The sequence below is a fragment of the Ciconia boyciana genome, chromosome 10, assembly GCF_034638445.1.
Source record: "Ciconia boyciana chromosome 10, ASM3463844v1, whole genome shotgun sequence".
Classification (NCBI taxonomy): Eukaryota; Metazoa; Chordata; class Aves; order Ciconiiformes; family Ciconiidae; genus Ciconia; species Ciconia boyciana.
Genome location: NC_132943.1, coordinates 38,519,806 through 38,591,894, shown reverse-complemented (window position 1 = coordinate 38,591,894; position 72,089 = coordinate 38,519,806). Strand labels below are relative to the sequence as shown.

The 72,089-nt window shown below is 42.9% G+C and overlaps 1 long non-coding RNA gene across 1 annotated transcript; it reads right to left on the bottom strand.

Moving 5' to 3' along the window:
- Positions 1-44,152: 44,152 nt before the first annotated feature.
- Positions 44,153-71,363, bottom strand: LOC140657628 (uncharacterized). Its single transcript, XR_012044410.1, has 5 exons — positions 71,210-71,363; positions 70,545-71,013; positions 56,741-56,887; positions 49,454-49,633; positions 44,153-44,401 (listed from the first exon to the last, which is right to left on the bottom strand). It is a non-coding gene; the product is annotated as an uncharacterized lncRNA (long non-coding RNA).
- Between the last annotated feature and the right edge of the window lie 726 nt (positions 71,364-72,089).

Here is a 72,089-nt window from a genome sequence, read left to right as displayed (position 1 = left end):
AGGATGTCCTAGACAATTGTTTCTTTCCCAGTCTCTGCCCAGCGTCTGGTGTCCTACCTGCACCTCCGTGCCCAAACTGCTCCCACAGGGTCAGAGCAGAGTGCTGATGACTCCACAGTGAACCTGAGCAGCTTCCACTGGACACCTACAAGTAGGGTTACTTGGACTTTAAAAGTTTGTTCCACCTCTACAGTGTGAGTGCACCTCCATTTCACTGCAGGGTTCTGAAATATGAATTCCTAAACATGTGACACAGCAAGATAATGTAAGAATGACTGATACAGAAAAGTCAGTATTTTCAGAACAGTCTTACACAGTCTGCAGGAAACAAGAAGAATTAAGACATGTACAGAAAATACCGAAGAAAAACGAAAAAACTGAGTGGCTGTTCCCAAATGGAGCAACATCCATACCATGCACTTAATGAGGCAGGAGTTCTGTGGAAACAAGTAATAATGTGATCCCATAATTAAAGACTGCTCTATAATACGTATGCAGAAGGCTGCCACAAAGACTGCACAAACACCCTTTATTCCAGTATTTCCTGAAACGAGCCATTTGACTCGGCAATGTTAAAAGGTTCCTTTAGCAGCTTTTTCAGTCTGTGATACATCATCTAGATGTAACTGAGGTCAAGTGCATAAAGAATCTGAGTAACATTTTGTGCTGCAACATGACAAAAGAGGCACTGTCTCAGCTGCAAGGACTGACTAGCACTCAGTCTATTTCTACAGTCATACTGGAAACATATGTGGAAGCATACAGAACTTGGAATTTGTTAAAAACAACTTTTTAAGTAAGTTTTTTTTTTTATTCCTAATAAAATATATAAATACTAAGTCTTTGGTGGCCTCCTAGTCCCTGTATGAAAGACAGTGGCATCACAGAAACAGCACATTAACGACACTACCCAGTCTAAAGGTTAATTGGGGAAGACAAGGACGCACAGCAGGGCTTTCTGGGTGCCTCACCCAGAGACCTCAGTCACAAGTAACAATGGCAAACTGATTCAAATCTGGCTTAGAAATCCCATTTTTTAAAGATACATTAACTTTTAATTAGTAGGCACAAGCATCATTCTAGTTTTAAATAATCCTTCCTTGGGAAGTGACATTATCTCTATTGTATTTGCATTTCAGCCAAGGCAGAATGCACTTTTTCCTTTATTAAAAGGGCTGACGCTCAGTAGCATAATTAATGAGCAGCTTTGAATGTGATCTTCTTTTAAAACCCTCTATTCAGGATCAGAACACTGTTTGTAATTATAGGTGCCAAGCAAAGAGCTTGTCTTGGTACATTTCAAAATGCTACATATATAATTCATCTCCAGCTTTTTTTCAAGGTAGAGATTTTCAAAGGTTCAAGGGGCTTTTAGAATGGAGGGGTTTGATTTAATAGGGGCTGGTCACTCAAAGCAGATACTCAGAAAACTGCTCCAGCAGCCCGAAGCTGACCGCTGTGGCAACTGTTCTTATGAGGAAAAAAGGAAAGTGGGCTCTGACACAGCAAGCTGTGATTCTTGAAAGTAGTCCTTAATCACACAAGCAGCCCTACTAACCTCAGTGGGTCCTACCACATAACGATTTGTAAAACCAAGACCTACCAAGCACAGGGCTCAAGGGATCCTACGCAACATTTTCGCTGACACATGTTGATTCTGGAATAGTCTCTTTGACAGCATATTTTTTTCAAAAGATACAAGGAAAGCACTTGGGAGCAAGCAAGTACAGCTACAGCATTAACTAAATTAGACCACACTTGTCAAAACTCTAGACCATGCGTTGATTTGAGATAGAGAAGGTGTCCAACAGGGCATGCAATGTCAACCTAACCACACAGACAGAGGCCACTTGACATTATTATATTCAGGACCCACATCAAAGAGCACAGAGGGTTTATGAAAGCTGCACATGTTCTGGTCCTCAATATTTGGGCGTGCATGTATGTATGTACATGTCTGTATGTATATAGACACTCAGAGGAATCACAAAAGCTTTTTGTTTTTGTAAAGGAAAGATAGGAAAGGAAAGCACATGGAAAAGGAAAGGCAGCCAGGACACATGATGTTCAGCACAGGACGTGAAGTTCAACAAGGCCAAGCACAAGGTCCTGCACATGGGTTAGGGCAATCCCAAGCACAACTACAGCCTGGGTGCAGAATGGATTGAGAGCATCCCTGAGGAGAAGAACTTGGGGGCGTTGGTTGATGAGAACCCCAACGTGACCTGGCAACGTGTGCTTGCAGCCCAGAAAGCCAACCATATCCTGGGCTGCATCAAAAGAAGCATGACCAGCAGGTCAAGGGAGATGATCTTGCCCCTCTACTCCACTCTCATGAGACCCCACCTGGAGTACTGTGTCCAGCTCTGGGGTCCCCAACATAAGAAGGACATGGACCTGTTGGAGCGAGTCCAGAGGAGGGCCACAAAGATGATCCGAGGGCTGGAGCACCTCTCCTATGAAGACAGGCTGAGAGAGCTGGGGTTGTTCAGCCTGGAGAAGAGAAGGCCACAGGGAGACCTTATAGCAGCCTTCCAGTACCTGAAGGGGGCCTACAAGAAAGCTGGAGAGGGACTTTTTACAAGGGCATGTAGTGACAGGACAAGGGGTAATGGCTTTAAATGGAAAGAAGGTAGATTTAGATTAGATATAAGGAAGAAATTCTCCACTGTGAGAGTGGTGAGGCACTGGAACAGGTTTCTCTGGGAAGTTGTGGATGCCCCATCCCTGGAAGTGTTCAAGGCCAGGTTGGATGGGGCTTTGAGCAACCTGGTCTAGTGGAAGGTGTCCCTACCCATGGCAGGGGGGTTACAACTAGATGATCTTTAAGGTCCCTTCCAACCCAAACCATCCTATGATTCTATGACACAAACATCTGAAGAGCAAATATATTGAAAATTAAATATCCTATTAGATTACAGTGGGTTCTCCAAGTATTTTCTGAGCATTGGCTCCTACAAGCACAAGAGTGCCACTGAATCAGAACGACCACTCTGTGAGGCGAAACCAAGAGTACACCTGATTGGAGCCTTTGTGCTGTGTCAATTTATACCTGCAAAGCATGTAGCCACATGGTCCCACTTTTAAAGAGGTTTGTTTTTTTTTTTTTAATCCTGTATCACTAACTCTGACAGTGAGTCCTTCTGCAATGGTTGAAGTGCACACCATCTCAGGATAATGCCTTGTGCTGGCTGCCAAAGACTGAATCAAGCTAATCAGCAGTGTGCTGTTGCATGCTGATGTTGACACTTCAAGGAATCACAAAATATTCAGTTCAACTCATTAATCCTTTAATGCTGCTTCCCATCTATCATAGAGCTCACTGTAATTGCAGGTTTCAAAAAGCACCAATAAGATTATTAACAGAGCAATGCAGAGGACAGCACAACAAGAAAAGGACTTCAGATGCCAAATCATTTCTATGCAAAGCCTGTACTAATGGCTGCAATCTCCTCATATGCACCAATGTCAAACCATAGGCAAGAATTACCTGTATGTGGGTCCACAGAGGTAGAGTAAGCCAAGCAGCTGCAAGAGCACACTGCAAACAAATCATTTCCCAGGTGCAACACCGGTTCCTAAGTTTAAGTACAGGCACCTCATATGACAAAGGTTGAGTCCAGAAACTCCACTGCTGACCATTCGGTCGCTGGATGTTTGAGTCAGGGACCCAGTTCCGCCACTTACCTCTGGTGAACCTCTGCCTCCAACATCCCACTCTGACCCTGCTGAACAGACCCTCCAACATACAGAGTTGCAGGAAACTTGACTTAATGACTCCGCAGTCTCACTGCACCCTTCCACACTTGCAGCTAGTTTTTCTCTGCTATACACGGTGAGCATACAATTCTTCAGAAAAAAGTTTGCTGTCTCTTACTGCTAAGTCCCATCATCCAATTTTCAGTTTGTCTGTACTATATTGGCTTTATATTTTAGGCTTTCTCTCCCGTTCACCCTCCCAATTTACTGTGCAGCATTTTGCAATCTCTCAGCAACGCAGACAAATCACTTCCTACTGTCATCCTTCCATCACTCTTCTTGAATAATGTCAGTTGAAACATACACTGGCTTTGGGTAGCTGGACACCTTTGGCCAAGACGAATTGAGGCAGGCACTCTCTAGGACACTCAGGCGAGAATCTTTAGGGTGCCAATTTATTTGAAAACTATATATTTTGAAAACTCAAATAAGCATATGCTCTTCTGCCCAGGTCTCAGGATTTTTCCCATCTCCTCCCCTCGTGTGTTAAGAGTGGGTTCTTACCCGCACACACTGACCCCAGGAATACTGTAGGATATTAGGGCCCCAGCATAAAATCATGGAATGCATCAGGAGGCATGTGCACTGTCAGGTAACCCCAGATATGGGTGTTTACTCCACCACTTACCATCAGTGTTTAAAATAAGCTGATTTGGGCTAGGATACTCAGTGCTCAAGTACCTGTCGTCATCCACCTGGACAAACTACAGAATTTCTCCCTCAGGTTTCAATCCTCAGCAGGTTGCTCTGCAAATACAACACTTTTCCCTCTGATTTCTCACTGCCTCCTTGCAATCCTCAAGCACCTTTCCCCTACACCACTTAACTGTAGCAATGTGCTGGTGTAAGGCCAGCTACTGTCACCCTTGGCAGCACTCTTTTCTGCTGCTTCCACAAGTCCGGAGGAACACGTAAGCCAAGTGGTGTAACAGCAGAGGGGTACCATCATCACCACCGAACAGATAAGGCACAAGATTTCCTGGTTTTTTGGCCTTGCAATGCTCATGATTTCTCTTCTCTGCTTAGCACTGACATCTCATCCCAACTGTTCCACCTTACAAAGCTCAAGATACACACGCTCATAGTTCAATACAAAAATTACTTTCCCCATCAGCTGACTGCAACAAAGTCCTGCCATCCATGGCCCTCAGGCACACATGGGATGTATGCACTTGAGAGGCAAAATTTCTGTGCTAAAGCCCTACAGATAACACTGCATAGCCATAATTACCTCACATAGGACTCTTCTGCACTTGACCATGGAAGGAAGAGCATTCAATAGAGCAAATTACCAAGCAACAATCAGCAAACAGCACTCAAGTCAAATGCAGTCATGGTTACATACATGGGTACATTGAGCTGATGATGTCTTTAAGGTTAGAGCCTATTTTGTGCTGCCCCCAGCTCAAAGGCAAATATGCCAGCAGTAATGGTAATTGAACCAAAGAACTGGATAATTCTGCCCTAAGGAGAGAACATTGGGTAAAGGTTGAATCAAAAGCCAGAACATCCCCAGTAAGAGAAAGCTTCAGCACCTGCTGTTACCTGCAAGTCACTCGAGCACTGTGACTAGATCTTGTTAGGCACAGATGACACTCCTGGCCTAGGCACAGCAGAGGAAGCCATCATGATAGCATGGCAGGCCTAACATCACTGCAGCAGAACAAAGCAGTACTGCAGGCAAGCACAACAACCGACCACACATTCAGCACACAAGACTTGGTTGTGTGGTCACAGCCTGTGTACTTTCTTTCATTCACATTTACTCAGCAAGTATCATCAGCCTTAAGACAAGGCAGAGAACCAAAGCACAACTTCCCAACTGAGACCATAAATCAAAAATTAAACAAGGTAAATGAGACAAGCAAAGAGAATACACCTCACCATCCCCATCAGTGAACACTGTTTTCACTTCTCCTTTTCTTGAAGGATAAGAGATGGGTAAATAAAAAAGAATGAATAGTTGCTGGGGGTTTTATTCATTTCCACATTTTATCTTTACAGGAAAATAATTCTCATCATCTACCCAGTGTTAACTCCAATGATATGAACTGACAGCTTTGCTTTTACCATTCATACCTGTCCAGGACAGCAGTTCTCATTCCTGTGCAACAGTTAAAATATTCACCTAATGTTCTATCCTTGTCAATCTCAATCATTTTAATTATTCAGTAATCTGCTACAACAAGGATTTCTTTAGAGAAGATCTGCTAAACATAGCATATATGGAATCCATTTCAGTAAAGGATTTATTTTCTTGTCAGATTAGAAAATAAATTGATAAAATTACTTTTGCTTTCCAAGATAATGGATGTGTTACATCAATTCTTTAGACTTCTTAGCTTTAGGGTAGAAATTTTTAAAAACACAGTAGCACCCGGACAGAGCACAGAATGCAAATTCCTAATCACCTTTCAAAAAAAGCATACCTTCAAATATTCAATCCCTTTTGAAGAGGGTAACAGGACCCACAGTACTAGTTACGCCCAGAACATGATCTAGAACTGGGGATTATAAACCATATTCTTTGACCACACTTAATTCATCAAGCAAAATCTAAGAGATTTCTGCAACTGAGAAGTAAAAAGCTAAATCTTGCTGCACAGAGAGGATCTTTTCCTTGCATGTATCTAGTTTGGATACTTTGCAACTGATCCACTGAAGAGATAATATATAAAGACACACCTCAAAATACAGTGTTGGCTGCTTCTCTGCAGAACCACAAGCTGGATATCCTCCCCGCTCCTCCCTTCCCAGATGCCTGGAAAATCCTTGTGGATTTACAAGAGCAGAGACCACAGCTGTCCAGCTAAATACACAGCAGCAGCTTTTGGATGACTACCAAACACATCTTTACTCGGGCCAGGGAAAACTGTCCTGAATCCCAGTGTGGGGGCCTGCCCTACCCCGAGATTTTCCACTTCCATCGCTCTGCGGGCAAGTGCAGAGCTGCTCCGGCACAACGCCGCGGGCAGTGGGAGCGGACCTGGCCCGTGGCTGTGCCAGCACCCAGCCGGCACGGAAGGGCATCCTGCGGGAAGGCGGCTGCTGGGCACACGGGAAGGCAACTGCCTTGTGCAGCAACAGCCTCCGACCGGAAAATAAAAGCAAAAAGGTGGTTGTGGTCTGGCTAGTCCTGTAATCAAATAAACTCTTAACAGCTGTCTGGTGGTGCGTAATGCTGGTGGAAGAATTATGCAGCTTTTGTGAAAAATCATAAATTAAATCTGCTTTTCTTCTGAGGTTTTGTGGATAATTTTACTCTTTACCTCACAAGGAGAAGATTTCAATTTTTCTTTAAAATACTTTTACAAAAGTTTCAAGTTCATCACAATGGCAATCTTCCACTTAAAAAAATATTATCAACTGAGTGGTATTGGTAATATTTAATCATTATTAAGGTACTTAACACAACAAAAAGTGCCATTGGATTTCTTCCTCGCATTGCAAATACCTCACCACGAGCTTCCAGAGCCTTGCCCATCTACTAAAGTAGATGCTCCATAACAAGCAGCTAAGCTTTCAATTTACCTAATATCGCAGGAAAGCGTATGCACATGAATTATGCTTTATAACAGGAAGCGGAGGAGCCTATAAATTGTACATGCCATTTCCAAAAGACAGATTATATTCAACATTAAACATTTAGACAACATCTAAGGAAGAATAACCAGAATAACTAGAATACTCATTCAAACTGTGTACTACAAGGGGAAATAAAGAATTTTCATGTGACGATCTGTTTGACAATAATATAACCTCCAATGTTGTTTTCCAGCAATATACAGGAAAAAAGTATAATTCTATTTATTATTATATTAAAAACAACATCTGTGTTTGCAGATGTCCTTGGGAAAAGGTGCACAACATGCTTCTTTTTCTGCAAAGGCCATGGGGAAAAAGAAAATTAAGTATCTCAGTACTTTCTGCATCACTGCCAGGCTGTAACCAAGAAGGCTAATTAATGGGGCTGCCTCAGCAGCTGTCACAAAAATATTACTTTTTTTTGTTCTTCAGAATAGGCTTACTGCATTTAAAATGCATACCCATTTAAAATTTTCAAGCAAATACAAGAGGATGATTTTTTTCATAAATCTAGTTTTATCCAGATAGAAAAAAAGCAACCATGGGAACACATTCTTTTTCAATTATGTCTGGTCTGGAGATTACAACAGGTAAAGTCTTGGAAAAATTTATTACTCAGATAAAACCAGCAAAAAGCTTTCCATTTTGACTCAAGTCTCCTTAATTTTCAGGGTTGCTTGTTTTTCTTTGACCAGCAATAAAAGACTGAGATTTTCTGAATTTCAAACCATTTGCAAACAATGTGCAAATAGTTCAGTTGAAAGAAAGAAAAAATTGCAAAAATGAAAAAAAAAAAAGTCATTTCCTCTAAATTTTGCTGGTGAAAGCTTGCCATCCTTTTCAACCCACCAGAAATGTTTATGTTATTCAAGCCATCCTCATTATGGTACATAAAATCAATTTCAGCAATAAAGCTGCACTGTATCTTTTAATTAAGATATTTATTAGTAATGATAAGATCCTGTTGCCACAGAAAGAAGAATTTACATTACCAGATAAATTTTAAAATACTATTTTTGAAACTTGTCCATCAGACACAAATGTTTCAGATTCTTTTCTAAGTTAGCTCCTATAATAACATGACAAACTGGGAAAACATTCCCAACCATTTCAGTGTTGCTTACATCAGATGTAGCAAAGAATGCTATCCACATGCTCTCTTTTAGCCTGCTTTTTGCATACAGAAGTCAAACACGTATAGAGTTTTCAGAATCTTTGTTTTCTATTTTATATACTGTTCCTGACAATTATTCCTTAGATCTTGAGTTTCCCCAGTGTAAATCCCTCAATTTCTTTATCAAACATATCAAAGTTGTAAAAGGAGATTCTATGTTCAAACCATTAAAGGAGTTTCCTTTGCAAATAGCAACGTTCTGGGGAAAATGTATTTTATTTCTCCTTCTGTTCTTCTCCCTTTGTTGTCAATGCTACTTAATGCACCACAAATAGATGCTTGACAAGTGGCTTGCCCTCTACCCCAAATAAATGTTTTGAAACTAGAAAATATATCAGTAGTTTGCTGTTTGTTTTTTTTTTTTTTTCCCCTACAAGAACTTGCAGTATATTTACAGTAGCAAACCTCACCAGCTTAAAAAAATCTCCATGCAGTACAATGGCAGGGTGGCAGAGATGGTCATAACTCCTCCTCAACCTTCTTTTTTATGGCATCTCTATCAGGTCAGCAATAGATGAGGACAAAGCAGGGCACTCCACCCAGACAGCACAGCAGGAAAAACTGGATATTCCTCAGAGCAATCACTGCAGAGCTGGGAACCTGACCACACCTTTCCTTTCCATTCTCAAATGAGAATCAATATAAGGAAAGATATGACATCTCTTAGAAGTGCATGTATTTACCTTATATTTTATACACCTTTGTGCTACATCTTTTATGTTCTGTGCTCTTCTAAAACACACAGGGCTTTTGCCTCTAACTATCATATACTACAGTCTCAGTGCTTGGGACAGCCAGGATATTCTACTTAGCAGTCATTTCTTGATCCTTCCATCATTTTCCTGTCAGCGCAGCCACTCTTAGCCATTCAGGTAGCCACAGCACATTACAGCATCTGATTTCCATTTATCCTTGAATGATCAAAATGATATTTCAGAAGTACACAATAAAAATATTTAGAAGGAACAACAGTTTTAAAAAGGTAAAATAAACAGAGCTACTGGCACAATGCCACACCACCATTCCACTTCATCTCCTGGGTGTGGGAAGTGCATCATGTATGGCACATCACCTTCTTTTCAGCCACTGCTTACACCTTCAAATGGTCTTCCCAGCATGTTACTCTTTATGAAGTTTGATTTCACTTTACATTTTATTTGAGAAAAAGCCTCAAAGTGGACCAGTACAAACTGTTTCAACTCCCAGTTCCCAACACTGACACTGGTGTTTGCCTAGTCCTCGCCCTGTACCTGCAGCATACACCTCCAAAATTAAAAGAAAAAAAGAAATGCAAAGCGGTGCTGCTGCAGCATAATCTATGTTGATACCTACATGATCTAAAAGGTAGGGTCTGAAATGCAACCAAAGTAACTCACCAGCTTTCAGAGTCCTTACCACAACTGTACCCAGCTGCCTTGCTGCCACCAAGTCACTCTCACGGCAGAACAGACCAGAGTCCTGTGTGACAAAATCCAAAGGTGGCTGCTCTGACCACACAGCCCAGAACCACGTTTGGCATTGCATCCCAGAAGCTGTACAGCTGCAATAGCGCAGCATTTGTTCACAGGCTAACTGCCTTCACGTCTCCATTAATATCCCCACTTCTGGGTCTTGGACTACATCAGGGATCTCTGTATCATACAGCATGCCACTTCACTAGCCAGACACGGTCACTCAAATGGAGTTTATATACAAACGAAGGACTAACTCTGGCTTTCCAGAGTCCAGGTGCAATTCAGTGTCATATTTCTTAGAGCAGAACTGCAAGTCTTGGCTTTTATTCTTTTGCAGAACTTCAGTGTAACAGAAATACAGTTCTCTGTTAAAGCACACAGGCTGTTAAGTAGCACTTGTCCTTGTTCAACTTAATTTGCAAAATCCCAAATCCAGTTTTACAACTGATTTTAAATTCATCTGTCATCCAGTGGGCAACATCTGCTGCACATCGCTAAGACCTGCTTCTGCTGTACAGGAAGGGAGTCTGTTACTGCTGCTGCCAGCTTTGCAACTGGGTTGGTTTTCAGCTAGAAGGTGGTCTTGGCCAACACACAACCACGTGGCATGTGCACAAGTAAAACTAGTTGTGTCCGTGCAAAGCAAAGCCCAGCAATAACCCAGTCACGCACAGAACTTTTCACTAGTCCTCTCTGCAAATGTGACTCCTCATCTAGCTCTCGCTGCCATGAAAACAACCATAAGGGGATTAAAGCACAGATGTCTCACTGCCTTCCTCTCCCCACCCTTAAAAATCTATCAGGGTGGCCTGATTTATTAAAAAAAAAAAAAAAAAAAAAAAATCCTTGTTTGCCAGCATATACTACCCCTGGTGATGTCAAGAGTCTCAGACAAGTCTGTGATTCAAAGATCATGGAGAACTAGATGCAATATTTGAAGGGGGAAACTCCTTTCCCTTTCAAATGCAGATAAAATACAAACTGATTTAAACTAATATAAACTTAATTAGACCCTGTAATAGTTAGGTTAAAACATCATGAGCATCGTCTTTGGGTGTCCAGGGCTGTCTGGCATATTTAGGTTAATGAGCATAATTTATTACTCTTTGACTTCTCTTTTCAAGAGCGCCCAGCCATGTGCTATGCTTCTTGGCCTGTGGGAATGAGAGGACATGGGGCTATTCAACAGGATGGGCCCAAAGAACCAACACTGTGGGAAAGGGGGGAGTGGAGTAGGGAGAGAGTATGGCAAAAGACCAAGAAACAGAACAATCCAAAAAGAAAAAGGTAAAAAATTTTGATGCAGAAGGGAAACAACTCCTGTAGGTCCTCTGACAAGAAATTCCTTTTGGTAGAAAGATGTGCCACAAGGATTAACTTGAGAGAACACTCAGGTATGGTACAGCGTGGTGAGCAGCTGGTACAACATCACGCCTCATTACCCACCAACACGAATGTGAACACCTCACACCTGGTCCTCAGTCATTTTGGAGCAGACTTCACAGTTCTGCTATTAATACAGGAGCTACAGCAGTTACAACCCAATTCTTAAGAAGTACCATTAGCCAAAGATGCAAATTTTCAGCCCCTCTGAAAACAAGACCAGTAAGGGACAGCCCTAACCAGCTCAGGGGAGAAACTACCTTCTGCAGCCCTTCAAAGACAGCTATCCCCCTTTGAGGGAAGAAGTACATGTGCAGGTTTGGGATAACATTTCACTGATGTGTGGGGATAGCAGGACACAGTAGTCAGCAGGTCTGGCTTCTACAGAATACATCCCCCACCCCTTCACCCCCTGCAAATAACTCTGGGTGAATCAGTGCCCAGCACCCTTCAATTCTTGTCCTACTTTGATGTCAGTTGTCCAGAACAACAATTTACATCCTACCACAAGTCTTTATGTTATCTAGCCTAGTCAGCCTCCATTGCAGCATGCAGATGCTGCTACAGCACAAATAGTTTTATAGCAAGGACACTTAGCATCCAGCATCAATGTAAGCTACGTGAAAACTTAAGTCCCGATTTCAAGAGTCACTTAAACATTTCTCAGCCTTGCTGCAACTCAGCAGGCTCCACCTGACACCTCTCTGCAGGCACTAAGATTTCCACAGAGCTACTTCACTTCTCCTATACTGTCTGAATGCAAAAGGGAAAGCTCTGGTTTAGGAGCTAAACATCATCTCCAAGTCCAGTAAGAAAAATAAATATGTACCCTGGAACATAGCAGAACATACTCCAAATACTGATAAAGTTTGGGTTTTGCTGCCTTCAGTGACATTCTGTCCTAAATTAGCTGCTGAAAACTAAACTGATTTTCTTCTCTGTTCTTTTGGCTTTCAGATTGTTCTGACAGGCCCATTACCATTGCCTTGTTTATCTGCTCCTCATGGCTTCTCATCTGGACAAATATTTATTTTTAGTTCTTCTTAACTGTGTATGCAGTTTTCATTACCACCAGAAGGCATTTCAGAAGGATTAACAATAATTTCCATACTTGTTTGATGGACACACTGCTTTATTTTCCACTCTATTTAGGAAGGGAAAAAAAGTATTGATTAACGATCGTTAACTATTCTTCAGCTTCTCTCCCAGGAATTGTATTACTGTCTCATTTACAATAACATTTACACCCTTAAGCCCAGTTAAGAATTGGCTTCATGGATTATAGCTCCAAGAAGATCAGAATATCAGAGGCTCAAAGGAAATTCATTATCTCCTTGGAAAATAAATCTTCTCACATACTTGGGATGCACATCTGGCACAGTCCTGTCAGTCTTAGTCAAGAACATCAAAATCTACAAATAAGTTTATCAGTAGAAGACTATCTGTGCAGACACACAGTTTGTACTTATGGTATCAGTAATACTCTAAAGGATTGCAAGCAAGCAATCAGTAGTTCTATAAGGCACCCTTGTCAGAAATCCCCTAATATTTTCCGACTATTACCCAGTACAGGGCAAGAAACCTACCATTCAGTCAGTCCTAAATACTGATTTTTAAACAGGTAAGAAGCACTTCTAGCTTTGCAGTGGCAGCAATGATATACTTGAGGTTTCAGCTTTTTAAAACATATTTAACTGTGCAAATAAACACAAAATCCCAAAGCCAATGAGTGGAACTCATTGGTCATTATTTCCTGCAGGAACCTGACCCATAGTAGAAAGGCAGTGAAACAAAAGCCACTGTATCTGAACAAAAATCAGTAATTAATAGCAGGAAAGAAGAAACAAACCAGAAACAGCAATACAGAAAATGAACAATTATTTGATGCAAATGTAATTCATTTAGTATCATGACACTTAAAAATTATGTTTCCTTTACCATTCACAGAAGACCACTTTTACTGCCTGCAGTAAACTGTTATTTTTTTAATCATAATATAATTAGTATCAGTGGAAATAAACTTAACATGCTGTTAAGAAAAGGTCAATGGTATGCAACAACTTACCAAGTGTGAAAATAAAATGCTATCAGACAATTTTTTTTTTTTATACCAAACGTGTCATGGAGCCACAGATGAAATCAGGACCTCATTTAAGTCATGTGCTGCATCATAAATACTATAAGGACTTCTGTTCTGAAGAGTTTCTCATTTAAAGACACCCCCACTCTCCCAGGAAGAGCAGCACAGCTCCCAGCAGCACCTGCCTAAGCAGGGAAGACAGGGAGAGGTGAAGACAGAGGTCCTAGTACCTTCCAAACCTCCCAGTTCCTCCTCCCACATAAGCACACCTCCACACACCACAGCGGCTGCATGGGGCAATACCCAAATACTACATGTTTAGGAAACACCAACATATGTATTTTTAATCCTGACCCAAGCAATGTTAGCAGGATAAGAAAGAGACCACACGGGAGAATTTATTAAGCATCTTGACCCAGACACAGTTGTTTTGTTCATTTTCTTGTTATTGGTTTGGCTGGTTTTGGTTTGCTTCTTCAACGTTTATTTGGCTCTGTGTGTGATCCATCTATTCAAATACAACTGTAAAGGATGTATGAATCTTTTTTGTGTAGTAATAACACTGGGACAGCAGAAACAAACAAACTTTTTACTCCCAAAGAATGTACTAACACTGAGAAAAGCAAAGCACTCCTGGCTGAATTCCAGTAGCTTAAGCAAACGGACCCTTAGTAGTTAAACAACACACTGCCTATAGGCAACGTTGCCGGTGGGAAGCCCTTTAAAATGAAGTTTAGATCTCCTACTCCATCTCCCTTTCTCACTCACCAAGACAGATAAGAAACAAATGTTTCTAGAGAATTATCACTGTGATACTTCCAAGACAGAGAAGCAATGTGATTTGTTCAGGAAATATACTATGGTAGATTTTCTAAAACCCCATTTTGCCATGCACGTGAATCTTTCAGCTCAGGCTGCACGGGGTCTGCTGCAATACAAGGTGGCTCCAAGGCCCACATCTGTTGGGCTGAACCCCACTGAGAGCCCCTGTCTGAACAGGGTCGTTTTAACTACAATGTCTGCCAGTTTCAGTCTACAAAAGACATAAATGAACTCAGGGGCATGGACAGCTGTGGCCTTACGTACAGCCTATAGACCTGTCTGAAACTGCAAAATGTAAAAGAAAGCACAGAGCAGAACCAGAGAAATTATGCAGACTAATTTTGTCTGATCAGACCCTACCAGATAAAATTTCAGGGGTCACCAAGATTTCTGCTCTGTTAGAGTGATGGGCACACAAATATCACGTTCATATGTTCACATGCCATGCTCATTTGCTAAGGGATACCAGGCACGGCTCAGACCTGGCAGAGAGCCCAAGCATAGTAATGCACTGAAACGAAGAGATCATTGTGAAAGCAATAAATCTTAATAATATTCTGATATTAGCCACAAATGAAAGGTGCTGTTTATCTTAAGCACTTTTTAAGAGCTTCTGAAAGATGTTTTCAACCTTTAAAGAAAGAAATTTTGTAGTCTAAGCATTTCCATAGCAGGTTCCCAAGGAGGTACTGAGACACAAACCAGAAGCTGGTATCGCTCCTCTTTTTTCTCCCAGGCTCAAGCACTTTTCACGTCCTACCTCGCAAAAGTCAGCCTTAACCAGGCAGAAGAGATTTAACCTTGGCACAAGCTACAACAACAGCCAGTAGTTTGATCTTGGTAAAAACATTTGTCACCCACAAACTGGCCAGAGGAGAAAAAAAGTAACCCAGGATCAGTGGACATGTTCTGCTGCTGAGAGAGAATAGCTGCAGTGCAGAAACAGCTATTTTGGTCATGAATTGCATGCGGACCCTGCGGTTCTTCAGCAGCTGAACTGTTAAGTGTCAGAAACAAAACCTGCCTCTTCCTATCTTTGCTATTATCTTCTGTTGACCTATTTGGGCCTGTGTGCCCTCCCTCTTCAGCAAAAACAGTACAGCTCTTTCCCTGGCACCTAAAACTGACTCTTTGCTGATCCAAGAACATCACATAGAGGAGTCCCTTTAACAAGCAGATAGAGCATACAAAGACATGAGAGGAAAAAACCTACTCTGTTTCAGAAAGCTGCTCTGATAGTTTTGTACATCCACTGATGTTTCCCCACTGTTCTTCACAACTCCACCCATATGTAAATATAACTATCGTTCAACAGCTTACAGCAAACTACCCCAAAACAGAATGGCAGCAGAGCGTGAGCTGGGAAGGAGGGAGGACCTGCACGCCTGCTTTATTCTCTCTGTTGCACTCAAAGTCAATGCTAAAACTACAATTGATGGTTGCACAAGTCACACCACAGCTGACTACCCTCAGCACATCTGATCTTCATCATCAGTTTCCATTCAAGAGGCCATGGTCTTCACTCAGAACAAGAATCACAGAATTATACATGTTGGAAGGGCCTCTGGAGGTCTCTAGTCCAAGCACCTATTCAAACCAGGTCTCTCAGACCTCATCCAGTTGAGCTTCAAAATACCTTTGAAGAAGGTATTTCTTCAAAGGTATTTCTTCAAAATACCTTCAAAATACAAGATTGAAGAGTCTGTAACTCCTCACAGTCCTGTTCCAGTGTTTGACCATCCTCACAGCACAGAAGTTTTTCCTATATCTACTTGGAATGTCCCCTGTTGCAACCTGTATCCTTTGCCCTCAACTCTTCCAGATGGAAGAAAATAATTTCTCTCTCTGACTCTCCTCATACCTCATTGTCCCATTAATCACCCTGGTGGCCCTCCACTGGACTCATTCCAGTACATATTGATGTTGTTCTTATGTTGGGGAACCTGAAACTGGAGATAGTATTCCAGATGTGAGCTCTCATACTCAGCTGTGATTCTGCAGTTCACCTGCCTGAAGTACCTTTCAGCTAAAACCAATGCACACAAACGTGACATGAAAGCACAATAATTCTGCTTTTTACAGAAATGGCAGAGTGGAGTTCCCAAAGACAGGTACAGGATGCAGACCAGAAATTCTGATTCACTTTCTGTCAAACCTTTGCTCTTAACTCACTTTGCAGTGAGATCTCTGCTCCCATCGTGACGTGTTTTGGAGATTCCACTGTGTTTCCTCTGTTTTGAAAGCTCACGGGCACATACCCTGATGCAGTGTATTATGTCTCAACAAAAGCATGTATTTTATGGGTACAAGCTCCAATTTAGAGCTAAACCTTACTGGGAAACAGCACAACAGCTCACAATGACACATTATAATGCTGTTGTGGAATTTCCTGGAGCTGCAGTGGGACATGTGGAGTTCAGGTCTATCAGCACTGCCTGCTGGGACAGACTGTACTTCTCACACAGAAGGGAGCAACTGTTTTGAGCTCCCAGTGGAGGGACTCCCTACCAAGAAAAAAACATAATAAAACTTCCCTAAGTGACTCAAAGCTGGGCCCAAGTGAAAGGCAAAACCCGCACCAGCTTCTGAAAACAAACTTGAGTCTCTATGCAGCAAGAGCATCTAAATAGCTGGAGAGGTTGATCTCATGTCACGTGATCCATTTAGCTAAATAAAAGTCTGGAAGAGGAACACATTTCACATATTTCTGATACCTCACTTTAAGTGACTGCAAGCCTCTAAAAAAAATAAAGTAGGTTGTTCAGCAGCCGCAACATCTTTAACAAATCTCCGGCATCATTTGGTCAGACAGTCACCGTGAAACCTAAGAACCCCAAGAGACTGTATCAGACTTTTCAGGACAACTGCTCAAGCTTGCACACATGAACTATGCAGTTGCTGCCAGCAAGTATCTGATCTACTGCATAGGGGTGAGTCAAGTCTAAGTCTGCAGAGAAGGCCTAGTAACATGCGAGGGTACAAACTACAGCATGTATTCCTAACCTGCCAGCAAGGAGTTACATGACCCATTCAGTTGTGAGATACCACTGGTTTATGTCAGCAGAGAATGCCCTTGATTGTCACCTGACACATGTAATCCTGGCCAGCAAGTGCCAGGCCCTGATAGTGGCCTGTCTACAATACAGGTGAACACATCGTTCAACAATTACAGGTTGGACCAATCCAATTTGTTTTCGATTCACCCACTCATCCATACCAGTTTTCCCAAGTCTTTTAATCTCCCTTCCCAAATTGCCACAGAACTGACGAGGGACCAAGTATTAGCTGAGGTGTCAGCCTGCAAGTGCTGCTAGCGGCTCCGGCTGCAAGCAGGTTCCAAAGGCTGAAATGCAAACACTTGCTCTAAATGGAGAGCTGGACTTAAGTTGCAAGAAAGTTTAAAAAAAAATTAAACACAAAGCTGGCCCTCCTATACTGCCTGCAAACGGAAATGCATCGGTAGCTCTCCAGTCACTACTCCCCCGGCATCATAAACACTGTCTCCTGCATGAGGTTGCCTCTCCACAAGCTGTCAGCCCAGCTACTCACATGAATTTGTTTAACCAAGCTAAGTTAGCGTAGAGTTACCACTGCACAATAACTCAGTTCATTTGGATCAAACTGGGAGACGGAGCCTGCAAACATAGGTAGCTCAGCCCGGAATGGGTATCAGTGGCTAAAGCATTAACCTCAGCCACAAGCACGGGTGCTCTAAGAGAACAAACAAGAAAATACTATTTTGGATGGTACCACAGCATTGCCTATCTGCAGTACTCTTCCCCTGGCCTCAGTATGCTACTCCACCCAACCCCCATGCAAATGGCCTATGTGAAATTCCTTGATGGTGCAATACAGCTGCTGATGGACAGAAATCCAGGTCACAAGATCCATTATCCACACAGCTGGCCCCTTCAGTGGCAGCGTCAAAGAGGCCAAGGACTGAATGATCACATCCACCTCAAATGGAAGTGGATGGCTCGCCCCCCAGTAATTTATTCAGTTATTGATGGAAAAATATTAGTGCATGGATTCATTAGATGTTATTTCTCCATCTTTGAGGCTAGATGAATAATGAAAACAACGATTCACAAATGGCTTATTACAAAAACAGCAAAACAAATACCAAGATCTGTTATTTACAGAGGACTGTTTCAGCAACTCTACCTCAAAGTACCAGGGTGGAGTCTCCAGGTCTGCCTCTGCACAGTAGGACAGTATCTCAAATGTTCCACTCATGCTGCACGTTTGCTATTCCTGTTTCTCTGTGCTTCCAGGACTATTCCATCCAGCTTCAAGAACAGCACAAAAATTCATTTTCAAAACAGAAACACATAAATTAACTCTTAGTATTAAAGGGATGTATTTGTTTTTCCTTCAGGAAACTGTGCACTCAACATGCCTGACACTATTGCTAGTTTACCAAACAAACCACTTGAAGAGAGAATTATTGCAAAGCAGGCTGGAATGACTTCCTGGAGATCACTTGGGTTCTGTGCAAGGCATTGGTTCTCCTCAAGGAGCAGGAAGAAGGGGGAATGGAAAGCCATCCTATGTGCAGAGCCATGGTGGAAGCACAGCTTCCCAGAGCAAACCACTGCTTTTCAAAGGACTCCAGTGGAACCAGAACAGCTCTCTGCAGTGCACACTGCAGGATCAGGATCTGTATCCACAAATGTGTATCTGCATGGTGCTGTCACAGCACACCTGCATGACTAAGAAGCCAGCTCCCACTAAGAGCCAGTGGCATGCAGGGACACAAACTTAAATGTCACTGTGTTTCTAGAGGAGCAGACGGGTGCATGGTAGGATTTACCAACACCGCCCTGGCACCTCACTTCCCAGCAGTTCCAGTAAGAGCTAAGATTTGTAGACATTGGGATAGTTCGCAACTACAGGAAGTTTAAGCACACTTTAAAAAACACCCAGCTGGAAATCACCAATGCATTTTAAAAAGCTCTACCCAAACCAGTAAGATTTTCAGTGGCAACAGCAAAATTGCATTTCTCCTTTTGAGATGGCAGTTCTCACCACAGAGATCCAACCCCAGATGATAGACTGCTAGGATTTTTTTTAATCTGATATGATCTAAATATAACAATTTTTTTTTTTATGTGGTTAAAGAAATCTACTCTCAGGAGAACACATCTGAAGCCAAGTTCCAATGCCAATTTTTTTAATTTCTTTTTTTAATTGCCAAGTTATTATTATCCTATAATCCCTAAAGATACTGAAAGTCCTTATGATGGAAACACAGCCTTAACTACAGAAAAATAATATTCTGATATCTGAGCACACTCAGTTCATTTTTTGGTTGACTTCATATGTTAAAGTAGTTACAATTCCCAAAGTTGCATATCCTCCTTCGTCAGAAAAATACCTGTCCCCAAGAACAAAACAAAAAACTCCTGTGACAGGTGGTCTTCACCACTATAACCACCTGATCCAGGAGACAAGCCAGGGATTTTCTATTTTTAGACACTAAATCAACTTCTATTAAACAGAACTCCCTTCTTTTTGAGCAGCAAAACCTATTGCCATAGAATGCTTACTTTCATGATGATGGCAGAGATGAGAAACGGGAGAGAAAAAAAAGGAAAAGGCGTAATTGCAAGCTGATTAGATAATCTGAACACAATGCAAATGCACTGAAGACAAATTTAATGAGCATTACGAAAGGTAAACTGAGTGACAAGTTCACACGTTCTCTCCCACTTTGTTAAAATAAAAACTTAACTATGACCACTAAAGCTTTTTTCCTCATTCCATCTCATAAGCTGAAATGGTGACACACTTTTTGAGGAGAAATATTGTCCCTGTGCTCAAGACCTGAAGGCCTTCATCTCCTTTGGTCTTACACTGCATGGAGGTAATCAGGCCATCAACATCAATGGTACCTCCATCAAGGCCCAGGTACTTTGCTTCCCCTCCAAGATTTACCCTCAAGTCCTCTGGGACACCTCAGAGCCAGCTGCAGACACAGGGTCTTCAGCCAGGTGGCACACAGAAAGCCCCAATGCCCATCCTACACAGCTCCATGCAGTCACTCACCCAGACACTTGAGATGCTCAAAAGGGAAACATTTTACTTTGCATTACATACAAGGGAACACATTAAGTGCACAGCAGCAAGCCCCCAGGAGCTGCATGCCATTTAACGGGACTGTGTACCAAGAAATTCAGGATTTGTGTGCATCCCAAGTCCCACTGCATTTCACAGGGTTGTGCATGCCTAACTCCTTAGATCCTTTTGAAGATGCCAACCTTACAAGTTTTGGCCCCTATATCCATACCTGCTGGCATGTGGAAGGCAACAGATCAATCCACAGAAGAAACAAACATTTGAACACAATGAAACAAACACTGAAGAAACACAAAAGAAAAAAACCCTAATTTTCTTTGAGGACCTACATTTTTCAGACTAACAGGAAAGATCTACGTTCAAAAGCTGTTCTACAATCCAAACTATACAAACTGTAGTTGACACTGCAGATCCAGTGGACTGGGAGACATATCACTTTATTGCAAAACAGAATAGACATTTTTGTTTTGGAAGAAAGTAACAAAAATATCTCTTGCAGCATTAATTATAGTGGGAAGAACAAAGAAGAGCATGTTGGAAACTGGGAGCAAAACACATTATCTACAAGGCACCATGTCAGCACAGTTATTCTGACCCACATGCATTTTTGTGTCATGTTAAGTCATCATTTGCCAGGACTTCTGGGAGAGAATTTGAAGCTAATCTTTTTTTTCCTCCATACTGAGTGCTGAAGAGTTTTGGGCCTATCTGCCCCTGCCGGAGGTTCAATGTAAAGTCCTTACACATCAATACATAATAGCAAAGAAACATGCACAAGGAACTCGCTACTCTTAGAAGGAAGCTGGGAGTCCCAGCTGTACCTCAGTTCCATTAGCCGCTTCATGAACTCTTCTCATAAGAGAATGTCTTCTGAAAAAATAAATACACACTCTGATTAAGTAAATCATGAGGAGTTAATTTGCAATTCCGCAATCCCCAAGGGACTCCAAGACCAATCTCCCTGGTGTTTCATCTACAGTAATTTAATAGTTTACATTGTAAGACCTATGGCCTGCGAGGAAGATACCAGGACAAATTTTGAGTACATTATTCAACCTAGTCCCACTGATTCAAAGGCACTACTAGGCCAATTAAAGCAAACAAGATTTAGCAGTCCACTACCTGCCCCAATGATTAGTAGAACAAGCTGTTTTCCCTGCTGGGATTGACAGCTCCACAGCTAACAGCTTCCACCTGCAAGCACATTCAGGTTAGGCATGCAAAAAGAGGCAGAACCAAATGTGTTTCTCCATTCACATTCCACACTGCTGAAGTCACTACACAATTTAATTCCCCACTCCCACAAACAGAGACATGCAACATAAGGTGAGCCTTCCAGATTCACACGTCCCAACCATTCTGAGCTATGCTAAACAATGTGTCCTCTGCTCCATTTGGGGCTAATTTTTGTGTTTGTTTTCTTCCCACATCCCCTTCCTTTGCTTGCCAGAAACAGAGTTGGTCATTATTATTTCAAGTAATGTTGCCCCAGCTCTGCAGCATCTCGGAGCTCTGGAACAGCAAAGCACTCTTTTTAGGTAGAGTGCACTTGACAAAAATTAATAAACACCACACAGTATCTTTAAAGGGCCACCTTGTATCAGCATAGTAAGAGCACAGGATCTTAACAATGGGAAAAGGAACGCAAACCAAACAGCGCTAAGAGTCCAGGTAGTTCTAAGCCTCTTCTGTTACAAATCAAACTGAACAGCCTCTAAAGAGTGTCTCTATTTCCAGGCCACAGCGTGCAGTGCCAAATATTCAAACAGTGACTGTCGATGCTCTTTTAAGGAACTCACAATGTCTTGTGAGAGTGTCACAATAAGGAACACTATTGACATAAGTGTTCATTTTCATTTTTTATCCATAGAACATCTGACAAGCATCTTCTTTAGATTTGGTTACATAAATAAAACACTATATTGGGTTGGTCAATATACTGTTGTAAAGCAAATTATTTGCGTAAACTGGTGACAAGCATCCCTCCCATGCTGCACACCACAGAATGTGTAAATGTAAGTGTGAAAATTAATTTCTCTCCAATTTACTGAGAGAAATGAAGTTTCATCAAGGATGAGTTTAGCCCAACGATCCTCCCTCTTTCAAGAAGCAGCATAATTGCAAAAAACTTTTGAGATTTTTTCCCAATGAAAATGATGGATGTTTGGGCTAATTTTCAGGTTTATCATCAGATATAAGATAAAAAATATTTAGTTTACAGGTGAAAGGATGCAACTTCAATGCTTTGATGTAGAATACCTGAACACTCTTTTCAGAGCAACTGTGAGTATGAGTAATTCTGCTGGAAATTGTGAGGAGGTGATAAACGACTCTGAGTTCTCCAACTGGTTTTCTATGCATATGCTCCAGTTGATAAAACACCACTTACGTAACTAGGACAAGACAATTCAGCAGTGAAGACAGCACAGGAAATGCCATTTCTGCCGTTAGCCAAAATGTTCATGTGGCATTTACGTTCTCAGAGAATCATCCGGAAAGTTTGTTCCTTTTTTCTTCCTTGAGAACAGAAGCACAAGTGTGTATAAGAATCAAGAACACCTCCTTTCTTCTCCACCCACATGGACTTGGCAGCATGTCCCAGTATTTTGTGATGTCAGCGTTGAAAAACCTGCATTACATTGCTTCAGGGCCTCTGAGAAAATAAAAACAATTAAACTACACACTGATTTAAGACCTGCCCTTTTCTCCTCTGTGTGCCCTGCATTCAAAGAGAGACTTGTTGGTTCCCCTAATAAGTCTGGCCCCAATTCAGCTGCTGATTGGAGTTGGCTCATGGGATTAACATTTATGACATGAACTGATGAACATTTATGAATCAGGAGGTCTGTACGGTTACCTGGGCAGCGTGTGGTGCTATGAGCGGTGCAGCTGGAAGGAGTGTTAGGGCTTTAAGAGCCTACAGCAAGAGTGATATTCTTGAGCTCAAAACCATGAAGGAAGTAACAAAACCACCCAGAGATCCTTGCAGGACATAGTGCCTCTCCCCCAGAAGAAGGCACTCTCTTGCCTGCCCACACTAGTTACAGAGGCTGGGCAGAGTAGGTGGCTGCCATTTTGATCAGCATTTGCTGGCAAACTGTCAGCTCAACCAAACAGCCAAACACAAACACCTATCTTGGAAGTAACACAGGAGTCCAGGACCAGGGGAGCAGGACGCAGACAAAATGGTCAGTTCAAGCATGCCTTTCCTCTCTGGATCCCTTGACATCAACGTGGTTCTCCCTGCATATTTAGGAGCATCCCACAGCTAAGTGGACCATAATGCCAGCCAAATTTGCAAGGGCGGATTGAAACCCGCCTTTTTGTTAATACACCTACAATTCTCAAATTTATATCCACAGATTCTCTCCTAACATAGGCTTTTCTGAGCAAATGATGAATTTTGCCCCAAAGGCTTGAAAGGTCTAAGGACAGTGCCACAGCAGGGTGTGCACTGTTCAAAGGGCAGCAAAGGGAATAATCACATTGGTGAGCACATAATCATGCTTTAGGTGCTAATCCTGCAATGTGGCCTACAAGCACAGACTCCTCTTTATCCCTAATGACGAGGCTGGGACTTCACATGCATGCATTGATGCCACAGATACCTGGTTTTTGCTAGAGGAGTAGGGTCTCAATCACAACTGGAAAAAACACCCAAAACCAGATTTTAGCGCTGACTGGAAAATGCCAAAATTAAACTCCAATACAATAACTAAAAATTAACTAATGGCCAACAAGTAATTCAGGCACAGATTTCACTTACACCTAAACAGTAAATCCTGTTTGGTGGTGTTTAAGCAGGTGACCTTCCATCGACACATCATGATTTATAAAGCCTGCTAGCTATTTTACTGGAAAGTAACTCTATCACACTCATAACAAGATTTCCAGAGATTACAGTCTGGGCTCATCTAGTTCACAGAATACCACATAGAAAAAGAGTAAATAGAAATGTCAGTTATCTTTGAAACAATACAGTTAGATTCTGACCCAGCACAAACCGATCTCTCTCTGCCTGCTACTTCAGTGGAGTACAGAAAAGAAACAGGAATGCTCACCTCTGTGCATGCATATGCACATACTTATCTTTTTACATGAATTTTCCTGCTTGTGTTCATGGCCCAAACAGGTCAGAAACCTCCCTCCTCCTCCACAAAAGTCGCTGATGCAAGTTACATGCCATAATTGACAAGTGACACTGAAGGATCTGCACTTTCCCCCTTGGAAGAAAGATGTTGTTCTAGAGTTGACAGGCCACTGCTTTTGTTACACACTGCCGTTGGTCCCCAAGGAATCCCTTCATAAATCCCCACACATCAGCAATTAAGCCACAATCTTTAGCAAGGTCTATATGCAGCTCACTCATGGGGCACTCTAGAAAGTTACGGCAAATTTACTATTTCCCATAGGTGTAATGAATAAAAACAAAGAAAAAAGATCTGCAAATCACTAACAATCTCACCCAAGTCATTATTGTCCTTCCCAAAGGTTTTGCAGAGAATAAACAAAAGCTATGGGCTTGTTTTAAAATGGGTGCTGTACTAACTTTACCAACTGAAAATAAAGCATTCTTTATTTCTTCTGAGGATCCTAGGTAAAGAATGTCTCAGTAGGAGTCAAAGATTGTATCAGTGATGATTATGGGTTCTCCCACAACACAATCTGCATTCTGAAACTTTCAATGGAAGATGCTAATTAATAATACATACTTCTTTTCATTGAATCAAACAGGATCTAGATCACATACCATCACTATTCTATCCTTTATTCCTGCTCTCCTGTTGAATTCACACCAAAATTCCAGGCCCGACCTGCTACCTAGGGCCCCTGGTGAAGTCCCCCGTGACAGCTACCTTCCTTAAGGACAATAAAACTGTCAGTCAAGAAGCTGAGACTCACAACTGAAGCTGACATCAGCCTCTCGACAGCCAGCTTACAACTGCGTAAAATTTCTCCCACTGCAATGGGAAACAGATCACAGAACCTTCCCTCTCGCAGAGAAACAAACAAAACCTATTTCTTCCATTTAAGGCCCTCACAGTTACAATTTGTACAACCAAAAATGCTACCAAGCCACTGAGGGAAGAGGAATAAGGGGCATACTTATCAATATACACTGTAGAAGTCATCCATCCAGGTGTCAGCATGGCAACCAGGGCAAAACAGGAAATGAGTAAGATGATTTAATAGCTCTTTTCTTATCAGTTGATTATAAAGATGGGTACAAGATGAATGTTCATATTTCAACACGCATGCACAGTTTATCCTGTCACTCTTCATATTTTAGAGTTTTCCACTGAACTGACAGAGATTACATATATATTATTACACAACGCGTTTGACAGACTATCCAAAGGTGTTCTTTACAACAATTTATTTCCTTTGGTACAGTACTACGTTATTCTTACTGCAGAAGTCATTACTATCATAGGAAAAGCTTCCTGTTTACAGTCCTTCTATAGGTGGAGGAGCTATTGCTCTAGCATGCAAATGTAGTACACAGAAGGACTTACAGTCATTCATGTGCATCAGTACAAAACTGAGTGAAGTAGCACTAATTGCAGGTAAAACATATCTCACTTGGAAACTGTCCAGATGACAACTCTCATTTATTGACAGTAATGGCCCTATTGCTGACACTATTTCTGTTTAACACAGTCCAAGTATTAGACTCCAGTAGTATTTGTAGAAGTAGTTCCATTCAGCTCAGTGGAGTTACATATGTGCATACATACATATGCACATGCATAAATATTTTTAAGAGTAAGGATGTACAAAGGAAAGTTTACCAAAAATTAATAAAAGGCACCTACGCTGATCAGTATGGAAAAGCCTTGGGAAACTTCACAGGGATGCAACTCAGTTCTGCAAGAAAATCTGATAACCTCAGCACTTTGGGAAAAAAAAAAATTCTTCCTGGAGAATTTTTGGTAAGTAATAGATGACATTATGAAACAGGGATAATTCTTTAGTAAAGGACAGGAGTTGGTTTAAAACTTTCACAGAAATGCAGTAATTCTCTACAAAGTTCTGTCAGACTCAGGATTAGGCTCTTGTGGAAAGTCATCTCTATTCCAGTCTCTTCCGAAAATGGAGGCGGGGGGTGGGGGGAAAGCCCTGAGTCATAGCTCAAGATTCACAAATGCAGGATTTAAAGTAGACTGTTATATGACTCCAGAAGACCACAGAAAGTATCAAAGCTATTTGCTTAGAATAAGTGACAGCATTAGCCCAGCCAGGCATTTTCCAGTATCTCAAATGACATTTTATAAAGATGTACTTTTCCATCTGACAAACAGCATGGTTTCACCAGTTGTCACCATAAAAATCTAAATGGCAAAACCAAAATTAAACTACAGCTTTTTTAGTATGGAAAAAAGAAAACAAACATCTGCTCTGTTTTCTGCCTCACTAGTTTGGAAGTTTTAATGTGCTAAGCTAGACAATGTGAAAAAGCACTGTTTTAACATTATTCATGTCTGTGAGCCATCAAAATTAAACATCAATGTACAGGACCATGCTTAAATCAAACACAACACCACTTCATAACACTCTTAAAAAGCCAGGCTGAAAGGGGTCTTTTTCAGGTTTGAAACCCTAGGCTGGCCTTAGCAATAAAACTCAAGACTATTTAAGATCTCTTTAGATCATGAATGTCTGTATCAAATTTACCCCAATAAGGCAAAGTACTTCACCGTGTTTCCTAGGCAAACTAATATTATAAACAATAATTACTACTATTAAGTAGGTATAAGTTCGGAGTCTTGAAACTATTCTATCATTAACATCCCCTACATAATTACACCACAAGCCTTCCTGGAAAAAAAATAAAGAAAAAAGAAGCTAAATACCTATTAGGCAAATATGCCAAAGTTGTCAGACACACACACAGCTCTAAGCACCTTTACATAGACATACAACACTCTCAACAGCTGATTTCATGTCAAAGCAGGTGCCAAAACCCTAATACAGAAGAATAACAAACACCACAGCCACTCAGCTTCCAGCTGGGAACAAGTCCCAGCCCACTTCTCCAGGCCCATTCCAACCAAAACTTAGCTCTGATTCTCCCTACCGCTTCATACACGCTCAGACCTCCAGCAAGTTCCACACAGTGTTACAACTGACTCAAACTCCCTGACAAAAATGAGGTTATTTTGCCTGGTTTTCTGCTTTCAATGTTTCTGCAAAATATGCTTCTTTCAAGGACTAACCCAAAGTCCAGCAGAGCCAAAATAAAGATTCCCACCAAGGGCAAGACACCTCGCAGCCTGATTCACAGAGGTCTTTAGCACTTCAGCAGGCCCGTGGCGGCCCCCTGTAAGACGAGGCACCCCAGGAGCTCTCCATCCCAACTCTGCAAAATGCCATACAAAATTACAACAGGATCCATACCAGCACCTTCCGCTCGTTTTAGTACCAATGCATTACTGGAGCAGTAATTCTGTACATTCAGAAGTACAAGTCTTCATCAGGTTTACACATGGTAGCAGCAGGACTGGTGGGGAAAAAGAACTCATGCTCTGTTCTTTGTCACAACTTTCCCAAGCTGGAGAGCACCAACACAGCATGCAATTGCTAATCGTACCCTCCCTCATTCACTGCTCAAACACTTCCTCAGTGAAAAAAACCGCACACCCCCAAAAACTGAAGCTGCCTGCACCAGACATTGTCTAAAGGAAGTACCCTAATTATGCCTATTTTAGGATTCACATTTTAATTTCAGCTTCAAGACAGCTGGGCTCCTCTCAGGGGAAAACCAACAGCAGCACAGTAAATCCTTCAGGCACATTACCCCTCCTTTTCTTTCCAAGTTGCTGCTGTGGGGTTTTGCACTGGTTGAAGACACCATCAACACACAACAAAAGGATATCCTAGCCTCTCTGGGTAACGAACTGTTAATGTAAGGACTGCCTAACCTGAGGCAGTAGCTTTCAAGAACTGAGAAGATTTATTTCTCCTCTTCGGAGGGTAAAATAAGAAATACCATATAGCCTTTCAGATTCAGGGAGATTAAAAAATGAAAAGACTTACTGAACAACTTGATCCACCCTTTCAAGACAGAGTTGTTCCATATTCATGTGGCTGCCCCATATCATGTGGTAGGGTGTCATTGGCTTGTCTTTAACAAGGATCTCGGCTGCACAACCAACCCCACAGGTAGTAGCCTTAAAAACTCAAGTGATATTTAAAACAAGTTTTTTTGAGGTGGATTCCTCAGAACTCACCACATGAAATTCACAATAGGCTTTGATATCAAAACTAACAAGTAATTAAAGAGATATTTCAATGATAAGTGTTTTCAAGTTGTGCTGATCAACATTTTAATATGAAAGAGACAAGAGATATGCTGTCTGCAAAGAAGCTGCTCAAAGAATATACAGGGTAAAAGCCAACGATGCTCTTATTCCATCAACGTCACGAGAACGGAAGTAATGAACAGCCTAATCAAGCTTCCTGCGGATGCTCCGAAGTGTTTGTAAGGAAGGCAATCAGAGTTTATGTAGCCCCCGGACTAGCAAAGTTTCTTCTTCTCTTGTTAATCCCACAACATACCTAAAAACCTTTCAAAGCAGGGCAGTGAGCAGGTTAGCAGTGCAAGATGGTATCCATCAGTCCCAGATTCAGCAAGAGCTGGGAGACAAGAGCCTCTGACTCACAGAAAAAACTCCCTCAAGAGATGGGCATTTCCCATCTTCCAGTGCAGCAGTGAGACAGCCAAAACCTACCCACGCATCTCAGTACCGCCGTGCCTCTTTTACCTGCTGGAGTAGGCAGGTGAGTACAGGGGATGTAGGAGGGAGAGCAGTTTCCTCCTGCTCACTTCTGTGCTCCCCACACAGGGCCAGCCTGAATTCCTGACCCACCACATGCCACCAACTGCTGCTGCTGACTCGTCACCAACACAGAAAGGGTTTGTGTGCTAGCACAGTTCTTCCCAAATCTCTATTTCCCTACTGACATTCTCATAATTCACTTGAAAATTAAAAACCTTTGAGTTTGCCCTTTCTGGATTGCAGGCACACTGAAGGGGAAATATAAAACAAAATTAAATACAGGTAGAATATTAGTGTAAGATACTGAGTTGAGCTTATATAAATCACAGTGCAAGCCACACAGTCCTATCCTACTAACGGTCTGAGCAACTCTTATCTGTTGCACACATAAATATTCAGAGAGAAGCACACAATGCCAGCTGCCCTCGGGTTGCACAATAATACTGGCTCCATGTTACTGCCATTGCTCACAGCTCTGCTGTCTCCAGCCCACCTGCCACCACCCTGGGCTGCTTTGTGCCTCTGACTGAAGTGCATGGCCTCTTTTGTTGGTCGCCTAGAAAATACCACCCATAGTATTTGAGCCCCAACATTTCAAGTAGCTCTAATTCAGCTTTCAGCTCAGCTCAGTTCTTTGTCCTCTAAAAATAACTTAAATTTAATTGCAACTAGCTACAATTTTCTAATTCTTTGTGACCCCAAACCTCTAAATCTATTACCCAGAGACAGCCACAGTAATCCTTAATGAAGGTGTGGGTATGATGCAGCATGCTAGGGGCCATATGGTTGCCAGGTGTTTCCTGGCTTAGCTTTTCCTCACAACACACATCCCTCCTCCTCCTCTAATTCCAAGGAAGGCAATTTCTACCTCAGGACAGTCCTTCGTTAAAGACACAGGCAAGGGCTTTATTGCAAGCAAGTCAGCTGCAGCACAGCAATGTTCAGAACCTACAGCAGAAAGCCCAGAAGGGCTGTTTATTACCATACATATCTCCTGGTGACTACCAGCAAAAGACTGCACCAAGTGTATTTTCTGACTGTTAACAGGAGGGGAGCCAAGTGCAACATTTTCACTGTGACCCTATGTCTTGTGTCCTTCACTCACAAAAAAAAAAAATAAAAAAATTTAAAGGTAAGAGCAGTTATTTAGAACAGGACCATTTATATAAAAAGCAGGTGACTGAAAAGTACTAGGCAAGATTCACAACCAGTGTACTTTGATGTCTTTTAGGGAGCAACACAACCCATTATTCTGGGAGGTTAGATCCTATGATCTTTATTTTCACAATGGAGCATTAATTTCCTTAAAATCCCTGTCTTTCAGACAGGTAAAGGCCTTCCAGTTCTCAGATACACATTCCTGCCCCTCCCCTTCACCAGCGCTCTGGAGAGAGCATTGGAGAGAGCTGGACTGGTAGAAAGTAAGTCATTTTTGCACAGCACGACCATTGCCTCAGCTCAACTTCCTGAGCTGGCTTCCCACAGGGTCAGGCAAGGACCACGCACTGTGGGAGCAAACAGGCGCAGGACCCCCACGGCCACCAGCTAAGATAAGCCTTGGCCACCAAGAGACCATATCCCAGACTACCAAACTGGAAAGCTTCTCCTGGTTCCCACTATTGCACTCACATTAATTTGCGTAAAGCATCTCACATTTCAGGCTAAACCCAGCAAGCATTTACTTGGGCACTTGCAGTAGTCTGTTCTCCGGAACGGTTTCAGACTAGTTATATACAAGTACAAGAGTCAGTGGACATGCATAGCAAAATTGTCTTGATATTTCTCAAACAGGGTAGGGAAAACTGATTTTTGCTACAGCAAAGAGAAAAGGCTTTGTGACTCCTTCCAGCATATGGAAAGGGACTCTGTGCTGGGGAGCTCTGGACAGTCAGGCTTGATGCTCCTGCTGTCCTCGGGAATTAATAGGATAAGAAACAGCAACTGCTGCTGGTCAGAAGACACACAGGGCAAAAATGTCTACCCTGCTCCAGCAGCCAGGAACCTGCTTTCCCAGGCTCAGGCATAAACGAAGTACCCAGCAGAGCCATAGCCTGCAGGCCACTCCAGCAGCCCACAGCTCTTGGCACAGTCTATAGGTGCTCTAGGCCTACACTGCCTATGGGGATGTCAGGCCCTAATCAAACTATTGGTGGATACAGAGAGGATGATTTTGCAAAGACAAGGCTGAAATTTGCCTATAAAACCCCCACAGGAATAATTTCCAAGCCAAGAAGAGCTTCTCCCATTCTACTGTGGATCAGGACCTAAGCAAATGGGACAAGCTAAAACCAAAATGAACAGCACACCTGTGATGAACATGCCAGAGGCTCTCACCACTAGCCCAGAGCCCCACCAGCTAGCATGCGCTGTCCACCCCATGGCTGTCTTGCCCATGATCCAAGACTCCTGTAAGGTCCTCAGAAGAGGAGCAACTCCTCATTTTAAAATGAGGTCCAGCAGGAGATTATCACAGGTTCTTTTTCCATGGTTTCATCTATATAGTGGGTGTCTTATTTATGTCGAGCTCTGCCCAGAGCTCCGTTTCAATGCAAAATGAGCAACAAAACTGAAAAGCAACAAATGGAGAGAGACACTTAAATGCAGCCAGAGCTACAGTGGAAGGGGAAATTTCCCAGTACCACTGACAGTTCTGAAGGATTTTCAAGTTCAGCTGTGAAGTAAATCCACCGTGGAAAGGGAAATATTAACAAGTGACTAGAGACACAGCACCTTTATTCTTGAGGCACGCTTGCTTGCTCATTTGACTATTTGCATATTTTAATATCTTTTAAAAGAAAAGTTTCTGCTAGAAATTATTTTTGCAAGCCTCAAAACATTCTTCAAAGAGCTACTCATCTGCTTAGTGACACAGGCGTGGGGCAGGGCTTGTTTACTAATCTAGGAGGATTACACTTCAATCTAGACCATGCCTTGCCTGCAGGTAAGGGCAGTAGAGCAAACAATAAATACATCAGACTTTCCAACTGAAAAGGCATGAGGGGAACAGAATCCAAAAGAAAGTTATGTTTATATCATGTTTGGATGGGGAAAAAGAAGGGAACATAGGGAGACAGCTGCTTCTTTATATCTGTTGTTCAGCAGCCTCTGGAAATCCTGGACAGGCAAATTCTATTCCTACTGTTGCATCAACTCTGAAAATAAACCTACCAGCTGCAGCTGAGACAAGTCTCCACAGCTAGTTTTTCAAATAAAAACATAACACATGCCTCTGACCTCTTTTTGCCTTTTTAATGCGTGCAGAGATCTCTCCCCCGCTGGAGGAAAACTCATTTTTCACTTACCTTCCCTCTCCCTTACAGAAGTGAGAGAAAGCCCCCAAAACATTGCCAGAGAAAACACAAAAACACACTACATCTAAAATATTAATTCTCTTGCCCATCCCAGGACACTGACAGATCACTTAACTCCATTGCACACTGGAATAAGCAATGTCACTGGAGCTGATCTTGCAAAAACTTAAAATGCAGAAGAAAATTCCACCCTCTTCAGAAAAAATTTACTACTTCAATGAGAATATAAAACAAATTAGAAACAAAAATAACTCAGATCTTCCAAGTGACTGAAGCCTCAGAATTGAAATTCACCTGAGAATGACAGGGCAGTATGGGCAAAACAAATCACCTGGTGCTGACCACAGTCAGAGGTATTTCAGAGGAATGACCCATAATGCCAACTCTGCAATGCCAACTCTGCCATACCATGTCTTCAAGGAAATAGTTCTTTCTGATCCTAGTAGTAAACATAGCTTCATGTCCTGAAGTATGGAAAACATTAGATTTGCCCTATATTTTTTTTTCCAAGTACTTATTCCCTCCTCCTGCTTGTAAGAGGCTGTAAAAAAAAAAAAATCAGTCCTACAACACTTAATTCAAAGTGTAAACAAGTTACTTAGAGTAAGTACAGCTTCCACCATCACCATGTTGTTCTGTCCCCATCACTGGAAGAAAACAGAAAATTTGTGATCCCACCTAAAAAAGGAGTATCTGCAGTAGCATTTTCGTCTGCTGGCTCAGGAAGGTATACATCTTTCACCAATTAAACACTGCCATTGTCAGCATCTTTAAAAAAAAAATTAGTTATAATCAAGGGCTACTCTCTGATAAATAGCAGTGTACATATTCAGTTGGGCTGCAAGACAACAAGTAGAATCAAGTTCATAAAGAGATTTCAAAGCAAGGCATAAGGCATTGTTTCAGGAGATACTACTTGACTTAATAGTAAGTGTCTCAAACCCTGAGCTTGTGATAAGGGCTTCAAAGACAACTTAGTTCAGATGAACCAAAGAACAGAAAACCCCCATGATTACAGCTGCTTGGTGTGCATCAAGCCCCACTGGCAGCACCTGCACAAGTCAGCACTCACCCGAAGGTCAATCTCTACATGGACTCAAGGGCTGCAGAGACAGCTGATGGGAAAGGCTTGATCGACTCTGTGCCTGTTGGTAATTCCAGGTAATAATGCAGGTCAGTGCTGGCATCCCGATACCAGCTTTACCATCTAAACAAACACACAACCATTCAGGCATCTGAAGAATCAGTATCATAAATATGGTAAAATGAGAAAATGTGTTTCTAACTTCTAAGTGCCTGTAATTATCAATTAAAGCTTTGCCCCATATTATTAATTCCACTTACTGCTAACAGTGATGCTGTAAGTGTACAGTGGACCAAAACAAGTGAAGGCAACAACAACAACAAAAAAAAGTAAGCCTGACAGAATTCAGGATTTTGCCCATAGAAACAGTTTTGTACTAGAGGTCATTCTAAGTGAATGCAATTTGACTACACTTTCTTTTTTTTCAAATGCATTCCACAAAAAAATTTCTCCATTATTCATATTGAAAGGCACATTTAAGAGTATTTTTAATCTTGCATTCAAAATACTGACAGTGTTTTAAGCAACACTAGTAGCATGCCATTAACAATTATCTAACCTAAAGGACTGTAAGTATTATCTAGAAATCACTGCCACTAATTTTGGAAAACTATGTGGAATATAAAATTATAGATATTAATTTGTCATATTACAAAATGCCTTTTATCCAAAGTCTTAGATATAAATTTATTATATGCTGTAACAGATAGCACTGGGTAATATGAAATGCTTACATTCAATATTTTGCTAAGTCTTATTCAGAAGCACAAGCAGCTCTCTATACCCTGAAAAGCTTAACTTTGCAGAACAACGTGGAATGAAAGCTCTTATTTACCAGACTCTATCCCTTGCTCTTTGGAATGAATCATGTTATTAACTGTTCCCCCCCCCCCCCGAGAGGTTTGTTTGTTTTTCTTTTTTTTTTTCCCCTTGAATTACTCTCTTACATATGTTAGCCAACTTTCCCTTTACTACTCCAGGAAATATACATATTTTATCTCCCTAAACCAAAACAAATATAGTTTCCTTCCTCCTGATTTATGGGTTTCTTCATCATTTTCCTGGGGGAAATTTTCTTTATGGGGTATCAAACCAATCATGTTAGAAGAGATGGGGATGGGGACAAAAAACTAACTTGCCACTTTCCTTCCAGACACACTTAGCCCCAACCCTAAACGCCAGGTCTGCTCTGGACTCCTGGCAACACAGACACTAACTCCCAGGTGTATTCTGAGCATGCTGACAGCCTGTGAAGAGCATCCTTCGGGCCAAACTCTGCCCTGACTGAACCAGTGCAAATCAAGAACAACTCTTGATAGAAATCTGGAGGAGCTGACTCTCTTAATTCAGAAAACTCCCTCTTATTCTTGTGGCTATCTCCGTGCACCACGTATTTGCTAATACAGGTGCGGGGGAGTGCTGAGGGAAGGCAGGGTAACTGCACATCAGGAAGCAGCTTAAGGCCGGCACACCTGGCTTCAGCCTGATTCCCTCCCACACCAAGCTACAGGATGGGATGTGAATGGCCGAACACCCAGACCACCCCTTGAGCAAGCTCTACACTCCTTTTCCTTTGCAAATCATTCAACTCCACCCCTGCATCTCTCCTTTTTGAGCCCTTGGATTTTTTCCTCAGACTTCTTGAACATTTTCTAATTGCTGAGGGAAATAAAAGCAAGTATTGATTTCAGCATGACTCAAGGGAAGCAGGCAAATGCCTAACTGCATGAACACGGTCTTGCTGCAAACAGGAGCAGCAGCCTGCCTGCCCACCACGCCCTGCGACACAACCACCAAACAGCAGCTTGAGACACCTGAAAAGCACATCAGGCACCAGCAGACAGGGATTTGTCAGTGAGAGGCACCCTGCACGTGAACATACAGCTGCTGTTGATCAAGCCATAGTCACAGTAGCTCAAACAAAGGCAGCAGCTCTGCTTTCTGAGTGATACCACATGGCCAGAACAGAAATGGGTACCCAAGCATACCTTACCGTATCACGTGGAAGCAGATGCAAGAAAGGGACAGGGGCTTTAAAAGGCTGTGTGGTCTCTTTGTCCCACAATCGGCCAGGGGACAGTGGAATCACATTAACATTTGCAAGTGTTGGATGTCAGCGCTGGAAGTCATTGCATTGCATTGCAGCATACAGCCTTGGGTCCAGAGTCCAGACAAATTCCCCATGAGGGGATCAGATCTTTCTGCTCAGACCCAGCGGTCACAGAAAGGGTGCTGCAGAAAACAAGTAACCTGGCACAAAAAGAGCTGGTTACCTAAAACAAGCCCCAAAACATAAGAATTCAGATCCAGACCTAAACCCTCCTTGAAGTCAAAGGATTCTGAATGCACAATTTCAGCCCGTATCACAGCAAACACAGAAAAGAGGCTTTCCTCACAGTCCCGCTCAGTCTCTGAGCTTTACAGAGGTTAAGGAAGTCCTCATACTTAAGGTCTGGCACCTTGCAATTGCCTGTACTGGCTTATTAAGTTATACAGATACCTTCTACAGAAAATGAGGAGAACACAAAAAGAGAGGGAGACTTAGCTCTACCTCCAGCCCAGCTGGGGTTCCTCTGGGCACAGCCTGGACCACGCCGTGGTTATGTAGGGAAGGAGGCCAATCAATGCAGATCTGCACTCACAGCCAGCAGATCTGGGTTTCTGGCCCAGCAGTAAAGCACCCAGGTCACTTTTAAAGGTCCACAGCACTTTCTGCTGTTCATCTCTGGATCAAATTTGGCCCAAGGCTGGAATTTTCAAAATCATAACCCTAACTCTGCTCTGAACCTTTATAATATTCCTACCCTATGTTCTCATTTTGAGATATTTTCTAACCTTGTTCATCCAAGATCAGAACCTCAGGAAAAGTGGCAAGTTTCGCAAGCGAGGCAGCTCTTCTAACAGATAATGTATGTTCCTGAAAAGAGAACTGACAGCTCCTAGTTTTAAACCAGAAACCAGCCCCTATCATTCTTTCCAGAAAATAAAGTAAAAACATAGGGTTAATTGAATCAATAGGTCTTATAATTAAATGCTGCCAAGTTAGCTGACATGATTGGACTGCTGGTTTTGGTTTGGGTTTTTCTGATGTTGTTTATCCAGAGGTTGCATACAGCTAATTTTGCAAATGGCTATTGAAATTTAGTTTAAAACTCCCTCAGGGGACAAAATGACAAATTTCACAAACAGAAAAGTAAGTTTTCATAGACTCAACTCACTGGAAGCTAACTGCATTACGGCTAGTAGAAGTACTAAGAGAAAACTCTTCCTACTTCTTGCCGGGGGCTTGACCAACACGAGACAAAAAATATTCCTCAGATCCCCGTATCCATCAGTGCCAGTTGTAAATGAAGGAGCAGAATTTGCCAGATGGGTGAATTCTACCTACAAAACCATAACTTAAGAATTCACAGGTATAAACTGATTATTTCCCTGAAGGGGAAAAGTACCCCAGATTTTCAATAATGAGAAAACAGAGCTGAAAGGGGCATTGTCTTTTTCCAGATGGTGCGAGTCAGGTGCAGATTCAATGAATTCAACACAGTTATATTGATTTTCTCCACTTAACACTCTTGCTTGTAATAGGGCCATTGTCTCCTTTATACCATATGAACATACAGATACACATATATATTTTATCTGGAAGATGGACACCATGTGCTAAAATAAACAAATACTTATTACACCACAGAAAGTGAGAAAAACAAGATCTTTAAAAAATGCTAAAAGAGAAACAGTATATGGTGACATTGATCAAGACTATCAGCCAGCATGAACCTGTCTCACAGATTTCAGGAAACAAAGAGATTTGATAAATCTTTGTATTACCGAGGTTGCCCAAGCCTCACCTTTTCACCATAATTCCTTTCAAAGTAGCACACTAATGAAGATGCTAGGTACTGAGTACAAACACCAACACTCTAAGACTGTTGTCTCATTAACATTTTGAATGATCGTGACGGGCTCCCCCCACCTCCCCAGTCAAGACAAAAGAACAAAGATCAGTTTCCTCTGCGAGACTGCTGTAAGGAAAAACAGCAGTGAGTGTAAAACCATAAGGAGCAACAGAATTAGCTCATCTTTTCTCCTTAATAAAGCAGCAAACAATTAGTGTTAAAGTAAAATGGGTCAATCAAGACCTCAAATCTTCTTAACACAGTCAACCCATGTGGTCACAGCAATCCAAATTAACCCCATGGATACATCAGTCCTTTCCTCCAATACCTAGAAAGCAATTACAAATGTCACATTGAATCTCCGTCTAAAACACCCTCATATAGTTTAGTAGCATAACCTGTGATTAAACCTACCCATGAAATAAAATCTTTTTCCTCTGCTGCAGCAGATGGCTTAAGAAACCACCTCTGTTTCCAGCACCAGTCCTCTAAATCAGCTCCACCCTATGGAAATCGGTCTCATGCTGTTTTTTCTTATTAGCTGAGATGCACTAGTACAGAACTGCTGCTCATCAGCACACCTCTACATGAAGCAAAAGAGCAGAAGAAAAAACACCAGCCCTAAAGATGTCAAGACCCATCCAGACTCTCCCTTAGTGTGTGCATGTGTTTTTGGGGAGGGATAAGCAATGTAGTGATTTCACGGAACATTGTTCATTTCCATGCTTTCTCTGGAGTTACTCAGGTACCACCAAACATCACCAAGGGTCTTCCACCACTGAGCCCGCATACCCTGAATTTACACTCTTTCCCTTTTCAGCAAAAACATTCCCTTCTCCATTAAAAACATGCTTAACTTTTAAGCATGCTTAAGGCTCACTTTCAAGGGCAATTAAGCATGTGTTTAAACAACTGAATAAATCCAGATGGACCAAAACAAGCATCTTTGAGTCTTAGGGAACAATTCTACATATCAGCACATGCATAATTTTATTTCTTCATCAAGTACACACACAGACTTTAAGGTAGCACACAAACAAAATATCCAGATCATCAGATAATTCAGTTCAGAAGGGACCTTGGGAAGTCACCTAGTCCTAGGACCCCAGGATATTACACCTTTCCAAATTTCTGGCTGTTACTCATTCATGTGCACATTAACTGCAACACTCCCTGATCCCTTTCTAGGTAAGGCTTCAGTTCAGCTACAAATGTCCTGCAGGCAGGAGTGCCTCTTCGGGGAACCCCAATAAAGCTAAGGGGTGGTTTTTTTCTTTTGCTGTAAGCCAGAGGTTATACCAGATCAGTTCTCAGCACAGTCGCTACCTGTGCTATAGGCAAAAGGTTTGTAAAGAACTCAGGCCTTTCGACTGACCCACCATTTATAGGGAAGCACTACCATCAGAGCTTCCCCCCCCTTTCTTAAGCTAACTGTCATTTTTCCTATCACAGCAGATCAGATTTCAGATCTCACAGATGCTGCAGCTGCATTACAAGTTTGTAGACCTTGTAGTAATGAAAAGGTCACTTTCTGAAAGCCATCATCATAAAGTCCTCACAACCTAAATTCTTTTCGACTTCTCCCTCTTCCCACCCCTTTAAGAAAACAAACCTGTCTCCAACACATGTATATGACATCCCACATTTGGGGGTGATAGCTGAAATAGTCCAGCAGAGCCTGCAATGGGCCTCACCCACCCATTTCTCTGTTTAGATATTTCTAGCAATTTCCACGGCTTAGACAACTGTTAAGAAAGCACAGGGCCACAGCCCGCTCTGGTGTCAGCACACATAGCAAATGTTTCTTCTCATGAATCAAGGTATATGGTTTAGCAAACGGTAGCTCATACAGAAAGCAGCATGACACAGGCTGAAAGGAAAGGTATGCTTCTGGGGAAAAAAAAAAAAACAAAACAAAAACTAACAACAAGGGAATTCTTAACCACAGACTGCAGCAATTCATTTAGGGACTACTATGATCAGATCACTTATGCCTAGGCACAGCACCTCAGGGGTCATTAAATGATGACTTTTTCTTTATTGTCAGAACATATTTAAACAGCACAGCTAAGTGGGTACTGACATAACATACCGTAACAATTACATCAGATCTCTAAATCAAGGGTGCAAATGCCGCTTTATGTAACAAACTGCATTATAAGCACAATGAACTGCCCTCCATGCTCAAGTGCGCTAAAATTCTCCACAGAAGAACAGCAACTTTTTATTCTCAGGATGACAGCTCTTTGGCTTCTCTCAAACACCCACAGGCAATGCGCAATATGGGTGCAACAAATTGTAAAGTTCCATTAACCAAATCCTGTCCCTTAGGTAAAAGATGAGAAGAGACAGAACTTAACGGCACTACACCTCAGTGCTGAAATCACCCCTCTTTGCAGAGCCCTGCTGCACCAGGGCTCACCTGTGTTGTTTCATTTCCACACTGAATGGTCTCACTAAGCCATTGGGGTTCTTTTCAGAGTGTTAGTTTAGCTCCCCTGTAAATACCTGAGCTCCAGGAGACTGGTACCACATTAAGATTGGGGTCCTGCCCACTGCTGAGTGCATCATCAGTGCTCTGCAAATGGGTGAAATGAAATATGCAGTGAGGAATTCAGTGGTTCCTAGACCTAGGTGCTACAAGGGTGAGTTTGGGCTCCATTTTACATATCACACTTTCAGACATCAGCAGCAGAAATATACACCCACCCACAAACTTAACTGGAGGGTCTTTATGCTAACTGACGAGTTTTTAGCACACGCAGGGAAGGTGCCCATTCTGTCATTGTTAGTGAATCACTTCTTAGTGATCTATGAAGTAATGGCAGGGGTAACTTCACTAGGTAATGCTCTCTCAGCACATTCCCTCTCTCTTCCCAGCAAGGGCTGAGATGCTGTGATCACGTCATCCAGTCGGGAGGGAAGCGAGAGAAGCTATAGAGAATAAATACATCCTGCAGCTGAGTCTCTTCTTGGGTGCATTAGCCATGAGATCGGTAGTCTAGACATCCCTGCAAGTCTAAACCAGCACAGGTGAAAAGAAACAGGTTCTTTCACAGGGAGAAAACAAAGGTTTGGGGAGGAAATGGGAAGAAACAGAAAGGATATGTGCTTCAATCTTGCAAGGAAGAACCCTTCGGAAAACAAAAGGGACAGGTTTTCTGAACTCCGAGCAGCACAAATGCTGGACAACAAATGATTTTTGTGAGAAAGGATGGAGAAAGATTTATTGACACAACCACAAAGATATGACAAATTATGAAAAGGGATGCTAGAGACCTAGAGTAAGACAGACTTACAAAATGCATACAAATATATCCCATTCTACTGCACGATTTTATGGTAATGACCACTTATATGTGAAAGCCTGCTATTTTATATCAGGAAGAAGCCTACGTGAAAATCCACCAATGAATCGGAGAACACCTTTATTCAAAGGAAACCTGAAAGTTCCTGCTTAGCATGGGGAAATAAATGATGTCGGTATCTTACGTACAGAAAGCAACTCTCCCGGCATGCGGCACACCCCCTTCTTTCCCAAAGGTGTTTCATAAAGCACATCTTATTCAAACGGCAGGTCATAATTAGTGTCTCAAACACATACGCAACGAATTGAGGCAAGCAGTCTTTATTTGGTAGATCGCATTCGGTGCAACATTACGGCACCGCAGAGCTGCATACGCTCACGGCTTGTACCTGCAGCACTTCAAGCGAGGCACATTTTGCATAATTTTCTCTTACATAAAAAGGCTTTGTTCTCCACCGCCTCACTGCGGTTACCAGCCTCCCCGTGCACGGTTGTTTCCTCTCCGCGGCTGATCCATTCAATACAGGGAATTATTTTATTTTTTTTTTCCCCTCCCCGATGCAAATTAAAAGCGCTTACAACCATCGCACCCCCTTGTCTCACACAATGTTCTTTGTTCAGCCTTACAGATCCCTTTAGAGGAGCTTAGGGGTGGGGGCAGGAGAGGACAGAAGGTAACATCCTTTAAAGGGTTTTACAGGCTAGAGATGCTCAAAACCCTCCAAGGCAGCTGGCAAAAGTCGACTGCCCCTACGAAGATAAAACAGGCGTTATCGGGGAGCCGCCCCCTCCCTTTACCTCCGGCCACCGCTCCGGGACGTCCGCAGGGGCGACCGGCTGCAAACTTCGGCCCGGGTCCGCCTTCTGTCAGAGCCCGCGCCCGGCTGAGGGAGCGCGCGCGGGCCCGGGGCGGCGCGACCCGGCCCCGCGCCCCCAACGGTCCCCAACGGCTCCCGACGGCCGCGAGGCGGGCGGCGCGCGGCCACCCCACGCGCTGCCCCCCCCCGAGGGGCGCCGGCCCCCCCACCCGCCGACAACGGCCGTCTGCTCCCTTCTTCTCCTCTTCTTCCGACGGGCACCCCCCGCCCCGGGCTGCGGAGCCCCCGCCGCCCCCCGCCCGGCCGGCAGCGCCCGCCGGGCAGCGGGGCGGCGGCGAGGGGCTCGGGAGGGTCCTTACCTGAGCGCCGCGGCGGCTGCCGGCACCGGGACGCACTGCTGCCGCGCCGAGGGGCAGAGAGAGGGCGCGCCACCGCCGTGCCCGCCTCAGCCCGCCCCGCCGCTCTCGGGGCTGTCGCCGGGACGCGGCCGCCTGCGCGCCGCGAGCCCCCGGGACCCGCCCCCCTCCTCCGCCCCCGGCCCCGCCCCGGCGCCGCTCCCGCAGGGCCCCCGCGGCGGCGGCAGCGGCGGCCGGCCCCTCGCTGCCGGCCCGCCCCGCCCCGCGCCCGGCCCGCCGCCCGCAGCGGCCCCTGCATTGCGGAGGGGCCCCGCGGCCGCCCCAGTGCCTGTGCGGGGCGCTCCCGTTCCCGAGACCCGCGCGCTGCCGCCTGGCTGGGCGCCGTGTTGGGCGTTTACGTGGCGGCGTCCGTGCACCGGCGCTGGGGTGCTCCGTGACAGCCGGCCCCGGCCCCCGCCCTGTGCCCAGCCCTCGGCCCGGGGTGTCGGCCTGCCCTGCCCTGCCCTGCCCGTGGTCGATCGCCCCCACCGTCGTAGAAAAGCATCCCGAAGGTCCCTCGCCCGATTTCATTTGGGTCTTCCGACGATGCAAGGCTCAGCTCAATCTAATTTCTCATTTTCTTCCGGAAAAAGAGAACGAATAATGGTGAGATAGGTTAAAAAGCGCTTTACAGCACCTCAGAAACTGCACTGCCGCCAACGTACAAATTGCCCTCTTGCAGGGCCGAGCTCTCCAGCCATTTCCTGGAATCCGGGAGTAAAATGTGTCCTGTTACTTTGTCGCTTACCAGCTTCTCAAACTGAATTTTCCTCCTCAACCCCTCAGGACGTCAATTACTGCTTCCGTATTTCTTTTGGTGAAAGTAAAGCGCGCAAGGGCAAAGTCATCCCTCATGCAATGCCCCTGATGTGGTGGAGCTCCAGCATCGACTCCTCTCGCCCTTTCGAGGCACAAGCGCTTCGTTTCAGTTCCCTTTGCTGGAGGTGAAAGAGTAAAATGGTACTCTCTTACCTCTTCCGCTTCCTAAACAAATTAGTCCAATGGGTTTATTAAAAATGAATGTGCAAAAGCTGGTCTGTCCGAATCTTAACCAGCAATTCTGAGCATGTCATGTATGTATTAACCTAATCAATGTTTTTGAAACAGGTACTATGTTTTGATCCAGTAAAGATAAATATTGCCATTCTTCTTTATATTTGGGTGCCCAGAATACACAATAACTGTAATCCATTTGCAGTGCAAAAACTTTAAATGTTAATTTCAGTTTTGTTTCATTTTGCTGCACCTCTCTGAACAAGTACTCTATCTATACTTTTTCCAAAGCCTCACTAATTTTAGGTACCCCGTTTGATTTCAAGCATGATTTTTGAGAGTACTGAGCATTCTTTTTCTTCATGGACTTTAGCAGGTGATCTAGAATATTTCATATCTGTAATTTGGGCCTTATGTGTCTTAGACTGGGTGGTCAAAACACAGGCTCAGGAAAGCCTAGACTCTACTCTTGCTTCTGTTTCTTCAGCTGCAATACGGAGACGGCCATCCCTCAACAACTACTACACTGGATTATATTCCAGTCCCATGTTAATGTTAGTAAAGTGACTTGGGGGTGCAAAACTATTTTAAGTATCTTTATGTATTTGTAAATCAGGAAATCTTCTTTTCCTTTAAAGGTCTGACTCTGTGGGTCAAGGCTACACACATCTTCTCTTCCAGTCCTCTTCCCGAGCCCTCCTCAAGCTGTTTGGGAGAACTTCCCACCACTGCTGCTTCCCTCTTCTAGCACTTCATCTGTAAATCAGTGGCATACAAAGGGAGCAGGATCTTTCCAAGGGGACAAAGCCATCTTGTTCCCTCTGGTTACTCACCATCGGTGATGTATATCCATCTGGAGGCGATGCTTCCAGAGGAAACGGATTTGCTGCAGGCAGTCTTTCTTCCAGACTGCCAGGAGCAAGGACACCCGTTCAGTGCACAAGGAATGTGCACCAGCACCCCCAGCACCCCAGGGATCGGCAGTGCTGTCCTCTTTCATGCCTCCCCTTGGAGGCCTACGCAACCATGCAAAGACCTTGATGGAGCTCTCCCCACAAGCACAGGGACTTTGCCCTTCCTTTCACCACCTAGGTAACAGGAACGCAGGCTTAAATAAAGCCTAATCAGAAGGAGCCCTGAGAGGGAACGAGCAGCTGACTTGATGAAGGAGAAACAGTTACACTTCATCCAAATGGAAATTAGATTTATTTAAAGCCTACAATATAAAACAAAAAAGGGGAAGGGACAGCTTATGCTTTTGTGGGAAACAAATACTGCGACGGGCATCGTGGAAGAGAGGTCTTAATGGAATGACACCATGTACAATAAATAGACTGTGCACTGGCCATAAACGTTCCTAGAGATCAGAGGGGTGATATAACTCCCGGGAGAAACACTCAGAATATTCCATGTGCCGTGGAGGAATCGATGCCTCTAGCTCAGATGCAGTACGGTAGCAGCCTGTCTGTTTTCAGCAGCAGCCTGCAGGAGAGAAGGTGAATGCTGGAAGTTAGTCATTCACTTGCAGCTCTCCTTTGAACAATCATCAAAGGTGATGAAAAGTAAACACAGAAAAAAACAACGTGGCATTCGCCATTTTCCCTGAGATAATTATCTAGTCAAATTACATTATACTTTACATTAAGTATTCAGCAACAGTGTTGACACTAGATGTTTTAAGACAGGAAAAATTCTTATAATTTCTGTTAGAGATATTAAAATGCAGGCACATATTTTTATTAGAAATATTCATGCAGACATCAAAAAACATCATCTCACTAAGAGATAGCGGGGAAAGATTTTTTCTACAAAGGAAAAATAGATTTTTACATAACCTCACAAACGATGAGCTTTATAGTAAAGCTTTGACGTGCTGCATTATGGATCTCTATATGGCGGTCTGGTAAGTTAAACACAGAGGATTACTGCCTGCCTGCTAAAAGAGAAAGGAGTGACATTGTCTATAGCCCTTTTTAGAACAGATTCATTTGAAACAGTGGCTGGGAAATGCTGTTTGAAAATGGACTTGTGTGAATACATATTCTTCTCTTACTATATCACTGTAATAACAAACCACTGCTGCTCTTCTGACAGTGTATTGAGCTGCAATTGTTGGCAACTTAGGTATTTGGCTTCACTTCAGACTGGGGAAGGAAACATTTAATTTCTCAAAAACAGCGTGACTCAAGCCGCGGTGCCAATGTCACAGCATTAGCTGAGCGAACAGAGCAGTCAAGGCAAAGCCAGCTCTTATTTATTCATGATGGGAAGAGCTGCGAGCACCAACGAGGATGATGAAGCAGTGGAAAGTATGGCTATGGCCCTTATACACACTGTCCCCGGTGCCATATTTGCAGTCTCTGGGCATGTCCAACAACCGGTTGAGCAGTTTTTTGCCTCCTTTCCCTTGGAAACACCTGGGCTAAGGTGACCGGGAAAGGCAGCCCTCCTGCCCCGGCATTGCTGAGATGTTTCTATCGGTTGGAAAACTCTAGGGTCCCTCTAGTGCCCAACGGAGGCAATGGGGAAGAAAGGGGAGCTGAAAAGCTCCTTCAAATGATTATCAACCACTAAGCCAAATAAAAGCTTCCACTGAAGATAGTATGTACTTATCCCTGGCTTTGCATAACAAACTATGTTCAATTTGTTTCTGTTTTGGACAAGATATCAACTGTATCTCATCAGCTCATATAGTAACATTCCCATGTAAAAGCCTTCTTTTTTCTGCCTGTCTCCCATTTGATAACATTTACCTTTTAAGGATTATTTGGAGATATTACCTGTTTGTAAATGTATGCCTCAGGTTGCTACAGGAAAGCTTTAAGCAAAGGTAAGATCTAGCCACAGTGGAAGGACTTGTACCAGAGCAATACTGCCTTTGTAGACCTGAGTTATCTTTGGTCTTTTTGTCCAAGGGACCGTAGGTACCCATGTGAATTATGATGGAAGAATTAGCTTCAGGGAGCTACACTCTAATTTACTAAATGCTTTTGATGTCAAAAGCCAGCCTCTGCATGAGTAGAATAATTTGAAAGCAGAGAGAGAGGGTACAAAATACTGGTGCCACCTGCTCTTGGGGACACAAGGAGACAAGAATTGCAGTAGAGAATGCACTCCAGCGGATGTCACGGTTCTCACTGCTGTGATTGAAAGCAAAGGGTCCCCAGATAACATGCCAAAGTGAAACATGGACAGTCAACGTCCCTTACAGAGTATGCGGTTATGTGCAGAGCTTCCTTCTTCCCCTGTCATTTACCTAACCTGGCTACTTTTCCTCTGAGCTCTTGAGGTTTTGTGACATCTTGGTTATGGGGCTGGTTCCTTTGATGAAGAGAAAAAAGCTGGATGTCAGACTTGTCATGTTAGGGACATCTCACAGGAGGTTTTGTAAACATATTCAAAAGGAAGCAAGGGGAGTACTGATCCCTGCAGGATTCAGCTGTAGAAAGTTCTTAGCCTAAACCAATTTTCACTGCTTTAACCCATTTTCTGGGGTATAGAGGAACAGTTCAGCTATTAGGTTCCAATCTCCACAAAAAGAAAAAAAAAACAAACCTCTCTAGGAAAATAAGTTTTGTTGCTCTTAACATTTTCAAGTTATAACAGTGAGTGATGATTTCCGAGAAGTAATAAATACAAGTTTGTGAGCTTGGTTTGTTTGTTCTGCCATCTCTAGCTTCTCACCAGTACAACTACTGCCTTCTTTATCTGTCCTGAAAGCTGTGGGAATAAAACTACTGCACCATTCAGTCTTACTAGGTCTTCTAATGAAATAAATAAAAAACAAACATCCACTGCCTACCTACAAGGTTGAACAGAAGATGAACAGAACACACGTTAAGGTTTAAGTAGTGAAATCTCTTTACACATTGCATCTGTAGCAAAATTATATGAAAAAATTGCTTTTCAAAATAAATATGAAGTATAAGTTACTGAATAGTCAAACCCATCAGAACATGAGGGATATACTATTTTTGAGATTTAATTTCCTGTTTTAGGGGAAAGTCTGAATGTTTCCAACAGTAGCTACTGAGGATTAAAGTCCTTAGAAGGAATCTATTACAGTGCTTGCATGCTTGTACATGGAAGCTCTTCAGTTCTCTGATGCACTGATAGCTTGTTTTATTAATGTGGAATTTTGATAAGGCTTTTTACTTTTTAATATGCTCCTCTTATGTTCAAACATGTAAATGTTACTGCATTTTCCAAGCCTGAAGCTTAAATTATCAGCTGAAAACAGATTAGCCTAATCAAGTTAACACCACAATACAGGGCAACATAATTCATTTTGGTTTTGGGGCTTTGTAATTTTCCCCTTTCTGTGAATAAAACACTACTCTTATTTGCTAAGAGAGGGAAGACATTGCAGACAGAATGAGGAGCTATTTTCTCACCAAAACTTGAGGTTAAGTATCAATGTGCTTGGGCTCTTTCCCATGACCAAGCTTCAAACTCAGCCTCATACTCGGCTTTTGTGCAAACAACAAATACAGTGGTCCCGTCTAGGTTTGAGAATGGCCTCAGCCTGATCGATGAGCAACCCATCACATCTTAGTGTGGCAGAAATAATTCCCCAGCCTGAGGAAGGTGGTCCTGAATGCCTGAAGACTACCTGTTTATGTTATAAACCTGCTCCTCTTCCAGGGTCATCATCAGCACGTGACTCTAATGGTCTGCTTTGTACATGAAAGATGAGGGCTGGAGTCCTGAGGGGTAGCACATACATGCCATCTGTAAATTCATGCTAGCTTATGCCCATGTATTTGCCCACAGTTATCCAGCTGCACAAATCAGTACTCCACGTGCAATTACCCAATCTGAATTACAGATGTTTTCGCGTGTAAGCGCCTGGTTTAATGAATTGATACATTTGCTGCAACCAGCTTCAGAAATGCAGCCTGAGTGCCTGAATGTTATCTCCTGAAAGCAGAGCTGAAGAACCTGTGGGATCGGCGAAGACTAGCAGCTGTAAACACAGTAGCATAGTCTCTGCCATGCCAGCAGGCGGATGAACTTATGTAAAAATATTTCAAAAAAATGGTTGATCAGATCTTTTTAAATCTGTCGTCACTGTAGGAAAGCAGTAGTTCATGCAACGCAATGGGGCAAATCACTATTCAGCCTAGCAGTCACACAACTACATCTGTTAGTTGGGTTGACGTAAGCCACTTCTTTTTCAATTACGACTTTATTTTATCATTCGAAGAACCTGTACTCCAACCCACTTCAAAGAGGAAAATCAACAGTGCAGCTTGGGGTGCTCATTCCCATAAAGTACCTCAGCCAGTGATCTAAACGGGGAAAAAAAAAAATCAAAACACAGATTAATTCTGCCTTGAATCTTGTATACTGACAAAGGAGATGCAAGACAAATGTAAAGCACTTCATAATCAAGGAGCTGCTGGGTGGAGAGAGAAGCATTTCAGGTGGTTGCGACACCTGTAAACACCCATTGTCTGAAGCAACTCCTTGCCATCAGTCGGGATTTCTGATTTTCGAAGTGTCTGCAGATGCTTGCACAGGCTGGTGCATTGCCATGGATACCGTGGTGTCAGCGCCGAGGCTGTTAGCACATGGGCTGATCTGTTTGTGTACCTCCGGAGCGAAAAGAAAGAAAAATCCCATCGTTTGTGTGGCTGCTAGCAAAGGGAGCTTGCCAGTGAAATGAAATTACTCCACGTAACGGTTTTCAGAATCTCCTCCTCTTGGAAATGATGGGGTAGTAAAGAGAGGGAAGGTAATGAAGCAAAGGAGCGAGAAGAGCTGTCAAGTGCTTATCAAAACCCCTTCCGCATAGCTCAAGGCAAGGGTCCTTACATGACAATGTCAGCTATATGGTCAAGAAAAATCAATAGGAAGGTTTAATAATTCAGTTTCCTAATGGCCTGGCATCACTTTCTGCAAGAGACAGGAAAAAGAACAACAACAAGGATAAAAGGCGAAAAGGAATGATCAACAGACAACACAGAAGAATAACTTGCTTCTAGCGATACCCTGGGAGCCAGCAATGGATATGCATTATAAAACTAATATTTAGCTAGTATACATATAATGCGTTTACCCAGGCACAGCTCCACTGCTACGGGAGAGGCAGAACAGGTTTAGAAGTGACAGGCAAGTGAATACACAGGAAACAAAGTAAAACAACCTGGGCAGTGATCCAGGCTATTTTCAAACTTTGGCTTTTGTGTTGATGTTAGAACAACCCCATAAATTATACATACACATGGCACAAATCCCCATGAGCTGAATTCCCATACATTAATGCAGTCTCTTATTAGGCAACAACACAAAGCTGTCCCACTTGATTACAAGTTTTTGGGTTTTGCCCTGTTGTTCTAGAGGGAGCTCTACAAAGATTAGGCACATCACCGTGTGTGTCACTGAGAGCTTTTCTTGTTTTTGTATTTGGGGATCAAAAAGCACTAACACATTCACAGGGGAGGTTTGTTCCTCGCTGCTTACATAGATGGTTAAGTTAAATAGCTGCTAAGAACAAGAAATAACAACAATGTGAGGTCACCCTCGGTGTACCTTTTCTCAGTAGGGCTGTGTCACTGTATATGAACCAGAAATCCAGTGCACAGTATTTTATAGTGAACTCCTCTCTTCTTAACTGACCAGGTTTCATTCATGTTGTTTCCTTGCCATAAAACAGAGAAAACAGACTTTGCCCATTCTGTGGTCAACTGCGGCATCTCCCCAGGCTCACATCTGTAATGCAAACACCAAGAGCAATGTTTGGAGACACAGAAGATAAATAAAAGCCAAAACTGCAATCCTTGCCCTTCCCGTAGGTCCCCTTGGTCTGGCATCACACTGGAGGTGTGGGCAGGGACTTGGTTGCTTTCCAGCTACAGACCAACGTGGCCAGTTACTCAAGGAAGCTCCTTGAGCATGAAGCCACTCCAGCCTCTTGTGGCCTCGCTCTGGGGATGGTCCAGCACTGTCAAGCTGCCGGCTCTTATCTTTATTTCCTATTGCTGACTCACACTGAAAGCAGCTGAACCTCAAGAAAAGCTTTCCCCAGGCTACCTTTCCACACAAACCCCAGCCACAGTCACCACAGAGGTGAAGCGTGAGTCCTACCAGATTCTGCTGGAGGTTCAGAGAAACCTTCTCCTGCGTTCAGATCAACTGCTATTAAATTCAGCTGTCGAGCTGAGCACTCACCTCCAGACTGTTAATTAATGTTGCTGGAAGCACAACGCTGTCGTTTTTCACATGTAGCTGCTGTGGGAACCAAAGATGTGTCCTGGGCAATTGGTGGCATTAATTTTCATGAGAGTGCAAAAATGCAATCGCAGTTTGTAGAGGTATAAAACAAGTCATCTATGCAAACCAGCAGGGAAAAGCTGAAAGGCGTCACGTTGCGGACACAGATCAATACTTACACAACATGTATGGCCGGTTCTGCAGTTCACATTGATAATGCATCACATAACCTGACTCCAGTAACCAGGGCTTAACTCTGGCAATCAGAGTTTTTCCTCTCAGAAACCCCCAAGGAGCTCCTCTCCTACCCCATTTCCCTCTTGCAAGGACCTTCATTCAATAATTTCCCCCCAAACACACACATTCCTTAAAATCAGTGTCTCTGGCCACAGTCTGTGAACAACCCAGCTCCAGCAAAAGCCGAGCTAGTGACAACCAGAGCCGTGTAAGCTAAAAGCTAACAGTCATGGTCGCTAAAACCTCAGCATTCGGGACCTGTAATATTCCTGCACATACATTGATGAGCATCCTTTGGGTCTTGTCGTATTTGAAATGCTTCAGTGCCCGCTCTGCTACGGCTCGGGCTCTTATTATAGAGTCTTGTAGCTAAGCAACAGTCACCTCAGCTGGGCAGTCCAAATGATGTGGCAAGGGCAAGTTATCCTGCAGGAATATGCAGTGGCAATTCAGGAGGAAGGTAATACTTTGAAGCTGGGTGTGTCAACCATGCTGGGAAAACCTCTATGGCCTTCAGTGGGCTCCAACCCCAAAAGAGGTCAAAATCAGCAGGTGAGCTTAGGACAACGGGTCTACGCTCACCGTGACTGAGAAACAAACCTAGAAAAAGGATCTGCAGGGCTGGGAATTTGTGGCCTTCCATTTGCTGGGGAAAGGAAAGTGGAAGAGCATCAGCAAGGTTAAAGAAATACGGACAGGAAAGTTTTACTAACACTCAAAATAGGAGAAAATCCTGATCCAACCAGAGCTGGTGGTAGAACTGCCACACCTGACATGGAGGCTAAAGAGGAATCATGAGGAAGAGTTAAAAATCCCCTCTCTGTTACATAAACAAGCATTTAAGAGAACCCCTTCCTGGGGCTGGAGGGTGGGGGTCAGACTGAAATTCCGTCATTTAGTCCTGGGACAGTTGGCTGGGGAAGGACCACTTCTACCTTCACTCTTGTCAGAGCCACTTGGTAAAGCCCTGCTTCAGAGCATGAACAACATCAGCCCCGACGGGGCTTTTTGCTCCACACCAGGCCTTGGTCCCAGCCTGGTCAAACTGTATAAAGACCTGCAGGCACTTTTTGGCCAAAAGAGCATGGAAATTAACTTTTTTCATCTGCATAGAGCTCTGAGGTAGGAATAAAATGCCATTTGGCAGCATTCCTGAAGCAAAGTACATGCACCATCAAATACAACTGCAGCACTGAGATATTCCAGCTGCTGCTGCCCAACAGGCTAATGCGCTTCTCTTCTAACATCACCTTCAGTCTGTTTTTCTTAAAACATTTACAGACATTTATGAATTAAGCCTCACGCCACACTCGTGACGTAGGAAAGGGCTGGCTGGAGATACACAGCAACTCAGTAGTTGAGATGCCAGGCTGGAAGCGAGGGTCACCAAGCCACTGTCTTGTCCTCCAAAGCTGCCATGAGGACAAAGACATTGAAGTGTGCCAGGTAGCCTGTGCCCACCTGCTGGGAGCTCTGTCATTTTTAGGTCAATAGTAACATTTCTATCTCCTTTTCAGATGGACTTGGGTGGGCACGTCAGGGCTGCACAGGAACTTGGTAACAGATGCAGAACCAGAGAGGTTTCCAACCCAATGCCATAAGATCACGTATTTTACTGCTCACTAGAATTAATTTTTGTTTCTCGCACCTTCTCAGCCATGAAATTCATAGTTAATTCTTGCTGTGGAAATCACAAAAGCTTCCCGTTATTGACGCCTAAAGCTCGAGTCTTAAGCCCAAATTTAGGAACTGGCGTTATCATCAATGACTGGGCAGCTCTCCCTGCTTTCAGTCAGGATTTACACAGGATCTACCAGGGACATTAGCCTCAGGCTATTCTCTGCCTAGCAGGTGACATCTTTATGGGGACAGATGCAGCTGATTTGCAGAATTCACTGACAGAGGACTCTGTGAAGGTGAAAAACCCACAAGGGCTCAAAGAAGGTAGAGATACATTCATGGAGGATCGGTCCATCGGCAGCTACTGAAGGCAGGGGGTCAGACATCTCACCCCCAGGCATCTCCGAGCAGGCAGCTGCTGCAAGGGGGTACCACAAGCCAGACCTCTATAAGCTCTCTCTGCTTCTCATACTCTTTCCCTAACCATTTAGTACTTTTCATTATACTGTCTATCTGCTGGTCTGAAACAGCCGCGGCAATTCTTCTGTTAGAAGGGAGACTGTAAAAAAATTGTGATTTAAACAATGCATCAAGTTTAGCCATTTCTCAAAAAGTCCTTTCAACTAATAACCTCAGAGCAGAGATAAAAGGGCATTGCTGCAGTAAACGTGCAAGGCTCTTGACTCATCTCACAAAGTGACTGACAGCCATAAAGTGTAATGTGATCTAATTTTAGAATTATCATATAAGACTCCAAATTTATTTTATGAAAGGGAGCTATAACTAAATTTTGATGCCATTATATCATACAATTAAATATTGGCTTGCTTACAGGCCTTTGTATTTTGCCCCATGTAAATAGGACTGTATCTACAAATGGATGTCTTCTGAGATTTTCTCCTGCAGGATGTCTGACAGCTACCGACATATGAAATGAATCCTTAAAATCTAAACCAAAATTTTTTAATCTACAGAATGAATTAAAGAAAGTTGTTGCTTTATATGGGGACCTACTAAATGTTTGCTACTCAGTGAACTCCCCAAATTCTAAACCCTTCCAGGTAAGTGAAAAATAATTAACTTTAGCTTTCTTCCCTTTCCAGATGAGATGATAAATAGCACTCTCTGGGTTTTCTTAGGCAACAAAAAGAATACAGAAGAGGAAATAGATTAAACATTGCCATATCACCATTTAAATCACATTAATATGTCCCATCCAACTAAAAACCATTTCGTCTCAGTAGATGGATTATTTTTGGATCTCAGAAGTTATAGCTGAACAATACAAAGGCAGAATTTTCGAGGCAGAGGGCTTGGGACCCATCAGAAGTTCAGAATTTGATGGCCACAATTTGAAAATTACTTTTTTCCTAACACACAACGAACCACCCCAAAATAACTTGGTTCTAACAGCAGCCAGAAAAACAAATAAACTCCTAAACTTTAGCACTGTAGATAAGGTCTGGACTGATTGTCTCGGTTCCCTGCAAAAAAAACTTGTGGAAGCAAAGCACAGCAATACTAAAGATCCATTAGAGGTGATGGTTTACCCAGAAAGGCTCAATATTTGCATCCATATTAACATGTGAGCCAACATACAGACTCAACTATGAACACTGGGTTTTAAAAATAAACAAAAGCCCAATACAGCTTGCTATTAATAAATAATGGTAATAACAATAAAGCAATAAAATACAGGCTAGTTAATTTACTTTTGTAAGAGCCAGTTCACGTAGGATGCTTTCAGAGGGAAACATTAACCATTATTATTACTCGCCCACAAAAAGCTAAAGCAAAAAGCACAGCCATCCTGTAGATTGGAAATATTAACGATAAAACCACCAGCGTTGCCTATGTCCTGGAGAGAGAGAGGAAAAAAGGGAGAGAAAGGAAAAGGTTCTTTAGTGGAAGTCGGTTCACTGAGCTTTTAGGTTATGCCTGTATGTTCCCTGTTTGGTCCTTCCCTGCACAAAGGAACGAGCCTTTGTGCACGGCATGCAAGGAAGAGCCGTGTCCTCCCAGCAAGCAGCACGTGGCCACGAGGTGCCTCTTTGGCTGCTGAGGGCTCTGTGCGGAGCGGCAGCCTTCTGCAGCCTGGACTTCTTTTATGTTTTCCTATAGATGATGATATTGCTGTAGCCACATTCTCCAGAGTGAAATTTTGGATATGTCCTGGGGAAGAAAAGTAAGGCTCAAAGCAGAGTCACAGGGGTCGTGACCTGAATTTTTTCTACAAAAACAAGAAAGTAAGGTGTGTGCTAATCTTTGTATGGCAGATTCATTCTAGAAAGTACAGCTTCCTTAGTGTTACCGTCAGGGCCAAATTAAATGACCTATTTAATGCAACTGCTTTCTTGATCAGACTTATTGATCCTTTTCGACCTCTCCATTAAAGACATAAAGGTATCTCAACAGTTGTCTTAGAGAAGACGAAGCATGTAGTTGAAACCTGCAGATTCAGGATAAGAAAAATTCCCAAAATGTAAACCGTTACGGTGCTTGAGCTAATTCACATGCAGCGTGGACATCTGCACAGGGAAACAGCTCAAAGCCCTAATCGTACCAGCTGGTCCAGGCTAAGCCATCCCCCCTATTCGGTCAGAGCCTTGAGTCTGCCAGTGAGATTTAAGTTCTTGTGTCATGGAAGTGCTTTTGAACATTTTCTCCTATAAAAACTTATTTTCCCCATATCTTGCAGGACAGAAAAAATTCCGTATCATTTCATTAGGTAAAAATGAGTTCCTGTTACCCAAAGGATGCTGCCTCACTCATGCGGGCAGGGGGAGCGTTCAGCCTTCAGCATGGCGTGTCCGGGGCAATAGAGGAATGAGTAATCGGCTGCCGGTGGCATTTTGAGATAGCTTGCTTTCATTTCTCAGATTGCTGCTGAAATCCGTGATGATGTAAGATGACTCCAGGCTCAGACAGACTGATTTCTCAGTGGAGCTCTACCTTGAATTTCCTTCATTAAATATATATATATGCACAGCCATATATTAAAAAATGGATCCTACTCCAAGAGCCTAGTAAATTTGATTAAATGGCTCCCATTGGCTTCCTCGGGCACTGGTTCAAAATATTAATCTGATTATCATTATGGCTCAAATTCAGCAAGGTTGTTAAGTACATATCTAACTGAAAGCACCTGAACAGTCCCATTATGATGATTTCTGGATTTAAAAATAGAAATATGTTTAAATGCTCTCTTGAACTTGGGTCTAAATGAAATCAATACATGTCATGCCTCTTATTCATGAAATATTAAGGGCAGATACATAATTTATTGTGCTCTGTTTATGCATATGTAGTTAGCACTGATTATTCTGTAATAGAGCTATACATAATTTAAACTGTATAGCACCCACTTTATGGGGCAGGGGGGAAGAAATCTTCATTAAACCCAGAACAGTACACTTTTTGGTGATGTGGGGATTTATTTTAGTCTTTTAAACTATGGATGCCTGGATTATAATTCTGTTCTCAGGTGTTGAAAAGCCCTTTTCCAGGGAGAAAGAAATCACAGCCTCCTCTACAGCTCTGGGAGAGGAGCCCAAAACCGGTGAGTGGCTGCAAGCCAGCAGCCGGGCAGCACCGAGATCTGTGCTGGCCTCTGCCAACAGGCAGGACCGCAGCGAGTGCCCAAATCACTGCAAGAGCCTCCAGCGCTGCTCAGGACCATCCCTCACCAGCAAAGCTAAGAAATCCCTTGTCATATTTAATGGTGCGATCAGCTGGACAGGAAAAAAGGGAGCCTGTGGTAGTAAAGCCCATGTTATTCATTCACTGCCGGGGAGAACTGTCATTATTATCTTTTTTTCTCTTCTGGTTCTTGTTTGCCAATGACATCATGCTATCTGTGGGCCTTCCAGTAATATCTATAGAACTCGCTGAGAGAAGCATTCAAGGGCAGACTTAGCTATATTTATGCATGGAAGCGCATTTCTACTCTGCCATGCGCATCAGGGAGCGTGTCATTAACCTGCTTAAAGTCAGCATGTGTTTAAAAGCGTTGCTTGTCCGGGAGATGTGTGACATATTTAGCACTTGCCTCATATGGATGGGTTTTAAAAGCTTTGCTGCCTTTTCTCGCAACGTGACCCTTCCCTGGCCACACCTGGGACAGGCTTTGGCTCTGCCGGAGAAGGCTGTTCCCAGCGATTCAGACACTTCTGTGCCCTGCACAGGCAAAGCGGGCAGCTCTGCCCATGGCTGCCTGTCTCCTAGCTCCAAGGACATGGTTCTCCACCAAAGTGGGAGAAAGGGCAAGAAGAAACAGAGGAAAGAAACAGCTCAGAGAGATCCCTCTGAGGCAGGTTCCCCACCTCTGGAGCTGGAGCTGGCTCCATGGAGGAGCTCTGTCAGGCAGCTCACGCATCCTCTCGCACTTCCCCAAGCACTCTAGCAGAGGGAATTAGCTCTAAAGATGATGCAAGGGGCTATCTTCAGTCAGTGTGGCCAGATCTGCCGGTGGGGATGCTGCAATAAGACTAAAAACCCCTGCTGCTTCTCCACCCCATTCTGTATTTCTTTTGCTGCGTGGAAATGAGTTAAGCAACACAACCACCACCAGGTAACAGCAGGGAATACTCCGAAACCTCCCTGCTTCCCAGCCTGTGTTGCATGCGTACGCAAATACACACAGTTCTTGATAAGCAAACAGCTGTTAAGCAGATATCGATGCCCCTTTCTTCTCCTGGCCTTCCACAATTACTCAGATAATTGAAATAAAGTTCTTAAGGCCAGACTTACCAACTTTGTCACAGGCAAAGCTTACAGCATGAAAGTCTCTGGCAGGAGAAAACATGCGGGGTGCAGTTCTTCCAGGCGTGCTCTGTGTCGAGCCCCGTGCCCTGCCATGCAGCAGAGCTGCTCTGCTCTCACATACCTGGGGCTTCACTGCAGGAGAAGAACAGAAAATGCTCTCGGTGATGTTAGGGGCTTACCAAGCTGTAAGCACACACACACACGTGATTGAAGTTGTGCTCTCGATACAGGGTCACTCTTGAGCAGCTCCTGCAACCCACCTTTCAACTTCCTTATTGTGAATGGGGGTTTCAGCCCACTTTGTTTCATTTTACTTAGATTCACCTAATTCTTTACCTCTTTAAGTTTGTGGGAAACAAAAAAATAAAATCACCAGTTTTGATTCAGTTTCAAGTTCAAGCCAATCCAACTGCCATTTCACATGGCTTCTGGCAGATAATGATGAAGTAAGCAAACTTTATTTGAAGACTTTGGAAAAAAACATGAAAACATTTTTTACATTGCGGAGGATTTGCTCAAAATGTTCCAGCAGCAGCACCGTGGGATATAAATATTTGGCACTGGTATTGTATTCACCAAATTATTAACACCAGAGAGTTAATACATCACCCATGACTTCTCTATGCCAATCATTTACTAAGCATGCAAGGATGAAAACCTGGCAGAGAACAAGCATCCCAGGTAGCTGCTTGGAAAACCCCTCTGGAATGCCATTGGGAATTAGTCTGAGCCACCTGAAACGCAGGAGGCACATGCCCGGCAGGCAAGCGCTGAGCTGTGAACCGGGCTGTGCTCGTACACGAGGCCACCACCCCTTGAAACATCAGGCATGTGCTCAGAATCCAGCAGTCAACTGGGATAAAAATTTGGAAAAATAAGAACAACCCTGAGGCTTGGACTGGACATGTAGGTCAAAAAGGTACAAGGAGCAGGAAATTCTTTGCTGCACTGCCACCAAAGTGTCTTTTTTTAATTCTGTGGTTACAGGGATGGATGGTACTATACTGAAGTCACGAACGCAGCTCAATATGTGTTGCTCAACTCCATCCACCTCTACCTTTAGATTGGTAAGGAAAGGTGGAGAGTTCCCACTCCCTGAGCAAGCCAAAATAAGTTTCTGATTTCTTTGCTGAGCCCTCGTAGCCCAATTTGAGTCTGGTCTCCACGTACATGCACAGATAAGCTTCGCTGAACTCACTGACTGGCTGTGTACGCAGGATGCAGTATTACCAAACACCCTGAAAAATAAGAGCTATGAAACCCTTTTCTTTTTTTCCTCCCCCCTAAAGAAGTAATTTTTAAGTGCTGCCAAGAGTTATGTTACTTCTCTAAAAATAAAATGCAGCATTGTCATGTGCAGCTACGAAGGCTTGGTGATAGATGGCGCTACACGAACATGAATTTGGTTTTTAAATAACGACATTAAATATTTACTATTACATTTCCTTACACACGAAGTGCACCTGAGCAGTGTCGGTATTTTAATTATTTCTTACACATGCATAAATAATATATTAGAAATAAAAATCAGGAAGACAATTTACTGAGATGTCGCAAGACAGAAAAGGGAATATTCTCTGTGATTCAACCCTCAGCAAAAAACTCTGATACAGTTGCAAGTGTCCCCCCTTAGCCAAGAGCTGAAGGGTGGGAGCAGGAGGAGGTGGTTGCAGGTAACACACTGAATCAGTTAATTTCTAATTTCCTGGGTCCCAAAATACCACTGGCAGAGCGTGCTGTTTCTAATAGTAAAGCTGCTGGAATAAAATATTTAAACAGCACTGGCAAGTGCAATAACAGGAGAGGTAAATTTCCATTTGACTTAAACACCGCTCTGGTCCTGGCTGGTGGTGGTCAGCTGGCAAGGGAGCCTGCTGGAGGAGAAGACAGCCTCAAACCACAGCAAGAAGGGGAGAACCACATAAATAGGGTGAAGCACATAGAGTGAAAAGGGCATCCGAAGCGCATCACATCAGTAAGCACACTGGGGAGTAAAATTTGCAGAGACCCATGGTAATGTGACATGTATAGAGCAACAGTAACAAAAAGCTCAGCATTTTATTTTAACAAGCATCATCCTCTTCGCTCTTCATCTGTACGAAAAAAGTTCCTAGTGACTCATAACGATGTTCTCTGCATCTCTCCCACACCTACCCTCATAGAGCAGATAGATACTTAAAGAGCAAATGTGATCAGGAATGTGAATTTACCTTGTTTTTTTCATGTTAGTGCTAGTAAGATCAGTGATTGCCTGAAACCAGCCTTTGACCTGCTGGACCGGCTTCACATTTGGGACTCCTCTGGAAAGTGCGTTGCAGTAATGTCTAAGTGGTGCAAATGCCTGCCAAGGAGCAAGGGGAAATAAGGGAGCGCCAGGGTTGAGAGAAGAACAGTAAAAAACTAAGCCACAAGATTTTGTAAAATGTAGTCCTTCATACTGTGAGCACAAGAGGTTTGCTTCGTCCTCTACATGCACGGATTAAACCAATGCAAACATCTTTTCTCCACTGGTGATTTAGAAAAATGGTAGCACACAGAGGCAGCGTGAGAGTGGGGAAGCTCAGCACATAAGGCTAAAAAACCCAGAGGAGACAGAGCAGCAATGCCAAGAGGCGTTCACAGAGCAACCACCTCTCTTGCTCCCACTTTTGAAGCAAACCCTCCGGTTGTCCCCAGCTTCTGCACTTTGATGCACACTGCAGAGCGGCCTCAAGGCACCCAGACCAGACTGCTCTAGGATGAAACTAAACTGGCTCATCTGGTCCTGTCACCAAGGTGAGCTTAGGCTGCAGGAGCAGACCAGAGCCAGTTCAGTGTAAAGCCTGGAAAACACGCACAGCACGAGGTCAGGTCCTCAGCACCCACTGCCTCTGTTTGCAGAGGCTCTCCCGTTGCACTGCCTGCCACGCAGGTGCAGCCCTTGCCCATGGCAAGGAGATGCCAGTTGGTTCCTTCACGTGCGCCAGCACTCCGACTGCCTTGGGAGGACAGGGTCATGCTCTGGCCAAAGAAAGTGCCAGTGTCACCCCGTCCCTCTTCTCACCGGACTCAGACACGCATTATTCTGGTTGGTGCCCAGAGCTTCCCTCTGAGCTTTTCCTTGGGATCAGCATCGTGTGGTGACAGCTGGTGGAGCCCCATCTGCCAGCTGGGCCCTGCAAACTTCCACTCCTCCTCTCTATAAATCTCCATCCCCACCTCCTCACGGCATTCAACAGTGAAGTGGGAGAGCTCCTAGAGAGTTTTTCTTGCAGAACTGAAATGGGGATCATATAATCTTTATGGTATTAACTGCGTTATTAAATCTGCAAGATCTGAACCGTATTTAATAACACACTTGTTCCAAACAGAGCAGTTAATCTTCCACTGTCAGCTTCTAACCCTCAAAATATTTGTACTCTAGCAGCAAGGTTTGTATGGGCTAAGCAGTAATTAAAAAATTTAAGAAGCACCCAGGGAAGCCTCCTGAGCTGTTCTGCTTTTCCTCATTTAAGTTCACAGGGCAAATAAAATCTGTTGTCCTGTCCTCTAAAAGGAGTTTGATATTTCCTAAAACTCAGTAAGCTGGGGGGAGACTAATGTGGGCAGAAATGCTAACTGTATTGGGGAGGAAAAAAACAGCTCCCAAAGCTCACTTTTTTAGTTCTGAAGAGGCTTTGAGAAGTGTTAAGGAGTTCTCAGAAGTCTTTTTACAAAAGACACATTTAAAGGCATGAAAAAAAATCAAGTTATTTAACAGTAACGGTGGCAGCAATTGCTCGTGAAGTGGCTGTGAGCACCCTAGCTGGCACTGACAGTCAAGACGTGCAAGAGGGATGGAGGGAGGGAAGACGATGGAGATTCCTTTTTGTACAATTGGGTAAATCTTGCCTGCTAAGGGGGAAATACTGTAGGAGATGGAGCTTGCAGCCGTGTATCTGCCATGGCATGATGCTCACATAGGGGTGATGCATGGCTGCATCTCCCATAGCTGCAGTTCCTGCCATCCTCCACAGCATAGGAATTAAACCAAGAGAGTCACGTCAAGAAGAGATATACATCCACCCTTTCGAGTCCCCGCTGCCGTTGATGTATGATGACACTTTGAACCAGTCCTTCCAACTCTGATAGCAAAAGAGCAGGAAAAAGGCAAGGGCTGGCCCATAGCTTGCGACTCCTCGTCTGCAGGGGTGCTGTCGCTGACAGTCAGCTTCCAGTTCCCAAGGAAGAGAGATCATAAAGCTTTCCTTGGTGAAGGAAAGCAACTCTGTTCGGGTCAACACTTCAGCTATTTCTTCCCTCCCATGGAGATTAATGCACCTCACATGGCCTCCAACTGCCTTTGTGCAGATGAAGTGGAGCAGTTAGACAGCTTATTGAGTCTCTGATATAGAGGAGTTAGAAAATCTTTCACAGAGTAGTTGGTTGAGAGACGGACACATTTTATCAGTGAGAATCATGGCTATCTGCTAAGCCAGAGATGTGCAGAGGTCATTTACAGTCAGGCTGTGAACATCACTTGGTGATAGACCCTGCCACCTCCATGTCCCCTGGTCATTTCAGTCCCCTTTCACTCCATCCTCCACCATTCAAGCTCTGCACCCTTTCTACAGATTAACATCCATGAACTCTACCCTGAGTCAATGCCGATGTCGTGTCCCATGCAACTAGTGCTGTTCCCCCACCTCCATGGGAAAAGCAAGCGAGACTTTTACAAACAAGGAGCAGAGAAACCACGACAAAGGCATGCAATGTGCTGCTGAACCTAAGTGCTCATCATCATCACTTTATGAGTCTCCACAACTCATCCTGAATCATGCAAACATCCCAAGCCTCATGAACTCCTTATAGCCTTTTTAGGCTTATGCATTCAACCTGGCAGATTATAGGTCGCAGCTACATATATCCTATTAGAACATATATCTATCCTTTCCCTGCAAGTTTCCCATGTAAGCCCTGCAACTTGTCAGCAGGTAGCCTGCTACTCACGTTTTGGTTAATGTATCCAGTTCTGTTGACTTGAAAGGCTGGGGAAAATATAGTTCATACAAAAGAATCTATAGTATCAAGGACTAAAAGACAACTAGCGTTTGAGTATTAGAAAAAAGGGGGCAGGGTGGGGGGAGAGTTAATGCAAGCTTTCAAAAAATGTACCAGACTAATAAGAACTTTACCAAAAAAACAAAATAAAAAACAAACCCCAACAAATAATTTTTTCAATATTTCAATGAAAATAGAGCAAGTATCTGCTATTTCAAGTTAAGGAAACAATCTTGCGCTAGAACAAACAAGAAAATTACCATTTATACGCACAGACCTAAGCATCTGTTGGCTATAGATAAACTACAGCGGGGCTGGAAGTTTCCCTACATCATCTTTTTGGGCAACAGGAAAGCGTAAGCTTGCAGAGGAAAGCAGGGACATTTCCTGGGTTGTGAGAATAACATCAGGGAAAGGGATCCACAGCCCACCACAAAGAGAGAGGGGGCATCTCGGAAAGGGATGAAATAGCTGTAAAGCTGTAGTGCTCTGACTTTAATAGTAGGCAGGAACTGAAGATCTGTTTTCCCACATTTAGGAGAACCATAAATAAGGAAGTTTGGAGCATTAGCACACCCGTGCAGACAGAGTACTTGAGAGAGAATCGGGTTTGTGGAGGTACAGGAAATATTCACATTTAAAGCTACTACAAACTTATTAATTAAATATCGTAACGTATTCATACCTAAGTCTCTTCATTTTTATCCATCACCTTAAATTGTAGATGTAGCTATAGGTAAACAAGTAAAGGAAATTTGTAACATTAACACCAGATTTTTAGAATTAAGTATTTCAAGCAAACTTCTGAGTAGCCTGCGCTCAGTATATTTCTTTTTTGTGTGTGTATCTGTATCCTGCTTCACGGGTCAAGCTGTTCCAGCAGCCTGATACAGAATTCATCTGGGAAATGCTGGAGGGAAGTCTAAGATTGCAAGTACTTTTTTCCCCCCTTCCTCTTTAGTTCCTGTTATTTGCCTGCACAATTGCATCTTAATTTAAGTTATCTTAAAAGTATTAATGAGCCCATTGTATCTTCTATCTCTGCTTAAATAGCTGGAATTCCAAACAACGGTCATATAAAAAAATGCCACTTTCTTGCCTGGATAAATAAGGAAAGCTGTAGATCTTCAGCAACTGCGCAGTGTCAAACTTCTCCTGCCGCGTGTCATTTCTCAGCGCTAAGGGAAACGTACAATAAAGCGCCATTAGCTGCTCTTGCCCTCAAGCCATCACACCGTTATCTCAGGCTGTATTTTAGGATAAAGCAGGAGGAGGAACACACATGCTGTTTTTACAGCTCTCTAGCGCACTGAAGGTAATTGCTTACATCAAATCATAGCGATGGACCACATTGCCCCACTGTTTTAGAAGATCAATCAGTTTTATGTTTGCTTCAGTTTTTTGGGGGGAGGGGGGCTTCAGGGTCTGCGTGCCATGTCAGAAACTCAAAAAAAATTTTTCAATGTGACTCTTAGCCTGGAAGAAAGTATTTCTTTCAACTTCACTTGTTATACAAAGATATTCACAACTGTATTTTGCATTCACTGTTTGTTACAGAGCCAGTTAAACTGCAGCATTAGGATGAGATATAGCCTTTGGCAGGCCTCAGAAGACCACAGATAACGACATATACAATAGATATAAGGAAAACTATTTTCACCATGAGGGCAATCAAACATGGGAGCAGACTGCAGAATCTCCATCCCTGGAGATGTGCAAAACTCCAGTGGACAAGCTCCTGAGCAGCCTGATCTAACCAGACTTAGATGACTTCCAGTGGTCCCTTCAGATCTGAATTATTCTACATTTCTATTCATTTCAGAAATTGGTAGGAGCTCCCAAAAACCATAAGCGAAAGTTTCACAAAGGATTAGCTCATGGCAAACAGCTGGTAAGTTCTTAACCCATCACCTGCTAGGTCAGGTTTTGAAGAGGTGAAGCTCTACACAGGGTTATTGTACCCTACACGACATGGTGCAGTATGCAGAGTATTTTTGAATACCGAAAATACACACTGTCTGAACGTGCCACCCCTACAAGAGCCTTCCCATTGTGCCCAATGCCTGCCAATTAAGGGCTCCTAATAGAGTTGCTCTGACAGGAAGGCAGAGCTGTTGCTCTCTGCCCAGCCAGCGATCCACAGGCTGCAGACCACCAGCACCAGCAGCTTCAGAGCAGCTGCTGCAGCCAGATTTGCGGAACTGTGCCACTTCTGATGGAAGCGTTGCACAACAAGCAAGCGGCCTCTTCTTCCAGAAAGTAATTCACAAAATCCCTATTGTCCTGGTTAGCCAAATGTTTGTTTCCCTGTTAGGTTTCTGTACTGTAATTCTGCATCTGCTCGGCTGTGGTAAGACCGCAGCAGCTAATGGAGCTAAGTGTCTGAGAGTGAGAAAAAGCCAAAATATGGGGCGGCACTTAGTTTCTTGCAGGCTCCGCTCCCTTGGAAGATGAACTAAGTGCTGGCACTTAGTCCCTTACATACCCCACCTCCTGCAGGTAAGCAAGCCAAAATAATCCTAGATCTTCTCATGCCCCTACAAGGATAGTTCCTGCATCTCTGTTTGGACACCAGCACCTAAACACTCTTACTAAGCTAAGTAAGAGGATAATTAAGCATAAAAGAGGTCAGAACTGCCATTTCAGATAGCTCCCTGAGCCTACCTAGTAGAACACACTGGAAGAAAAAAGATGCTTTGTGTGGCAAGGTGTCTCCAAATTTCTAAAGTCATCCTATTTGGGTAGTCAAGAGTGGGTTTTCTGCACTGTTTACAAGCTGCCAGTGGGAACATATCTGCATTATTTTTGAAAGAATGAAGGGAATTAAGAATGAGAAGCTTCTTGGGTTTGGAATTTCCCAATTCATGGGACTGCTCAGAAATCCTTGGCTTCCAGTCAACTCCTGCTTTTGTAGTGAAACCAAGAAAGTAAAATTTAAAAAGTTAACTCATTTCTAACACAAATGTAACAACAACAACAACACAATTAAAAAACAAAGTTCAAATTGAAAAAGGCATTTAACTACATTTTCGTAGTGTTGCTCTGAAACACTGATCCGCACTACTGGACTCATAATTCACTTCAGAAAGGATATTTTGTGATTTGCTCTGTCTCCATCAGTAATGTATCAGTGATTTTACAGTGCTAAAGCTTGGTAGGAAACAATTCTGTTAGCCAATACGTTTCTTCAAGACTACAAAAAACTCCTCCTTTCCATGCTGGAACAAACCACTATTGTGACTTTTTTTCCATGACAAACAGCAAAGGCAGGGAAAACCTCCCCAGAGCGCTGCTCGTAGCAGTGCCAGCAGGGCCAACGGGGTGAAGAGCGTTCAGCTTGGGTCTTTCTTCTCCCTTCCCTACCTCTTTCAAGCACTGCAAGTCACGAGCCAGAGATCTGTCTGCCTGATGAAATATTACCGTTTGGATGACTCAAGCGAGATGATCTGGCCACACTCCCATCGAGTTAGTCAAATAACATGGTTCTGACATCTTCTCCGGAGAATGAATCACACATGTAGGAACAGGCAGCCATTCAGACATGTAAAAGGAAACACAAAGCTAGGCATTCTCCTTGAAAGTTCAGGGAAAAAGAGAAATTTGCCTCCCAACTAAGCCTTTAATTTGTAGCGTAACCCACGGTCTTCCCCTCGTATCTAAAGGGCAGAACTTTTAATGAGGTCATGTGGGAATGCATAGTTAGCATATTTTTAATCTGCATGCCTAAAAGTAGATTTGTTTTCTTAACAAGTGCTCTCTTATCATCCTGACATGCTACAGCCCCAAAGACCGACCTATTTTCAAAACCACTTTGAGTCAGGGAGAGTCTCTGCACAAGTTACATCAAGGCCTTAGTAATCTTTCAAAATATAATTAAAAGAAGCAAGATAAACAGCATCTCGTAAGCCTTTGGAAAATATGATGCACTTCTGTTTTATGTGCTTATTTCTCCCCCGAAGAGATTACAAACAGAATGAATAGTTTATATGCATTCTTAACCAATATATTACTCAATTTGTTTAAAAAGTTGCATTTCTATTATGTATCCTGCTGACAAATTTTGTGTAGGCAGAATTCATGAATGTTTCTGGGAGTCATGAAAGGAGAAACCTGTGTCCTTCCTGTGCATCTAAGAGTCTGAATATTCCCATTATGGCCAACTTAATTTAAAAAAAGAAAAATCAAACCCAAACACATATTATGGGGCACAGCATAAAAAAAAAAGTACTGGGAAAAACATACTGGAAAACTCAACCCCACTATTCCAGAATATCAAGAATGTCAACAAGTGGCAATGGTAATCAAGAAGATAGAAGAAGAATGTATATAATCAGAAAGTCGTCTACTTGGCTCTTATGAAACTTATTCACCTTGTAGCTCAAGATCTGAAGAGTGCCTGTAGCATGGACATTCGGCATCCTGAGAAAAGTGAACAAGGTGACACTGGATAAAATTGGAGACCTTGTGTTGTCCCCTCTCTTTCACTAAATAACAAATGTATTACTGATGCTTTGTATTAAACAGATAAAATTAAATTCTCAGTGCTAGGCACCAAGACTCACCCATGAAACAGCTAAGGCGTTCTTAACCTCCTCACATTACCATTTCCTACTCTGCTCCGAATTTTAAAGAGCCTACAGGAAGCCTAAAGACTTTTTTGCCTTTACAGACTTAATTGTGAACCAAGAGTAAAGTTTTCTAATTTTACCAAAGATAGTCATTGTCGTTGGTTTTTGCATGGCTCCTTACCCTCAACTTTACTTTTTCCAACAAATGAATATATTTTACCACAGTGCTGTCACTGTATTTATCATATCACTAGGATGTGCCACTTCAAAATTAAATAGAAAGCAATTCTAAATTAAGCTGTGATTATAATAAGAGCTCCCAGCATTTATTTTGTTCCTTTAGACCCTGGTCTGAAACCCACCTGAGTAATGAGAGCCTTAAAGAACCTTAAACTGCATCCTCTGGAATGCAGTGTTGGTACCAATTGTGGTGCTGCAAAACCAGCCATGTTAGAGAAGTTGATGCCCATCCCTTCCCCTAATAAATCCTCACGGTAATTAACCAATTTCAATACTATCTATCCCTGTGGATCCACTTTTACTCAAGTTTTCTCTGGAGAGAGAAAAGAATTTGCTATTGTTTAGCAATAGAAACGACAGCTCAAGACCAGATTTTTCTACAATTATTTCCTATTGTCTTGAATTTTTTGAGGTTCAAGCTTATAACATCTGAGATGCTGGGAAACACATCAGTTAGGCATAGTCCTCCTTGGCCCACTCTGTGTTAGCTTTCCGCACCAGTTTCACTGCACAGCCAACCTCAACATTGCCCTCCATGCTGCAGCTTACAAAGCATCCAGTTTTCATCAATTCACACTGAATTAACATCCTTCTTTCCATCCTGTACCTTAAAACTCATCATTCCTCTTACAGTAAGACTACACAACCAACAAATTCCTGCATGAAAATCTCCACAAAAATATTCTACTCTCAGCAAACTCCTACGTGAAAACCTCCAGCATAATTCTCTACCATCAACACATTCCTATCAGAAAACTTTACATTATCCCTAAGATTTCCACTCAAAAAGCATCTGGAAACAAAGATCCACTGTCCCACCACCAGCTAAAACACCCCAATGATCAGTGAAAACTTAAAACCAGGAGTGCACTGTGATTTTGTTGGCATGTGTTAATGCAGAGCTGGGTTTGAAAGCTGCTAAGTGTATACCTTACAGTTTCGTGTGGCATTCACTGAAAAATCAGTATTTGCCCTTGGAGAAGTGCAGATAGAGAAGCTTTTTTAAAGAGCCAGAAGGAAACTGCTCTTCAGTGCTCTGAAGTTGAGGGTAATCGGGGAGATCTGTATCTCCTAGGAAATATCTTCCGCTCCAACCAGAACTTCTGCTTGCATTACCAACCTGCAGACCCCTACCCCAAGCAGAGATTTGGCCCCGAAACCCTGAAAAGGTACAAGTACCATTTTCCAAGTGCAAACTCAGCATATTCAGAACTTCATAGCCACAGTCACAAAAATCAGCATCATCAAGAAATTTGAGCAAAATCTTCAATTCACCCTGTTACGGTTGCCTGGCTCCGGTGCTCGTACACAGACCATTTAACACTGAATGCAGCTCTCACCGCAGAAGGTGAGAATTACAGAAGTAAATAAAAAAAATCAAGAAGTTACATAGCTGTTAGCCAAACCTGCTGCCTTTTTATGAGACTAGAGCTGGCATTTATGTCTGGGTAAATTTCAGGAACGACATTTGCAAGCTCGATAAAACATTTACAATTCCTCTACCAGAGGATTCTCATTCCTACAGACCTTTACCACTGATTAAAGCACATGGCCCAAACACACCATCGAAAAGCAAACAAACGGAAACTAATCAGTGTATTCCATTCCAAGGTAAGATGATACGTTACATATTATTGCAGTAGGGAAAACCCAGCCATGCCATACCAGCTACATTTCACCGAACTCCTCTAATTACTCTTTTTCTTTCCCTGACTACTGGGAGGGCCAGTAATGGGCCACAGCGGGTGGCATTTAATGTTACACTGGTCCCAGCAGCTGCAGCCCTGGCTTCACTTTGGGCACAGCTTGAATTAGCTGTGATACTTTGGGTGTAAGGACAGCTTCAAGTTGATTTCTCTCTCTCTCTTTTTTTTTTAAATAGAATTATCAACAGGCGTATTCTTTGTCTCTCACTGTGAAAAGGGTGCGCATATTAAAGTTGCCATATTAAAAAGGGTAGAAAGGTAACCTAAAGAAAGCCTACGTTTCAGGAAGATTCCTACTTTTAATATCTAGGTTTACAAGAATTTTTATGACACAGGAGTCAGTGCAAAGAGTTTGCAGGTTACTGATGAGATGGCTGTTTTGCTGCTCATCATCGTACGATGCTACGCAGGCAAATATCCCCAGTAAGGTCAGCGGGGCTTGTTCCATCCTTGGGGAACGGTGCAAACAGTAAGACATTGTAGGACACAAGCCTGGAGGTCCAGAATGTAAATCCAGAGTAGGAGTTTTCCATATTCCTCTGTTTTACAGGCTTGCAAAATGGGGAAATGTACAGTACCGGCCATCTAAACCCACAGGCAAAACATCAATTTTAAAAAAAAAAAAGTGCTCATAATTGTTAAGACACCCTGGAAATATTGAAAAATAACATTTCAATGGCTCTGGTATTGCAGAGGTATGGAAAGCACTTCCCACATTGAATAATCCTTACCGTTCGAAACAATTTGCTATTTAACTGAGAATTTAAAGCATGCTCAAGAGACTCTAGCCTAACCTCTTCCTTTGAGGCAGAGCTGGCCGTGACTGCCATCTCTGAGGACACATCCTTCTGTGACTAAATATATTAGTGTACAGGAAAACCTCCCACCTTGTTATTTACCGGCTTTTGTGGACGGAGCAGAAAACACCGCTGCCTACAGTGAAGTGACAAAGCCCCACGCGTGGCATGGATAAAGGAAACTCTTCAGAGTGAATTAGCTGTTCTGTATTTTATGGACAGCTGCTAGGAGTCACAAGTTAACAGCACAATGTTGGCACAAGCTAACATACCTCCTAAAAGCCAAATTATATTAAAAAATTAACATAAATATTTTAGCAAACTGATGCCTTTGTATTTTTAACACATTGAAGCTAAAAAGGCAAACTTTTTTCTTTGTTAAGCAAACTGTTAATTAATAAATAGCACTGAACACTGAGGTTCCTAAATTGACACCTGGGAAGCCACTGTCTGAAATACCTATTTCCAGGCTGCCAGTCCATCTGGGAGAACATCGGTTAAGTTTGCCAACCAGAAAGCTAACCTCCACCCAAAAAAGTATCCAGTTTACTGCATTTCAATATAATGCTCTCTCATTATGCAATTATACTTTATTTTGAGACAATCTTCTCTGGCAATAGCTCATCGTAGCCTGTGAAAAGTTTACTGCTTGGACAAACTTCCATTTGGTCAAAATTTTCACTAAAAATGGTTGTAAATATTGTAAAAACAGAATTAGAAAAAAAAAAAGTCTTCTCTTTATAGGGAAATTTGTTAGCATATGCCTTCCTCAGATGCAGGCAGTTCCATTGCTGATGAACTGGCAGTAATATCTAATAATACTATTCGCTTCAGCTTCTATTTTTTCACTTTGGATGCCCAGTAAAGTGATATTACTGACTTTTGAATCAGCACTGCCTCCTTTTGAGGCTAGTAGCTTTGTTATGATAGCTATTTCTCATCATACTACACCATCGCAAAAGAAATAAATTTGAAAAAAAAATTATCATTTTTGAGGTCGTAAATCTACTGCATGTGATGTAGTCTTCACCAGAGTTCATCTGCCTTCCACTTCTAAATACCACCTTTGAATTGCCTTACATCTCCCATCTTTAAAGTGGCATTGAGCTAATATTTATTAACTTTTCCACTGAAAACAGAAACTCTTCACTTGCAAACACTGCAAACTTTATATGTACATATATAAAAAAAAATCTGCACATATATAGCTTAGAGCTTGATCCCTGTTACTCCAATTTTGTATTTGCTTTCATTCTGCTTAGCATCCAGAAAACTCAAAGGAGGCCAAAGAAAATCAGCGACACTTGTATCAAGAAAAGATATTTTTTTTAGGGCTTTAATTTATCCAACCTTTTTGCCATGAAATGAACCGTTGTACTTGTGGGTAACGTACAACCCAAAGCCGCTTTACCAGCCTGTAACATATCGTGTGGGAATGTAATAACGTTTTTTCACTTACCCAGGTAAGCAATACCGCAAAGACGAATGTATTGACTTAATATATCCTTAATACCTGGCACAGCAATGGTACCCCCTCTTAGCTTTCTGCCTTGGTTAAGCAAGCAGTCAGAGATGAGATGCCTGAGATGAGCCATCAGTTCATGCAGCAGAAGGCAAGGAGACAGTTTAACTCTCTAGCAAGGGATTTTCCATTCCTGGCGCCAGCCATTGTTCCCGGAATAACCCCGTGGTTTCTCCCCAGAAGCTTTGCGAAGATGTTGTGTGTCTTTTGGTGGTTCACAAGCTTGGTTTTCCCTGGGTTTTGCTGCCTGCAGGGTTATGAAGGGGTTTTCCTAACCGGTTCTCTGGCATCCTTGGGAGAAACAGCAGGTAGCCTCCAACTAAGTTTCCGTGGCGTAAGGGGGTAGTTTTAGGTGTCTGCTTTGCTTCGGTTGGAGTTGACTGCGCAATGGCCATGCACAGGAAGCCTGCAAGATGGAAATGGCTTAGCAGTAAGGAGCAGGGGTGCCATATAGATAGGACTAAACTAAAAACAGAGAAGTCATTTTTATCATTTATTATATTCCTTAAAAATGAAATAATGGGAAAGAAAAGGACCTGGCTGGGACAGGAGTTACAAGCTTCAGTTGCACCTCTAAGGCAGTTGGATATGAGGATGCTTACCAGGTACCAGGTAGTTTTATGAATTTGTGGTTGTGTGTTTGCTTGTAGGAGCAGCACCGCCTCTTCTCACATACAGGTGTCGTTTTAAAGAAATATCAGTGGAAGGGAGAGTTCAGAGTGGCAGAATAACATATCCAGAGAGCAAGGTTTAAGACATGAAGGTTAGTCAGACAGGAACTCCATTTCAAAATTCATTTTACGTATGTCCAGCTTAATGTGCACTAACAGACATTTTTATGCCATTCCTGTGGTTTGTATACTTTGACTGCAGTACCGATTTATAAAAATCACCAAGAAACATTATTTGAGGGTTGGGACCCTGTCTTCCCATTACAGAGTCAACTCCAAGGACAGGATACTTCAGATATTTTTAAGAAGTATTGTGGGGTCCCACTAAACACCATGTCCTTCTTTAGATCTAGCTCTGTCCGTGGAAGAGTTCATTGCACAAGACAAGCCTCACCTCACCATCAGCTGGATGCACCAGTCAAAAACTCAACTAGAATTCATTAAGATCTGCTATTTAAAACAGTCTGAACTAGCTTACTTATTTAAACAAGATAGGTCAGCACACACTTGTTTGGGTTGCTCCATTAGTTTCCTATAAAACTACAACTACTACAACTAAAGTTTGAATGTAGGTTGGTATTAGACTGCGAAGTCTTTGAGGCTGGAGGTGTCACTTTAACTGTGCCTGGTACTACGGGATGTTGTCTGGGGTCCACTGCAAGGTAAGTAAGAGGTTTGTCAAATTAAGTTCTTCTCTATATCGATTTGACACCTGAACGTGGAAAAAGACAAATGGTTCATAGTAAAATAATCTGGAAATATGGAGATCATTTCCCTCTCCTCCCAGCAGCAGCCATGCTCACGCTCCCGC